Below are 71821 nucleotides of genomic sequence, written 5' to 3'. Positions count from 1 at the left end.
GTTCCCGCCTCCTGCCGGCAAGAGGCGCTCACGTGGGGGCATTGTTCGCGGCTCGCGGGACATCAAGGACAAGCCCGTACCCTCCAGTTCCTCCGTCGGGCTCTCTGGTGGCCGTCCATGAGGAAGGACGTCCGCGAGTTTACAGCTGCATGTGATGTGTGTGCTCGCTCCAAGTCCTCCAACCGACCCGGCGCTGGAGAGTTGCAGCCTCTCCCTGTGCCCAAACGGCCGTGGTCACACATCGGGCTGGACTTTGTCACGGGACTGCCGGTGGTCGACCACCTGGACACTATAATGACTATCACGGACCGTTTCTCCAAGGCCGTGCACTTAGTGGCCCTGGCCGGCCTCCCCACTGCCAAGAGAACGGCCGAACTGCTCCTGGAACAGGTGGTGCGGCTCCATGGTTTCCCTCAGGACGTGGTTTCCGACCGAGGACCCCAGTTCGCCTCACGCTTCTGGAAGCTGTTCTGTCGCCTGGTCGGTGCTTCCACCAGTCTGTCCTCTGGATACCACCCGCAGACAAACGGTCAGACAGAGAGAGCTAACCAGCAGCTTGGACGCTACCTGCGCTGCTTCGCTTCGTCCCAGCCGACCACCTGGCCCCGCTTCCTCCTGTGGGCGGAGCTGTCACACAACCTCCAGACCTCCTCTGCCACGAGTCTGTCTCCCTTCGAGACCTGTTACGGTTATCAGCCTCCTCTGTTTGATCATCAGGTGCCGGAGGTGGAGGTCCCTGCTACCCAGACGCTGGTCCGCCGCTGTCGGCTCGCCTGGATCCGGGCCCGTGCGGCCATCACCCGGGCCAACACGGAGTATGCCCGTCAGCATCGCCGCCGCCACCGGCCTGGCCCCGTCTTCCGGTCTGGCGACCAGGTGTGGCTCTCCTCCGCTAACCTGAGGATGCCGGCTGGCTCCCGGAAGCTCACTCCTCGCTTCCTGGGTCCGTTCCCTGTCCTCAAGGTCATCAATCCAGTCACCTGCCATCTACGCCTCCCGGCTACTCTCCGGATCCACCCGGTCTTTCACGTCTCCCAGCTTAAGCCGGTGATCTCCTCTCCTCTCCACCCTCCACCGGTCCGGGTGCCTCCGCCCCGCGGTGTTGAGGCGGATCGCACCTACACGGTCCGCAGGATACTGGACGCCCGCCGCCGGGGACGAGGTTGGCAGTACCTTGTGGACTGGGAGGGGTACGGGCCTGAGGAACGCTCTTGGGAGCCTACGAGCTCGTTTGTCGATCCTGCCCTGCTAACAGACTTCTGGGCCCGCCGTCCTGGGACTTCGGCTGCCGTCCCTAGAGGGGGGGGGTCCTGTCACGAACTCCTCCAGCTGACTGCATTCCATTCATTCCTGCCACTAACGTGGCGACTGACGTCATCACGCCGACACTACTTAAGGAAGTGCCGGCGTTTCATTCATTGCTCAGTCATCGTTTCTCACCAGACTTTGTATCGAGTCTCCAGGCTTACCAGCCCTCTAAACCCTCAAACTACACCTTCAGGAGATAACCACGCCGGCTATCTCCATCTCTCCGCGTCTGGGCAACAGAACTCTCAGTCACGCTTCAGATCTGCCAACGAACCTGACATGAATTCACAGACTCAAATAATTGTCGAGATGAATCGTAAAGCCTGGTTTATGCTTCTCCGTCAGCTCCGCAAGGGACAGACACGCACGGATTGACCGAAGCATTTTGCTCTCATACTTCTCCGTCTCCTGGAGAGTGTTGCAAAGCAATTCCCCGGCAGGACAACAGAGGGCGTAGCGCTGTTCTGTGGTATCCTGTCATGTATCGGTCCAGGATCGTGTGTTTATATTGTGTTTTTTGTGTATATAAGAGACTTTTAACACGGACATATTTGTCACTCATTCTCCCACCGCTTCATGCGCTCCCCACCTCTAAACCCATGTTTCCTGTCATTTCCGGCCACAAATAAAACGCTTGCTGCGCATCTTTTCACTCTTCCAGTCACGGGAGGATGAAACGTTCATATTTTTAGAGTTTTTTCACGATATATTCTTCAAGCTTCTCCGTGTCTGCTGCTAGTTAAACTCGGCTCTCTTTGCAATGGCGGCGCTGTAAACAACAGCGGCGTCCTGACCAATCACAAGCTTGCGTAATCCGTCTCGTTCGACGGATGTTTAAAAAAGTGGGCTCGACTCCGTACGTACTTGCGTGCCTGCCGGAGCCCTACGCAAGGACGGATAATGGCGTTGCGTGTGCTCCTCACTGACGCAGACGGAGAAGCATAAATCAGGCTTAAGCTTGGGACTTTGGCGGAGATTCATTCTTTGGCACAAAAGATGGATGCCATCAAGGAGAGAGTGGACGAATCAGCACGGACTGGGATACATTAACGTCCATTATTATTGGGATTCTGAGAGGTTGAGGACCAACAAACTGTATGACAGAGAGGAAATTATCTCTGTCTGGCCCCAAAACAATTTCTAATCGGAATCTGGCGTCCTTGAGCCTGCAAGGCTCCAACGAAAACTCCCCCCTCAGAAGATATGTGGAATGTGCCGTTGCTATGGCAACTCAACTCTGCCCCCTTTCCCAGCCTGAGCGGGACAGCGGGAAGGCCGCCGAAGCGTCCAGGGTCACTGCAACCCTCCAACCCTAACCCCCCCCCCCCCCCCCATCCACACTGAGGTGACATGCGCTGCTTCATTGTGGCTGCAGGAGCTGAAGTTGGGATAGTCCCAACCTACCACCCCTCCTAGTGGACACTTATGTTGTGTTGTCTGAAGTCTTTTGCATATCTCTGTCTGAGGTGTTGTTTTTTTTTTGCAGAGCAAAGCTGCCCTCCTGGTGGGAGGGTAACTCTGAAGTGCCTTTTTTCCTCTCCACCTGAACCAACCCTCATATAACCCTCTTATCTCTGTTAAGGTAGCGCGACTCAGGGTTGCGAATGACCACAGTCACCAATTCTTGTCATGTGTCTTGCCCATGTATGTCTGATCTCTGAACTGTGTGTACTGAAACTCTAATTTCCCTCTGGGATTAATAAAGTGTCTTTGATTTGATTTGATTTGATTTCAAATATATATTTGTTTGTTTTCATTTAAGGCTGTAAACCTAAACTATTGAAGTCTTTCAAAGAGTGGTTATTTATTTTCCATACCTCCTATATATAGTACTTTCCAGAGCCCTACAACCCCCCAAGGTGCTTTACAACATACCAGGCATCATAGATGGGGAGTAGTGGCATCAACAAGTCATTTCCATTCTGTGTTTTTCTTCAGTTCAGCAAATAAACCAGGTGATGTCAACCAGCACAGTGCATGAACCTGGTTCAGTTGTTGAGCAGAACAAAATCGCAGCATGGAGTTAAATTGTTGATGCCACAATTCCCATCTCTGCCAGTCATTCACCCATTCACACATCATCCACCCATTCACACGTCATTCACCCATTCACACACTGATGGTGTTGAGCTACAATGTAGCCTCAGCTGCTCTGGGATACAATGGCAGAAGCAAGGCTGCTGCATACGGACACCGCTGGTCTGTGGTGTCGCAGGTACCATGCCCAAGGACACAAGGACTGAGCGGGGCACAAACCTGCAACCTGCTACAACTCACTAATGTTGAAATTATAATACAGGGGTGTTTCTGTACAATGCTCTACAAGGATTCACCACAAATTCAGCAACTTGACACATATAAGTGAGTTTAAATCCAGCTTGATTTAACATCAAAAAGGCCATCTGAAGCTTCAAATAAAAGCAGGCATGAGGAAGATGTGGCTCTGCGTCATGAGCTCAGGTGAACTCCACATTTCTTTGCATTTCATTCCTGTCTGAATGCATGGTTACAGTAACATCCTCACAAAGCTGTTCCGAGTAAATGTGCATGCTTACACGCACACACACATGTTCAGCCATTTTACGTCACACAACAGTTAGCAGAAAAAAGGTCTGAATCATCAGGAAGTGTTGCTTGATCAACTTGTTTATATTACATCACTTTTGATCACTGCAGCTGCAGCGAGTCACATGCCCAAGAGATTACCGCTCTAAAAACGAGTAGATCACAAGTGACCATTTCCAGCTTTGCCTGCCGTGCACGAAGGGGAAACAGATGCAGACAAGAAACAAGCATCAAACTGACACTTACCTGTCTGATCAGCAGCTACAGAAAGGAGACAGCTTGTTTTAAGACCTCAATGAAGCCCTTTGGTGGTGCAGAACCGTGAATCTGTGTGAGTGTGTGTTTTCAAGCTGCCACTGATATTTGCCCACTGTCTTACACATTCCTCCTTTTTCAAACACTGCCCACAGCCCAAACGCCAGACCTCCTCCATAATCTACACTCTCTTATATCCACTGTTACTTCTCTTGCATCTCATAGTATCAGTTTAACACACGTCACTTAGTGGAAGTATGTCTGCTTGTTCTGTGAGATGTGCAAAATCTCCAATGAGTTTAATGAATTTTAATTAGTATGAATAAACTGTTTGTTTATTGGGGATTAAGCATGTTTCTCACGCTCCGTGTGTGTGTGAGTGTGCACGTGCATGTGTGTGTGTGTGTGTGTGTGTAAACAGGGTTTACAGGGTGTGTGTTTTGCTTGAAGGCATTAAAGCCACCGAGTTCCTGGGGAGCCAAAGAGACCATTCTCTGTGTTTGCGTGTGCGTGTGTGTGTGTGTGTGTGTGTGTGTGTGTGTGTGTGTGTGTGTGTGTGTGTGTGTGTGTGTGTGTGTGTTTTGAAGGAAGGAACTTCTTGCTAGCATCTGTGTAAAAGACAGAAAAATGATTCCAGATTTTTTTCACCCCAAACATGTGGAAAGTTCTGTGAGAAAAGAAATAAGCTGAGGAACAAAAATTGCTCCCTCTAGTAAAGCACTACAGAATCACACCCACGATAGGACCTGACAATATGGCTACTAATCTGTGAAAAGCCCATATTGTTACTTCGGTTACTGCCCCTTACCCTGAATTGTCAGGTAAACTTCTGAGATTTAGGATTTTTTAACTGATATTTGTTAAAAATGATTTAATGTGAACGAATAGGAATGTTCAACCACTTGTGGTCTGCAGAATACCATCTCTGAATACATGACAGTTGAACTTTGCCACAGATGGACTTCAGCAAACACCTGGAAGCCATGATTTGGACATGGTCCAGGTTGCTGTTGGTGTAATACTGTCTGGGATTATTTTGTATACCAACTCACACAATAAATGCAATGGTGATGTTAATAAAAATAAAATCTTCAAGGGGAAATTTCCTATCACCTTGTTGAATCTGTCATGAACAACTGAGGGAATTTCAAAGGCAAAACAGGAGTCCAACTTGCTACCGTGATGGTGTAGCCATTAAAGCATTACCATAACTGATTTTTAAACTTGGGTCACAAGTTCAGCAGAGCAATATTTTGGCTCACTGCCACAACGTCTGAGAAGAATCTTCTCACCAAACAGGTTTTAAAACTGGAAGTAAAGCTTACATCCAAAGGTAAGGCTCACTGAGAAAGTGTAATGCATGTTCTTTTTGAGATACACACTCTGAGTTGCATATGCATGCTAAATATGAAAACGTTCTTCAACCCGTATCACCTGCATTAGCCCCAGAAAGGAAATCCACCAGATAACCATTAGGTTAGAAAAGGCCAGTCTCTTCTACGTTACTGTATTCATAGTCTCACCCACCTTAGCTTGTGACCGCCAAACACTGATTGGTGTGATTTATTCATCCAGGAGAGAGCAGAGCATGTCTAGGCAAGTTGTAGCTAACTGTTAGCATTAGCAACCCCACAACACGATAGAGCACATTCAGACTTGTGTTATATATATATTTATATATATATCAACATTAGTTGTGTTATATATATATTTATATATATATCAACATTGCATATTTTACCCAAGAAAGAAGCGCGGATAGAGGTAGTGAAAGAGTTGCATCACTGTCAGCCAGTCAAAGGGGAGATATTCCCATAACATTAATATTAATGAGTAAGATCTGTAATTCGGTTGCTTTCAGCTCTCTACTCCTCCAGCAAGCCTTCCTGAAACAGAAGCACCAGACCAATATATTTTTAAGGAGTATCATGCAATTTGTTTCATATTTTTAAATAGTTTTCTTGAGCCAGTATAGGTAAATGAACTTTTACAGGGTTAAAAAAATCACTCAGACCCCCACTGTCCCTTGTGGCCAGATTATTACACTTCCGACTGGCAGGCCGCCACCTGATGGACTTGGAGAAAAAACCTTTTTTTATCAAAAAATAAAATAACGGATGTATTGCCTACATTCATCTACAAAGCCCTCAATATTCTTGCACCCCTCTGTCTAGCTGTGCTTCTTACCCCCTATCTTCTAAACAGATCCTTGAGATGTATTGACAATCACTTGCTGTGCATCTCTAAAAGGAAATACGGATCACACGGTGAGCATGCTTTCACTTTTGCCGCACATCGCCTTTCTGTGCGTCGGGCTCACACTCACTCGCTTTAGATCTACCCTCAAGTCTCATTTCTTTAGAAGTCAGTGTAGATGTGCCAGTCCTGGAGTGATATGGTAATGTCTATTTTTACCTGTGAGGAACCTGTAAACAGCTGAGGGCGACTGCATTTGAAGCTTCAGGAGTACAGAAGATATTAAAGCTGATATTAAAGAACAGCCTGAATATAACCAGTTCATTACAGGACGAACACACAGAACAGCCACTGTGATTGACCAAAGTCCACAAAATGCTTCAAATTAAAGGCGAGTCATATTTTAAACGAAAACTCAAATCTTGTATTCTTTTAAAATGATCTCAATCAACTCTTCTCATTAATTTATGGAGATCTTTGAGTACTTTTCTTTAGACTTATGCTGCCACTCATTTTCTGTTCAGCATCTAAACACTTTAAGATTATCTATTTAATTTTAAACAATCATCAGAGTCCTACATTAAATAAATTAACCAGTAATATGCCTCATAACAGACAGTTGAGCGCAGACCTGATACTTAAATGAGATCTTTGAGGATTTTTGTTGGATATTTTTATAATTGTACCTTTTTGAGGCCTAAAAGATGCCCAATTTGTGTTATTAACACTTCATGAATCTCTGTGTTTGCCAACTGTGGCTGTTCATGAAAGGTTGAGCAGAGAAGCTCGTTTGCATTCAAGGATGTTGATTGTGGATTTCCAGGATGTTGATTGTAGATTTCCAAGGAAACCTCTGTACCTCTGTAACCTGAGAAGGCCCCGCCTTCTCCATCCTTTGCTAAATAAAACCCCTGGCTAACTGAGAATACATGGGAGTGACGTGGGGAAGCCTCGGAGGAGTTTCCTCTGCGTTAACGCTCCATTATTTTGGGGACTCAGGGTAAAATGTCTTCCTTGTTGTCATGTGTGTTAATTTCAGGTTTCAGGGTTATGGAGATTAAATATTACCCCACATTTAATTACCTAACATTTTGGTGGAGAATGCGGGCATGCAGAGCTGGTGAGCGGAAGGCTTTCCCCAGGAACAGAGGGGGGCTGGTTAGCTCCATGGAGGGGTTTCTGCGCCCAGCTCTCGCATGACAATTCATGGACATTACGAATAATCTACTCTCTCTCTGTGTGTGTCATCCTTTAAGGTAATATGGGATAAATGAAAAATTACCTATCAATTTTGTTACTGATAAATACAGAACTTGTTTGCATTTCTTCAGTTGTAACTATGTAAACTTATCAAAAATAGCAACAATGTTTGACTTTAGCAGAAAATCTGACAAATAGGAGATGATGGCCTCAGTCGGGTTGCATAAAGCACTGATACTCTTTCTTTTTCATCTTTTACTTGTTCACTTTCTCATTTTTAGACCAACAGCATGTCAGGGACTCCTGATGGTGAAGTCTAAAATTCAAAATACCTCTTTTATTACTAATTTAGAAAAAACTGATGTGTCTGGGTCTAAGACCAGGTAAGATCTAAAATTGTGGAAATTTTTGTGGTCAGCAGACTTCAAACTTTAGCATTTTATGTCACTACTTGTCTTTAATGCAACATTTTGTCATATGGTTACATAAATTAATAAAAGAAAACTTTCAAGTCAATGACATTTTCAAAACTCCATGAAGGCATAAAACTGGCTCTGAACTGCAGATTTTCAGCCTTGTTGCGGTGGGTTTTAAAAACTTGGCTCAGCAGCTCAGTGTGACAAGCAAAAGCCTTGGCTTGTTGCCACAGACTGATAAACATCACACTGAACAGGTGAACTTTTTCAGGAAAACCCAACATCTGCTCATAAAAAATCAACAAAAGTACAGAGTTGTAACTAATAATAGGAAAACATTTTAATTGAGTAGTTTTGAGAGATTTTTGCACTACGTGATGGAGTTAATATTAGCTCCAACGTCAACTTAGCAAAGGATGTAATGAAAAAAAAGCAACACCAACAAACCTAACTAGTCACACAGTCTCTTATTAGAATTCACATGCAGTCAAATATGTTCCTATTTTTACTTTATTCAACAGTCATCAAGATCAGAATAATGATTTCCACTACACTTGTTTTACTGTAAGACACTGAAGGAATTTAAGATTACTTTTCATCTGTCATGACGTTTTATTATGTTGGGTTTAAGAGACTGTGTGAAAAATGTTGCCGTCAAACTGATTAGATTAACCAAAACACAACCTGGAGGTTGTAAAAACGCTAACATTCATCTCAAATTCAATAATTCACCTGCCTGAAAGATGGGAGGATACTTTTATGAATTTTTTTTCTCAAACTAGAATTTTGCTAGTTTTATTTTGAAGTGGAAACTTCCTGAAGGCTTTGAAGAGGTTCTTTAGTGACATTATGTCACATTAGTGTTGTAAAATAATTTCTTTGAGTTAAAAACATTTCCCTGAAAATTTCTGACTCCTATCTTATGTTTTGGTGCCTAAACCTGTTTATCAGCACTAAAACACAACAAACGGAAAGAGGGCAGACTAACTAAAGTCAGAACAATAACATTAGTGAAAGACAGTGAAGAGAGACGTAGCCTTTGTTCACAATCTGTCCAGCCTCTGTACTTCCTGGTTCCACATCCAATGTTATTTGAGTTTGTAGGGTTGTCAAATCAGCACTAATAAATGCTGCTATGCCAGCATTTCTAATTTGTCACTAGAAAAGAGCAGCAGAGTTGTGGAAATAAATGTTAGCCAGAATTATTCCTTGTACCTTTGAGAAGCCACAGCATCTTTCTGTTTGTGTAAAGAAGCCCAGAGGCTAATGTAGAGCTAATATTAAAACTAAGAAGCAAATGGTCAGATTTAAAAGTTTCAAGCCACTTTTTCAATAACCAACAAGTGGATATTACACTGAGATGTATTAATTTACTTATCAACTTACTGGGTATGACTCGTCATCCAGAATGTGGTGCTGAGCCGTAGCTGGCAGCAGTTGCTCATAGCTGACTTGTTTGTTTTGATATATGGGCTGCAGTACCCAAATGTGACCACAAGAGGCCCCACTCTTTCACATTATGTATTGAGGTGGGGCATTGACCTGCATCAGCAGCAGTGGCATTGAGGAGGAACGAATACAAATGCGCGCGCGCGCACACACACACACACACACACACACACACACACACACACACACACACACACACACACACACACACACACACACACACACACACACACACACTGAATTCCGAGCTGCAGTACTGTTGTAGATTGAAGGGACTAATTTTACTACTGCGTTAATGCAAACACCTACCAGGTTTTGTTTGGCAGCAGGGGTAAATACAGCTGTTGATCTCTTCTTGCATCTGTGAGTGTTAGGTGAGTCCTGTGGCTGCAGCCATAGCAGCAGTAGGTGTACGGACTCCAGGGTAACCTACATGCATGTCATATCTTAGAAAAAAATCTTCTTCCTCATTCATCTATATTTTTGGATTGTGGGAGGAAGCCAGAGAACCTGGAGAGAAACTACACATGCACAGGGAAAACATGCAAACTCCTCATAGAAATACATTAGGCTGGGACGTGAACCCAGGACCCCCTAGCTGCAAGGCAACAGCACCAACCACTGTGTCACTGTACAGCCTCAATAAATTTCATTAACTCAATTTTCTAAATGTTTATTTCCAAGTATTTTATTAAATTCATTTTTTGTAGCCTAGTGAACTACACCAAAACTCTTGCTTTGCTGGGCTAAGAACACAGGTGCAGGAACCTCCGCAGCCCTTAGCAGCATTCTGGCTATAGGAGTTTCAAACCAATAGCTGTGATTGGTCCACAGTGGTGGATATATCAAAGGTAAGCAGACACCTTTTTCATTAAAAGCTCTGCTATTGACCTTTCCAAATTTTGAGATTGTGGAACAGCCATTCGACTTCTGATTTTACAAGCCACATAAAAGGATTGAAAACAAAGTCGTGGTGTTAGAGTCCACACGCAACTTCAGATTAAACACCTGAGGTGAAAAAAGTCGGGGGGTTGGAGGCCCACACAACTTCAGGTTAAGCACCTGAGGTGTATTGTTGTGAGTTAAAAACTCACTGGGACTGTGGGGTGGTTCCAGGGAAGACAGCATTTTGTAGAAGTTCTCATAAGCTTCTGCTGCTTCCTTGTTCTGTGGGGAAAATCTGTGGGTGGAATGTGACAGAGTATTGTCCTGTTGGGGTTGAGTTTCTTGATCCAGGACATGGAGAATCAGTCTTGGACACAGAGAATCAAATCAAATAGAGTTTTTTAATGGGGAACTGAAGGCGCACACAATGTGTGATGATGACCTCGGGCTCGAGAGGTTCTGTAAACGAGAGGAGGGTTTACTGCCTGCAGATCGGTAGTCGATATGGAAGAGGGAGATGCGGCTTTTTGTGTTGTCGATGACTGAGAGCTTGGAGGGAAAGAAGTCAGATCTGGGGAGGCAGTGAGATTGGGGGCGAGGTGGAGGCTCGAGGACTCGAATGACCGGGGAGAGCAAGTGCGGACAGGAAGCAGGTAGACGTGGGCTTGAAGGAGGTCCAGGAGATTATTGTAGGAGATGGTGGTGGCAGGAGTACCTGAGGAGGAACAAGATTAGGGACTCCAAAGCTAGTAACTCAAAAAAGGTGGCTTGCGATTCTCCACTTTGTTGTACCCAAAGTGAGTAATCATCCGGCGTCGTGGTATTGTCTGCCTGCTTCTCAAATAGCCAGACCCTGGTGATGGGGAAATAGCTGCAGCTGTCTGCTCGGCACCGCTCACCTGCAATCAAGCTCAGATGGGTAAGTGCTAGCCACTTACCTCAAATCGTGACAAGTATTGGAATATAAATTAAAAGATTTTTCAGCCGAGGGATTGACCCTTAATGTAATGGATATAACCTGAAGACTCGGAAATTCAGCCAAAACACAGCAGCTAAACATTTAAAGATGTTTATTTTAGAATGTGGGGAATAAGGGAAGAGTAGAACGTTCTGCTGTTAGGAAAACTGGAGACAGAGCAGCATGTCCTGTGTGCCAGCTGTGGGAACTCCTCTTCTTGTCGTTGGATTTCAACTCCTCTCCTCAGAATGACACAGACAATTAATACAGCCCAACAGTAGTTCATGAATCCAAAATCCAATGTCTAGGCCCAATGAGGACATTGGATGAGAATTTGTGCCTCTCTATGCACTCAGAATGGTGCTCAGAATGGCGGTCCGCTCCTACATTCTTCCCAGCAGCCTCCCCACATGGCTCTGAAATCCTGGAGCTGTCCCTGAATACCCTGGTCAACACTCTCAACATTGACGGAGCCCGAGAATCCTGCAGGGTGCAGATTTGGCAGAGCCCTGCATCCCTCTCCAAGTTAATGAGCACAAACCATCCTTTCCTGTGGACACCGGAGCTCTTTTTTCTACTCTGACTGATTCCATCTTTTCTGATGAACTGTCTAAATGGACAGTTCCAGTTGTGGGGTTCTCTGGAAAAGCTGAACATTTGCCTTTGAGGAAGCCTCTCTGTATGCAGCTGGGGGACCAGTCTTTGTGGCACCAGTTTTGTACTCTCCTAACTGTCCTGTTGATCTGTTTTGACAATATTTGCTGGTTCAGCTGGGTGCTACAGTCCACTGAGAACACACTGGACTGGCTGTGATTCTCCCTGATGGCAGCACTATGAACTGTTCCTCTGACCTCCATGGGAACTCACATCAACTGCTGCTGCAGCCCAGCATTGACCCTGCGTCTGCATCCTTCGCTGACATTTATTGGGGGCTCCTGGAACCTGGTACTGGCCTGGTTGCACTGTTTCAGGCCCGGAGGAGGTGGTTCTGCCTACTCCATCCCTACCTCGATCCTCCAGACCCTCCCCACGTCGCATTGTTTTATGACAGAAATCAGGACTTTGTGTGTTAGGAAGCTTTTGAGAACAGTCTCTCTGGTGTCCTCTGGCATATTGCCTCTTTCTGCGTCTTTGCAGGAGAAGGTGTTGCTGCTGCTGTTGACCTGACCCCTGATCAGATGAGCTGGTGCAAATTAACTGACACTTCCTTCCCGCACATATCTTTGCTGTTCACCCCGAACATCAGGCTAAAGACCTAGGTCCTATGGTGAAACTCTGCATGCTCACAAATGAGTGGGTCGAGACCCAAATCTCACAAATCCTTTATTCCTCATCTGCTAAGGCACATAAACTCGTTAATTCCTCTTGTGACATCGTGACCCTTGAATATAAACACATCAGCCGAGACCATGGCTGGGAGGGTACAGATCACACAGACTCTGAGTTTATGCTCTCCTCGCTGATGGAGTACCTGTGGTCCCAGTCACCTGCAGATGTAGGTTTTTGTGCCTCAGCTCAGCCCATTTCCTTCTCCATTTCAGCTCTTCAGCATGTACATCAGCCACAATATCCTTTGAAGCCTGGTCTTGCTGCTGACCTGGCTGATACAATTGAGGGTCTAGAGAGAGCAGGTGCCCTTGAACCCTCCTTTTCCTCCTGGAACACTCTTATTTTGTACGTGCCTAAAGCCAATTCTGACCAGTTTTGAATGGTTCATGATCTGTGTCGGATTAATGAGATAGTGTTCACTCCTCCCATTTCTGCTCCTAATCCTTACACGACTCTGACGCAGCTCCGTCCCGCTCACACACATTTCTCATGCAGAGATTTGGCTAACGCCTTCTTTTGTCTTCCGTCAGCTCCAGCAATGCGTCCCGCTTTTGCTTTCCCTTATCATAACAGACATCTAGAATACACACACCTCCCTCAGGGACTTGTGCTGTCCTCTGGCCTGTTCAACCAGGCGTTGCAAAAGATCCTCTCTGATGTGACCCTTTGGCCAGATACAGTCATGAGTCAGTATGTAGATTACATTCTAATGGCCTCTACATCTGCTGAGGCTTGCCTGTCTGACACTCACTTCATCCTGTCTGCCCCCGCTATGGCCGGCTTCAACGTTTCTAAAACTGCAGTGTTGTAGACCAGTGGTGTCATTTCTGGGCTGTCTGGTTTCTCGCTCCAGGCATGACATGTCTCCCGCCCACCGTTCCTCCATTTTAGGAAGCAGATAGAAGCATTTAAGTCCTTTATTTAGAAAAAGGGTATAGTTTTGTCTTCTTCAACAGCAGACTGCCTCGTTGACTGGCATCCGTTGCGGTGAGTACATCACGTTGTTTATTGTCCAGTAGCATGCGGAGAACGGTAGAACGCGCCCCACGACCAAGAGTCGTCAACAAAGCGCTGCCAGACTGAATAATGTATACTTTTTGAATGTCTGGCTTGCCAGGCTCATTTTAATGGGTAATTTGGGGAAAAGATCACAGAAATTAAAAGTAGCCTATACTTAATCCTAAAAATCCTATAAAAGATGAACATAGAGGTCTTATATGAAAAGAATATATGTAATCATATAATAATGAAGTAATCCTGGAATAAAATTCTACAAAAAGTTTTAAGTAAAAGAAGAAGAAACAGCAGCAGACACGAAAAGTGCTGATCTCATTGACAACACTCCGCTGAGCTAAAATTAAACTTGGATGTTTGTCGTAATTTCTGAGAAGACATTCTGTCATGATGATGCGCCGAGCCCTGAATGTGTCCACTGGTGGTAAAGAATACCTCTTTACTCTCTCTTTTAGATTTCTCAGCAGGCCTCAGCTGTTCCTCTTGGCTGCGAGCCTGTTTGATCTTTCCACGAAAGAGGAAACTCCTCTATGTACTGAACTGGTAATCCGTGGGAAGTGCCAAAGTCCTTTATTATTGAAATACTTTCCAGTGATTGTCTGTGACGTGTGTTTTGGAGAGACTGTAGCTTTTGTTCCTGTAATTGATTCCTTTGATTTACAGCGTTTAGTTTTTCTTTCACTCAGTCAGCTGGTTGCTCTGCTGCCTGATGAAACTTGGTTTAGTTAAAGTGCCATGGGCGTGCCAAAGGAACAGCAGGGCATTGATCTCATTTGTTGTCGTTGTTGTTTTTTCATGTTATACCACGTGTCAGATTTGGACTCTCCCACGGGTAAATCTCTCTTGTGGACAGAATTCCTTGGTGCAGCCATGGAGGCAAAGCTCTTTTGGTTGGTGGTCTTCCTATTGCATCACTCCCTTTTGCAGATTATGTTATCCTGTTGATCTCGCTGAGACAGGAACTCGAGGCTGCTGGAAAGATTGTGGCTGGGATGAAGATCAGCCTCTCCAAGTCTATGCAAGAGACCATGCAAGAGGACACCAACCCTGTAATGAGCCTCTGCTGTAGAGGAGTTCAAGTAGCTCAAGACCTTTTATCTGAAGATCTTGTGAGGGTAGAATAGTGAGAGGTTGTCTTGATGATGAGTCAGCAGACAAAACATTCACTGTCAGATCGATATGGCCGAGGGTGATAACGGAAGCCCAGTAAAGATCGCTCCAGCCTAGTTTATAGCTACTTCCCCTTCAGCTCTAGGGCAGAGTCGCTCACATTCATTTGACAGAGAAGCCTTCCTTTCAGACTTCTCCATTCCTGAGGTGTGTGGCAAAGCAAACTTTTCATGTAGTCACCACCTCCTAATCCACCTTTACCACAATTTCCTCCCATGAATAAAATGTCTGCTGCGCATCTTTGTTCTCCTTCAGTCACGGGTGCGTAATTCTTTATGTCCTTGGACTTTTTCCTGCTACATTTTCTTCTGTTCGTGTCTGCAGCTAGATATATTTAGCTCTCATTTTAGTTTTTGGGGAATGGCAGTGCTGTTAATGAATTAAAAGGCCGACCAATCACAGGTTTGCGCTCTCTGTCGCTTCAGACAGTTAAAAAATTAGGCATGTCTCCATCACCATCTGTGAGCCTACCTCTGTCAGAGCACTTGTGTCAATGGATCATGGTGTAGTGTGTTGCCAAACTGTGGGAGACAGAAGGCTAGCTAATGTTTCTTCGTCTGAGGTGGTACGGAAACACTCAATGCCGTGATCCATGAGTTCACTTTGTACGTCTGTGACTGAAGAAGTACAAAGATATGTAGCAAACCTTTGATTTGTGTGAGTAAATTGTGAGAAGCATAGGTTTGGAAGTGGCCTACTGTGCTTTGAACATGTCCCACTAGGAGGAGACCCAGGACCCGCTCAGAGCTGGTTTGAATATGCCTGCATGTCCATCTAGATGAGGTAGGTGACAGATCATTTGCTGCTGTTGCCCCCAGACTCTGGACCTCTCCACCTGAGCCTGAGATCAGTGGACTCAGTGGTCTCCTTTAAAAAGCAGCTGAAATCTCACCTGTTCAGGCTGGTTTTGGTATGACCTTCATCACCACCCTCTCCTTATTCTGCTCTTTTTTTTAAATTCCACTGATTTACCTCTTTCTTATTCCATTTTCTCTTTTCCTTTCGTCACATTTCTTAATCACAAATTTGTATTTATTCAGAAATTTCAGATATTTTTTATTCATTTTTAATTTTAATCTTTATATTTTTAAAATTTTAGTTCTTGTGAATTGCCTCTTGATTTTTATCTTGAGAGATGCTATATAAAATATTGTTTTGTTTGTTTGTTTGTTTGTTTGTTTGTTTCTTTCTTTGTTTCTTTCTTTGTTTCTTTCTTTCTTTCTTTCTTTCTTTCTTTCTTTCTTTCTTTCCAGAGAAGGAGAGGATGGTCTGTAATCTGGTTCTAGAAAAATGGATGGCTGGATGGATGGGAGGATAGACTGACTTGTGAAAATTTGTATTACTGCCGAAGAAAATAATAAATAAATAAAATATGTATGAGTTAAAATTGCTTTAGGAAAATGCAACAAATGTAAATGAGTTTTATGGGCAGTGGTACTTTTATTAAATAATTAGAGATTTATGGAGAAAACTGTAAAGTGTTCACCTCACAATTAAAAAAAACTATATATTTTATTCCGTAAATGTAACTCCTAAAATTATTTCAATTTCATGTACACTAGAGGGCGCTGTTTCTCCACAAATTAAAGCAGAGTTTGCGAGAGGGCAAGCACTGACTCATGAATAACTTTTAAAGCATTCAAAGCGTCTATGATTAATCACAACTACTACACGATTAATTTTATTCACCAAAGTTTAACTCTAGTAAACATGATCCATTATAGAGTTATTGATGATTTAGATGGAAAACCTGCAGGTCCAGACAAAAGCGACCTTTTTTCTGTGGAGGCTTGATTTTTGTCTCTTCAGCACCTTCCCCTTGTGTCTGAAACTGATTGAGTCATAAATATTGCAAAGTATTTACCATCAATGTTGCTTTTGTCGGTAGAGACGAGAGGCTGGACGTGCTGTAATCTTCACCATCTGTGTGATTTTTCTGTGACATGAACATCTGGTTTCTATTGCATGGATGGTTGCCTTGCCTCCGCCTTCTTGTGCCCTGGAGTGACACGGTTCAAATTACCAAAGGGAGCCGTGGTGTCAGAGCAAGTCCATCATTCCTTAAATTCTTTGTTACCAGCTTTTTTGATGTTTGCACAATTTTCTTCAGAAATGTTTCAACAAATCTCAGATCAGGGACCAGAGAAAAGCACAGGTGATGTAGTAGTGGTACTTTTGCATGTCGTCCCTGTCTGTGTTATTAAACTGCAGCTTCCAGCTAAGACAGAGGTCCTGATCAGAGCTGAGGCTTGTCGAGGTTCAGATCAAAGGCACGACTCAGGAAATTAGTCTTTTTCAACCCGCAACAATTCTTTCAAATATCCACTTTGGCTTTTCGAGGCATGAGGCTAAAAGCAGCTAATTTCAAGTCTTTTGAGTTTTGATGTCCTGTTGAGTTCTTAGGTGAAAGCGTTACACGGGCGTCTGAACCCCTCCCAGTGCTGCAGATGACCCAGAAAGAATAGGGGAGTGGGTGGGGGTGTGCACGACTACCCAAAGTCCACTTTGGCCTCTTGCTTCGAAGTCCAGAGAAGCAATTATCTCCGTTTAACTGCTGCACCCTCCATTTCTCCCTCCTTCACATGTCTTTGTGTTCCTTATTTAGCCACCTTATCTTTGTGTGGCACAAACACACTTATCAGCATGGCTGTCTCATAAAAACAGATTTTTTTATGCAATATTAGGAGCGTGTCTGACCTATGAGAAGTCTGTCCGTCACCAGAACAGAAACAGAAATCACCACAGTTCATTTAAGAGAAGCTAAACTCCTCAGCAGCTCGTCTGATCCCTTCTGGAGATTAGCCCTGATGAGAAATATTTCATTACCCTCGCAAAACCCCTCAGAAAGCCATAAATATGAACAGTGTGGAGTTTTGTCCGTGCAGAGCGTTGACTCGTCTTTCCTTCTACATCTGGAACCCACAAACCCCTGCAGCAGAAAGAAATGAAAAAATGCAATCATGGCAGTTTTCAAACTCAGTCCTAATGCCACGCAGGCCGTTCCGTTTCCTTTCAGTTTGAGTGCAAGGAGACTTTAAACGTCTGATGTTGGAGTAAAAGATAAACTACTTGAAGTTAACAGCCCAGAGCCAGAAGACTTTAAACTGTTCATTCTTCAGAAATACTTCAGCGTTGACAGAAGCGCGTTGTGATCAGTCTGAATGATGATGCAGCTCTGAGGCAAGCGCTTTATAAACCATAAGAGGAATTTGAGAGGATATGTCAGCACTTTAGGAAATGTGCTCATGCATCCTCACAGACCTTTGATGTGAGTAACTTTTGATTTATAACAGCCTCATTTTGTCCACGAAATACAAATTCACAGAAAAAAATGAGTCTCTTAAAGCTCCACATGTTGATGCATGTGGTTATCTCTACAGCCACAGTTGAGTTTTACTTGTTGAATGATTAGAATAGTAGATAATATCCACTTTTCAAAAAGTGTTCAAACGATAAGTGCAGGAATAAACTCCTTTGTTTTATGCCGAGCACAAGGTAGCAGCTTTATTGAAATGTCCAGAGGTTTGAAAGGATGCACCGCAAAGAAGAAGAAAGAGGCTTTGAAGATTTAAACCCCGGCATTAGAGGTGATCTAAAACTGCTCTAGTGTGAGTCAGACGTAAAGGTTTGACTCGATAATTTCACAATGAGATCTTTCAGAAGAAAATGTAGAGTTTTGAGCTTGTTTGCTGGTTCACGTTTGTTCAAAGCATAGGCATGAGTTCAAGAATGCCCTTGTGTAGCACCTTTGAGTCAGAGGACTCCGAGGAGCTTTACACTACAGTGTATCATTCATCCATTCACACACACATTCACACACTGGTGGTGATGAGCTACAATGTAGCCACATCTGCCCTGGAGCACACTGACGGAGGCAAGGCTTGTGAGCACAGGCTCCATTGGTCCCTCTGACCATCACCAGCAGATAAGGAGGGTAAAGTGCTTTGCCCAAGGACACAACAGCAGCATTCTCTGTTGGGAGCCGGGATCAAACCTGCAGAATCGAATGTCAAAAAATGTAACAAGTGACATGACAAAGATTTTTAACAGCAACATTATCTCAAAGACAGGATTTAAAAATTATATTTGGTCATTGTATTTATGAATTAAAGACCACATGTACCTGTTCTCCTCAGCACATTCACAATGGTCTCTAAATTAATGCCTATGTGGGGGGAAAAAAAAGCTCTGGTGCTCCAGGTTCAAGTGCCAGAAGAGAGCCACAGCTGAGTTGAGCTTCCTGATATTCAGACATCTCACCTCTGATTGGTTAACAGAAACATGATTCTATCCCTGACTACAATTGCTATGCAACGTGGATGTTTTATCTCCACAAACAACACAAGCTTGAGGGGGTTCTGCCATGTTGTGGAATTGCTAATACTAAGGGTTAGCTTCTACTAGCTGAGACATGCTCTGATCTCTCCGGGACGCTAAATCAACAACAGCTTTCCCTGTTGAGAGCCAAGCCGTATAAGTCCGTGAATGTTACTATTTGCATGTGCTAGTGTCACTTTTCCAATCTGAGCATTTACCCATATTTATTCTATTGGTGGCTAATGTAGGAAATTGGGGTAGAAGACTATTTCCACATTTATCCTGAATGTTAAACAAGATTTCTCAGTGAACTTGGCCTTTAAAATAGACTAATTTTTACTTCTCTTCTTAAGTTAGATTTCCATGAGTGATATAAAACATGTTCATATTCATTTCTCACAAAAACAATCTCAGCAGTTGTTTTATTTATTTATTTTTTGTGACTATTTCAGTACCTTCCAGAATGAGCCGTTTCACTTTAAACAAACAGCTTGGGGTTGGTCACACCCAGCTGAGATCTCCGATATGCAATAGGGGCTCAGAGCAAAGCCACTGCTTCTCCAGCATGTGAGAGGTGGTTCGATGCTAATTACCCATTTGTGACATCACAAAAAAATGGATGAATGTTGTTTTTCAAATTTAAAGTGTTTATAGAGGCAGCAGAGACCAACATGGCTGCACAAAATTGTGCAAAAGGTGAGATTTACATGATTTATACATTTTGCTTTTCTCAAATGATCACATCTTGTTTTTGTTTGCTGGAAATAGATTTCTCATCCCTCCTGAACATTGCAGGTAGAACGAAGTACTGTAGGGGGCTAAAGGAAATCAGAGAAAAAGGAACAAATAAAACAGACTTTTGATTTTTAGGAGTATTCAAAGATGAAAATGAGCATGAAAGCTCTGATCCAGACGAGGCTGTAGTCTGAGAAAAGATTCAGAGGCAGGAAGAGGCCCACATCAGAACCAGACAGACAGCACGGGACGACACTCACACGTGGTTCTGTTTAACGCAACAAGATGTAAGATTGTAGATGAGAACTGGTTAAAGCTGGAGCCATCTCACTTCAAAGATCTGAAAATGCAGTTCCTGATTTACAGTGAGAGGCAGTTTCATAAAGAACGTGTTGATATTGTGACTAGTTAGTGAAATGTGGCTGCAAAGAAAAAAGCAGAAGGGAAACAAAATGTTCATAGTAGTAAGACAACACATCATTTAGTACTGTTTATTAAAAATTTACATGTCATTATGTAGTTTCTCTTTGTTTGACATAACTGCTGTTGTTTTAGTCCCTAAATCGTACTGAACTCAACAAATAAAACTAAAAACAAACGGTGACGTTATCGTCCCAAATGAATTAAAAATGATCCAAAAAGAAACTTGGTCATGCTTTTTTCTTTCTGTGGTCTTTGAAGGGTTAAACTGTTAGACTATCTGCAGGAGAATAAACAGGCTTATTGTGTTATTGGCCAAATTAAAGCCTGCATTATTGCTTCAGTTTGTCTGCTGCAATCAGAAAAAAACTCTTCTGCGCTTCAGTTTCCTGTGGTCAGCTAAGATCCCACTAACATAATCACAATCTGTGCATCATTTTTGTCCACTTACAATAAACCATGCAAAAATGTCCACAGAATCAAATTAGTTCAAAGAAAAAGCTACATGAATATAAATACGTATGAATGTAGTTTGAAGCCATTTGAAAAAGTGTTTACGGTAAATGGCCCCTATTTGTGTAGCACCTTTTAGGGTTCTGCAGTCCCCCATGGCACTTCACAACACAATCAGTCATTCGCCCATGCATACACACATCCACACAGTGATACTAATCTACATTGCAGCCACAGCTGCCCTGGAGCCCACTGACAGAGGCAAGACCCTGTTTATCTGTAAATTGTGGAGATTTCACTTTAGAGAGGTTCAGTTTTGGATTGATGAAGATTGATGAGCTAATGGCTAGTTTGAGTGCAATTAAGACCAACTTGCAGTGCTATCATCTTACATAGGATGATAGTCAAATGTTTATGTAAGTCATTAAGGCACCGTTAAATTCAAAGTCAACTGCAAAATGTGGCACTTTGTACATTTTAGGACATTCTAAGGTCTCAGGAAAACACTGTCAGACATTAGATGAGTCCATTTCTGTGGGGAGAAAAGGCTCTGGTGCGCCTGTTCAGGAGTTCAAAGTTAGCCGGAGGAGAGGGAAGCAGGAGGCAGCAGTATTCGGACATGTCGCTAATGCTAACATTAGCTTCTACCAGGCGGCTAACGCAGGAAGTAGGGTTAGAAGACTAGCTTGCATTCTCAGTTTCTCTTGGTTTCTCAGTGAACTTTCTCTTTAACATAACATAACTGTAGTAAAAGTACAGAAGTACAGGGAAAGTAAATACATTTAAACTGGTGTTGATGAATCCTGAATCTTTCATTCTGTCGCACGTTGATGACGTGATTGCATAACAGTTCGGCTGACACCTTCCAACAGCGCCACCTGCAGGAATCTTCTCTCTGAGTAATGTTTTGTCTGACAGCTGTGTTTTCATAGCCTGGCAAGCCAGACTAAATAAATGTATTATTTGTGTAGCACCTTTTAGGGTCAATAAATGTATTATTTAGTCTGGCCACGCTCCATTGACGGCTCTCGGTTGTGGGGCGGGTTCTACCGTTGTCTTTCAAATGATCTCCGCATTCCACTGGACAATGAATGTGACATACTCTTGTTTCACTCTGTTGCATCATCCCACCCACCAGGCATATAGAGTGCCCTGATTGGCCCACAAAGCGGATAAAGCTCTGTGATTTGTTCACTAAGCAGATAGAGCACTATGATTGGCCCACCATTATGGACCAATCACAGCTCTTTGTGTGTTTGAAACCCCTCTAGAGAGCTGTGATTGGCTAGCCAGAGTCCTGGTAGGAGCTGCGGACGTTCCAGTGGAGCGTGCCTAGACCATTCTTTGCAAAGCAAGAATTTGGTCTAGTTCACTAGGCTAGTGTTTTCATATTCTGATGCGTCCAGGAGCCTGGCAGGAATTTCTTAACAAATCTGCAAACATAATCATGTGTTCTGAAAATATGTTGGTATAAAGATTCATATACAGAATGTTTCAGAAATAATTCCTAAATGTTTTGACTGAAGCTACTTTAAATGCATTAATAAACTTTGATCTTGACTGAGTGGACACTAGCTGTTAGCCTTAGCTTTGTTTTTCTTCAAACGTAGGCCTGTCAGGACACTAAGTCATTTATTTTTCGTAGAATCACAAGTTAAAATCATCCAAAAATGCCTTTATTTATAATACATTTTTCTCTGAATGCGTAGATATCACATTTTCCTTTCTTTATTATCATTCTGCATTCCTCAGTGGCAAACAGTGTAAAGAAAAAAAAACTGTTTAAAAATTCATGCGTCTGATTGTGCATAAGAAACCATTAAAAACATTCTTTAAAAAATACATAGAGGGAGATCTGTTTCTTATTTGTGTAATTATCATATCTGCATTCTTAAGAGATTCATTATTTCTCCTGTCATCTAAATACCCATTTAGTCCCTTGTTGGTTGTTTTTCCCCACAAACGTTACCTTCCTCTCCACCTACTTTGTTCCTACAACCTAATTACAGCAAACACAGTGTGGAGTGATTCATGGAGCTTCCTTTTTAAACGTGTATCGGCATTCTATATTATCACACGTGAGTGGGACTTTGCTTTTTGTCTGTATTAGTGTTTAAAGAGGCATTATTCAGCAGAATTACTGCGATAAAAATCACAAAATTAGTTTTTGCTTTCATAATCACATTAGGATGGATGTTCTGTCGTGTGTGTTTGCATGTTACACCAACGCTTCTGTTGACTTTACGTAAGGTGTTCTAATGAAATAAGATGTTGTGTTAACTTCAGTCAGTTATATTCAGAAAGACAAGAAAAACTAATGAGATTCATTAAAATCTAATCCTGTAAATCTGCCCACCGTTATAAAACTGCAGGGTTCCCACTAAAAATGAGAGAATGGGGGGGGGGGGGGGGGGGTCGGGGGGGCACACAGATGGGAACAATCTTTCACACTCGCTGCACCTCTCATCAGTCACATGTGGGGTGCTAGGCTCTCCGAGACCAGCACAATGGGGGCGCCTCCGACTGGACGGAGGGGTGGAAGTAACGAACAGATGCAAAACAGACCGAGGGGAGGAGTGAAGGCTGGCACGACGGAAGGGAGAGCAGGGAGGAGAGAAGATTTTTTTCTAAGTTCTTCAGGGTCCCCTCGATTCCTGAGAGAGCAGGGACAAGGCGGGCCAGACTCTGATCAGGTAAGGGTGTGTGCTTGTGTGTGTTATTTCTTAGGCTTTTGGTTATTATTGTAAAATTTACTTTAGAAAATTAAATACTTATGTCACTTAACTGTAGAAAACACATATAAGCATATCTATTTTAGTTCTGAGGAAGCATATCCAAATCTGGAGTTCAGGCCAAGTTGTCCATGTTCTCCTAGCTCTCCTGTGGATTAAGACCTCTAACGATTTAGACAACAAGGTCTTCAATGAACCTCAGCTGTTGAGCTATAGAAGCATTTAATGCTCTCCAACATCTTTAGTTGTTTTTATCCATTCTTAAACAACAGTTGTTTTAATCATAAATCATTCCAGCATGTGTATTTTTAGACAAATGCATTTTCTTCCATTGTGATGACTCATGTGGATCATTATTTTATTCGACAGCAGTGAAGATCCGAATCAAAATGAGCACACGTCTGGAAATTGTACTTCTGCTGTCCATCCTGCTTCCCCTCTGCCTCTCCCGTCCCCCGGACCCTTTGGGCTGGCTGTTTCACCGGCACAGACAGGAACAGTATTTTGGCTCCTTGCATGCAGACACCAGAGGAGGGACCTGTCCTGATGAGTGTGACTGCCCCCCCTCCTTCCCCATTGCAATGTACTGTGATGGGCGGGGCCTGACAGCCATGCCTTCCATCCCATCCCGCATCAAGTACCTGTACCTGCAAAACAACGCCATCACTTCTTTGCCCGACTCAGCTCTGGTCAATGCAACCAACCTGGTGTGGCTCCTGCTGCATCACAACCAGCTGACCTCTGATGCCATTGACCAGAAGGTACATGCCATCCTTTATTTACTGAAGTGGGCTCAAAGATGTCCAACCGAGTGAAAGACTGCTCAGTAAATAAGCATTCTTCAGTGATGATGAGATTGTTTTTAATGGTTCCTGACTTGCCAGCCTTTGAAACATGAAACAAAAGTAAATGAGATTTGTTACCATGAATCCTGGTCAAACTACACCAGCATTACTAATAATACATTTACCTGATGTGTGGGTAATATTGAAGTAATGTGTATTAAGTAGCATGATATGGGACAGAGTTGCAAACCACTTGATTATATTTTATTTTCTGTCCCAGCTACTGATCTTATTTCTATAAAACAATTAGCAGTAAAGTGCCATTGACATCATCTCAAGACTTCCTGGGTCTTTCCTGACCCAGCTTTGAGTCCCAACCCCCATCATTTGGAACCAGTAGGCTGAAAGCAGTCTATTGACGCGGGACTCTGTGGCGAACAATTAACATTAAACTTGTTTTAGCCAACTCTATAAATGACCTCAGTTTGAAGAAACCAATTAGTTTTGTCAGGATTGACAGGCTAATGGCTAGTTACAGAAGGAAGGCTCTATCATCTATCTATCTATCTATCTATCTATCTATCTATCTATCTATCTATCTATCTATCTATCTATCTATCTATCTATCTATCTATCTATCTATCTATCTATCTATCTATCTATCTATCTATCTATCATCTATCTATCTATCATCTATCTATCTATCTATCTATCTTTCTATATCTATCTATCTATCTATCTATCTATCTATCTATCTATCTATCTATCTATCTATCTATCTATCTATCTATCTATCTATCTATCTATCTATCTATCTATCTATCTATCTATCTATCTATCTATCTATCTATCTATCTATCTATCTATCTATCTATCTATCTATCTATCTATCTATCTATCTATCTATCTATCTATCTATCTATCTATCTATCTATCTATCTATCTATCTATCTATCTATCTATCTATCTATCTATCTATCTATCTATCTATCTATCTATCTATCTATCTATCTATCTATCTATCTATCTATCTATCTATCATCTGTCTGTCTGTCTGTCTGTCTGTCTGTCTGTCTGTCTGTCTGGCCAAAACAGCAGCAACACAACGAGTAAAATATTCATGACCTTTCCAAAGAAACCCATTTTAAAACATCTGAATCTTCTCTTCGATTGATTAGTTCAGGATAAGAAGGAGATGTAATCAAACCGAGTCAGGCAGGCTTTGTAATTAACCAACAACTTGATGATTTTCTGCTTCTTATTTAGCTTTCAAATACCAAAAGCATCTTTTCCAGCATCTTGTTGAACAATCTTAACACATTACAAGCTCTGATAATGGTCTCCAACTATCAGTCTGCACATTAGGTTGTTAGAAGCTCAGCTGCTGCTCATTAAAATGTGTAAATGTGTTTCTGCTCGCTGTCTCTGCACGAGTTAAAGGTTTCTTCAGTCTACAACATTCATCCACTCTCACCAAAACATAAATAAACATGTTTCTGTGATTTAACTCTTCATTTTTGCAATGACAAATGTTTAATCATTTTATTTACATATGTTTAATTGTGGTACAATGTGTAGGTATTTTTGAAGACGGACGGATTGGAGCGTTTATATTTACAACACAACAATCTGACAAGCATCCCTCCCAATCTTCCTCGCTCCCTACGAGACCTGAGAGTCAACCACAACATGATCGAAAAGGTAAACGTTTTCTGTAATCGAGCGTTTTCCTGTTTCAGATGCATGCCAAGTAGAAAAAAAGGCTTTGATTCCTGCTGTTGTCTAGGTAACGCCTGCAGAGTTAGATGGAATGGATAACCTCACCATCCTACATCTTCAGGACAATGCTATCACAGACATGACCACATCGCTGAAGACTCTGAAGTCACTCACACTGCTCGACATCAGTGGCAACAAGCTGACAAAGGTTCAGTCCAACTCTTCTTCATATCTTAAGTTGTTCTTTAGGAACACGTCATCCTGAGCAAAAGTGTCTCTCCCAGGTTCCAGATGCTCTTCCTGAACAGCTGCACCAGTTCTACCTGGAGTCCAACTCCATCAACTCCCTGCCTGTAGGCTTCCTGGGTGGTTTAGCTCAGCTGCAGTACGTCAGGATGGCCCACAACCAGCTGACAGACAAGGGCATCCCCCCCAACACCTTTAACGTGACAGGGCTGGTGGAGCTGGACCTGAGCTACAACAAACTGGAGAGAATTCCTTCTGTCAGCACCACCCTGCAGCACCTGTATCTGCAAGCCAATCAGATCAAAGGTAATCCGCGTGACCTCGTTTATGAAGCTGCAACACCGACGTTACTTCCTGTAAAGTCACTCCTTTGCACTTTTTACTGAAGCAATGGCTAAATCCGTTCCCCACTCTGTCTTGCTGCAGAGTTCACTCTGGGAAGCTTCTGCGCCATCGTGGACGTGACAAACTTCTCCAAACTGAGAACGCTGCGGCTGGAAGGAAATGAGCTCAGTATGCAGGACATCCCTTCAGAATCGGCCCTGTGCCTGCGTCAGGCTTTCAGCATCCAGATTTAACTCGGTATAGAATCCGTTTATGGTGTGACACTGTTCTGTGACACCATGTGATGTCTGACTGCAGGGGGCAACAGCATCACAGCAGTAGGCTAATGTGAAACAATTCTTAAGTGTTAAATAATAATGTTGACCAAAAGCATGGATTCAAATTAAAACTATAATTACACGTTGTACCCAAAAAGCAGAATATGAGCTTGCAAACTACACTTGACATGATTGTGACCATGATCCTGGCTCCACTTTGCTGCTCGGATCGGAGAACCTTACATTATGTGTGTTTGTTGTTGTTGACATGTGTCTGTTATTGTCATTGTTTATCCTTCGTCTCATGTCTAATGTGAATTGCATGAAAGCAAACACAAGTCACCTGCTGCTTTCGAACACTTTATTATAACAAATGCTCCATGAAAACGTTGTGATGTCATCATTATTACTAAACAAAGGCTTTTTGCAAGCATTTGTTTATTTTTGTCAACATCTAAAGAAAATTACTTTCATAAACTTTTATTAAAGACGCACATGGATCCATATGTCATATGGGTCATTCAGAGATCTAAATAATTGAGTTATTAAACACGTCACATAGACTTAAGTGTTGATTGTTTGTGTTGTTTATAAACAAAAAATATGGTACAACATCCTACTAAGTGTCACAAAGTGCGCTTTGTCAATATTAATAAACTAATGATGAACTGATAATATTTTCAGTGTTTTCTTCTGTGAATCTTAAATGTGAATGCAGAGTTTTGAACTTGTCATGATCCGCCCCAGCCTCCCTGAATGTGTCTCTCCTGCCCTGATTAGCCTAATTGTTCTCACCTGTCCCTGATTACTCTGCCCATGTGTTCCTGATTCCCTTGTGTATTTATACCTCCCTCCTGGTTGTTGTCTTTGTCGGTTCATTGTCGTTGTGCATGTTCGTTTGTCCTGTGCTCCCGTCCTTCAATAAACAGCTTTTTATTTTTTTTACATCCGTCTGCCTGCTCATCTGCCTCCGGAACCCACCACCACACATGGTCTGCCACCTCCACCCGCAGAACATGACAGAATGAACCGACCAAACCTGGACCTGTGGTGAGCTAACACATCTGTTCCTGGAGGATTATTTTTTTCTTTTTTGTCCCTTTCAGTTGTGGGAGATTTCTGGCCTGGAGTTTGTGTTCGGCGCATCCTACCTGTTCTCGGGGTGGTCGAAGTTCCTCTGGGAGATCCTGGCGCATCCTATTTATCTTCGGGGTGGCCAGGGTCGTTCTCCTCCAGCTGTTTTTTGCCCCGTCCCGTTCTTCTCCTGAAGCCGCGGATCCTGGAGCCTCAAGGGAATTACACCCCCTACGCACGCCATTATTCTCCGGTGTGGTAGGGCTGGTCTCCCCGCTCTTCTCCGGCTTCCCTTCACCCGAGCCTCCGCTGATGGACCCAGCAGATAGGATGTGCACCTGCTCTGATTGGGATGTCGAGTACCTGCCGCCGAGCTGGACTTCCACGCGTCGCTCCCGCTACTCAACCACTTCCTGGTCCACGCCTGCAGGTTCTGTGCCTGCAGGTTCTCCACGCAGCAGTTCCTGCTGGGGCCTATGCCTGCTGCTGCAGTTCCTGCTGGGTCCCACGCCTGCTGCTGCAGTTCGTCTCTGTGTTCCTGGTGTCCTGTGTTCCTGGAGTCAAGTGTTCGTGTCCAGTCAAGTGTTCGTGTCCAGTCAAGTGTTCGTGTCCAGTCAAGTGTTCGTGTCCAGTCAAGTGTTCGTGTCCAGTCAAGTGTTCGTGTCCAGTCAAGTCATCGTGTCCAGTCAAGTCATCGTGTCCAGTCAAGTCATCGTGTCAAGTCATCGTGTCCAGTCAAGTCATCGTGTCCAGTCAAGTCAAGTCTACGTGCCCACTCTACGTGCCCACGTCCAAGTCTACGTGTCCCCTGTGCCCAAGTCTACGAGTCCGAGTTTCCCTGGACTGAGTTCTTGGACACGTCTGATTGGTCGTAAGACGGAGTGCCGCCTGAACCAAGAGGCCCCTGCTCCGCAGCCTGGATGGTGTTCCTTGTTCCCTGGTCTCGTCTTCTGTGTGCCCTTGTCATGTGTGCCCTGGTCTGGTCTTCGTTCGTGTCTCCTGTGTTTTGTGGCTTGTGGGCGTCTGGTATCCGCCCCTTGAGGGGGGGGTACTGTCATGATCCGCCCCAGCCTCCCTGAATGTGTCTCTCCTGCCCTGATTAGCCTAATTGTTCTCACCTGTCCCTGATTACTCTGCCCATGTGTTCCTGATTCCCTTGTGTATTTATACCTCCCTCCTGGTTGTTGTCTTAGTCGGTTCATTGTCGTTGTGCATGTTCGTTCGTCCTGTGCTCCCGTCCTTCAATAAACAGCTTTTTATTTTTTACATCCGTCTGCCTGCTCATCTGCCTCCGGAACCCACCACCACACATGGTCTGCCACCTCCACCCGCAGAACATGACAGAACTATTTTTAACCCTTAAAGGACACACACACATCATCTATTTTAAATTTGAACTATTAGTTGGCTTATGTTATTATAAAAATCCCAGCCTGTGGAGAAAACTCATTTTGGTCGTTTGTATCCGTGATGTCATTCTTCCTGTCACTACCCATAGCTCATGACCATAGGTGAGGGTTGGAACGTAGATCGACCGGTAAATTGACACGACACATCGGTACAACGCTCGCACCACTGCAGACGCGGCACCAAGCTGCCTCATTTGTGAACAAGACACCAAGATCCTTAAATTCCTCCACTGCTGCTTGTTTTCTTAAGGCAACAGAGCCCTGAAATAACTCATTCTGGAAGGTCCTGAAATTGGTAAGAATAAAACTGCTAAGAGAGCTTCGTGTGAGAGGGAATTTGTGATATTAACTTTATGAATGTGTCTGGTATCAACACAAAAATGATTATAACTCAAGAATAATGTTGTATGTCCCCTTCTAGATGTAAACAAAGAGTCGAGCATGAAGACAGGCGTGCCTGTGTGGTGTTGGGTATCTGTTGTGGCTATTTGGAGAATTATCTAAAGAATGTGTCTTAAACTAAGTTGTGCTGATGTTCGTTTTGTGATCGTCTGCCTACCGCTCCCCACTTCAGTGATGATGCATCAGGACTTGTCCCTGGGCGTGGCGCCCAACCAATGAGGGGATGCCTATTTTTATTGTGCTTGTCATGTGTGGCTGAACAACAGCTCAGTCACAGCAGATAATGTAGATTACAAACCTTTGGTGGTTAATGTGTCAAATGTTTCTGACCAAATGAGCCTAAAGGACAAGAAGAAAAATAAACAGCACACAGCAGAGACTGGAACAAGCTAAATCAGTCCATGAATGAGTATGTATGATAAGTCACATACCATGTGACATCAGAATGGACCACATGATCAACTAAAGTTACAAACAAGTGAAAATGGAAGCTCTGATCGCTGAGACTTCATTCAGGATGTACAGCACTGATAGAAAAATGTATAATAAAGAAATCCTGAGAGGAAAGCTGCTGGGTCAGAACACAAACATGTAATCTAATCCAATCCATCTATATTTATACAGCACTTTATGCACAACTCTGTTGACCAAAGGGCTGTGCAGATAAAAACAGATAAACCAGCAAAGGTAAACACTAAAAACAAACATAAAACACTAAATACATACTAAAAAAAAAACCACACACACACACACACACACACACACACACACACACACACACACAGACACACACACACACACACACACACACACACAGCTTAAAACAAACAAGAGTGGATAAGAACAACCAGGCAGTGTTAAACGCCAGCGGATAAAAGTGTGTCTAGAGAAGAGACTTACAGGTTTTCTCCATTGGTTTGGCTCATTTGTTGAAACAGAAATTACATTCTCAACCTCTAAGACCATTTGGCAAAACACTTTTACAGTCTAGCACAACACTATAGCTCACCTGCAAAAGCTCATATCTCTTCCAAAACTGTTCATTCAGGTTTCAATCTAAATCCCTTTCTCATTTAAACAGTCAGTGTCTCCAAAATGGCAAAGATCCTTCTCAATAGCTTTGGCTCATTTCTCGACACAGATCGGACATTCTCATCATTCTTGGTGCTTTTGTCAAAATAAACCTGGATGGCTGATCACAACAACATGGTTTACCTGCAAAAGCTCATTTCTCTCCTAAAACAGTTCACTCATGTGTCAAAACTACATTTCTTTCTAATCTGAATAGTCAGTGCCCCCAAAATGCATCGTCCCTTTGGCATTGTGTGAGTGCTGCCATACAAAGTGTTTAGATGTTTTGTCCCTATGGCAGAGGACCAACAATATAACCGAAAAGAATAGCCTCCAAGGTTTGACATCACAGCTTGCACTCACACTACCAATGAAATTATAACCATTTTTTATTCACACGCAAAGAAAGTTTCATACATATGTAAAAAGAAAATGAACATTACAGTAATACAGTAAATTGTGAACACAAAATCAAAAAACAAGGACGTATTCAGTGGTCTATAATTGCAGCCCGAATTTCATTCTGGACAGCACAGTGTCTTCACCCTCTTCCCCCTATTCCTCCACCACGCATTCTCAGTCCTCCTCTTCTTCTTCATCTTCCTCCTCTTCTTTGAGGAAGAACTTCCCCTTGTCCGTTTGCTTGGCCTTGTCTCTCCATGTTCAGAGATTGGACTGGCGCTGGTCAAGTTCTATATATCTGTGTTTGGCAGCACACGATCATGGTAATCACCTGTGTGTGTGACACTCCCCGTTCATTAGTCTAGTATCACCTGACTGTCAATGACTGTCATCAATGTAGCAAATATTCAAAGAAATTCATATATGGTATTCATGGTGTTCTGTTCTTGACCAATTCTGACAATTGAACAGACAGTTGTGCATGCGAGTACTTATACAATGAAATCATGCTGACAGGTTTTGGAGAGAATGATCATTGGACTGAGAATCAACTAATCAGTTTAGATCTATTCATTTGGAAAATGTGCTAAATGTGGGCTACCTGTATAACTGTAGGCTACATGTACTTAATCATTTGCAAAGATGCACTGAGACAATTGAGACATGTACTAAGGCATTTGCCGTTTGATAAAATGAATGAGAAATGCCATTCTGTTGTGAACATTTGCCAAGAGGGTTAGAGGTGTGTCCATATTATTTTGAGAATGTAGTTTCTGTTTCAAGAAATGAGCCAAACCAATAGAGAAAAACTGTAAAAACCACAAGTGAAGAGGCCCGTCTCATACTGACAGGTAGCTGGTTCCATAGTCTAGGCACAGCAAAAGCAAAGGACCGGTCACCCCTCAGCTTCAACCTTCTCCTTGGAACCACCAACTGCTGCTGGTCCGCCGACCTCAGCTGGCGTGTTGGCCCATATGGCAAAAACATGTTCATTAGGTAAGAATGTGCCAACCCAATAAAGATTCACACGCCAACACCAGGATCTTAAGATTAATTCTAAAAACAACTGGGATCCAGTGCGGTGAATGCAACACTGGAGTCACATGCTCATACCTGCGGGCGCCCGTTAGCAAACATGATGCAGCGTTCTGTCCCAACTATAGTCTAGAAAGACTACCCTAATTACGCATTCAAATTTATTTGTCTTGGATTATCGGCCATGAATCACTCCCATCATCAAATCTGGTAAATATTTGTAACTATTTATCCAAACTTCAGCCCTGAGAAGGCCGCTATTCCACATGTTTTAGTGTTTTCTCTGTTTTTACACACCTGATTTCAATCAGCAGGTGATTAACAGGCTTCTGGAGAGCTTGATGAGCCGCTGCACAGATGAATCAGCTGTGTGGGAGCAGGGAAAGAACAAACAAACTTCAGTCCTAGAGGGTCGGTATCCTGCATCTTTTTGTTGTTTCCATTAAGGCCATAACTAGATCAGCATTTTATCATCTTCATCAAATAGCACGACTCAGAGGTCTCATGTCCAGACAGGACCTAGAGAAACTAAGCCGCCTTGCCTTGCCTGTGATAAACAACATAAATACACTTTTAATTAAAAATTTAGACACTTTGTTGGTGGGAGATGTTCATTAAAAAGGACTTTCTGAATATTTCTTTATTTAAATCTTTTAAAATCACAAAAGACAACAGTTTGACGCTTGCAACAGTATCTTAGCACCAAGGGGAATTCCAAAGTTATCTGCTGTAAATGCAACCCACGTACACACGTAAAACCAGTGAAATAGGGATTAATCTTATAAACAAATGACTCGTCACAGCAGTTTTATTTATTTAAATTTGTGTTACGATAAACTGTAATGCATGTCTACTTAATGAAATGCTATGGCTGAAAATGACCAAACATGATCTGTTTTTCTACAAAAAATGTTTAATAGAGCACAGTGGGCGATTAACTGGAGGATGAAACAGATCTCAGGTCCTGTTTCAGGTCTTATTGTTTATTTTCCTGCTTCCCAAAGACAGGACAGCTGCATGCTGTGGACCTGATGCTTCTTCTTTTGTTCGTTTTCCTCACTTTTAAGCACAATGTTCATAAAGACGACTAACACACATCAGCTTGTTTTTCTATCGATTCACCGAGCCACCAGCAGCTGTTAACCTCTTAACGCATCAAACCTGCATTCGCTCCAAATGCAACCAAAATACCGCATGTACCTGAAAGAAAATCCACAAGTGAAAAAAAAATGTTAGAATTCAAACCGAATTCAGGCGTTAAGGGGTCAAACATTTCTGAGATGTGAACTAATCTAGTAGACATCATTTGGGTCATGGGATCATGGTTGTGGTCTGATGGTCACGCTGAGATGATGACACCCTGATGATGACCACCTGCAGACAAGCTGTCATTATGTGACTAAGGTGAGGTGTCGAACTGCATCAGCAGCTGTGGCATTAAGGAGGAATGAACACACACATATTATTATTATTGTTGTTGTTAATGTTACTGACACAATCCAGTAAAAATCCATGATTTTTTCTATTTATAAATGTTATCTCTCTGCAAAGATAGAAGGAAAGGCATCATCACAACACATCAAACCAACTAAATCACTAAAATGATCTAAATAACTTCCTCCTCACATCAGACTTGGTGAGAACGGTTGACTTACCAGCATCATGCTCCTGTTTAGGAGGACTAGTCGTGGGCAAAGTAGACTACCACAGAGGGAGGGTCAAGCCAGGTGATAGGCTGGGAAACGTCCTTCTCTGAGACAATATAACAAACACACAGAAGGAATTCAAAAGTCCTAATCGGACTTTAACAGGCAGACATGAGGAAATACGCCTGGGACAGCTTCACAGATTTAATCTTTAGGAACCCTGCAGTTGTTGAACAGGTGGGACAATGAATCATTTAATCTAACTGATACTTTTCCAATTAAAATAAAGAGTGAAATGTAGTAATTTATATTATTCATGTGAAATTATGTGTGAATACAAAATACAAAATTGTAAATGTGTGTAAATGTCAGCAATTATGTGTAAACATTTGACCTTAACAGAGGGAATAATTAACAGATTTGTATTTTTCATTCATTTTCTGATGCTGATAGACAGGCTTAATCATTTATTAGTTACTGGTTTCCAATGTGTTTGGACTTCCTCAACAATCAGGACCCACATGTTGGAGATGAAAATGCTGAGCGTGGAAACTGGTCCAGAAAGAGGGACTACATCCTCTCTATGATCGGATACGCTGTTGGGCTGGGAAACATCTGGAGGTTTCCTTATTTGGCCTACAAGAATGGAGGAGGTCCGTCACTGTTTGTTTTGTTCTTCATACGTTTATTTTCCCATGCTTTAAAAACTAAACCTATGATTCTGAGCAGGTGCCTTCCTCATCCCCTACTTCACCATGCTGGTGGTGGCTGGAATCCCTCTTTTCTTCCTTGAAAGTGCCTTTGGGCAGTTCTGCAGCCAAGGTCCAATCAACGTCTGGAGAGCGGTGCCGCTGCTGCAGGGTGAAACTATTCTCAACTCAGATGTGAAGGCTTTGATGTGCTGGGGGTTTGTGTGACAGGTTGATGACAGAATATGGTCTTTGGTTAATAATAAATAGTTTGACCACAAACGATCCTATCTTCTACTCAATGCTGTCAATGAACAACTCCGTCTACACAACTTACCTCTAAAGGCATGCAAGTCTTTTATCACTCCTAAGACTAACTCGGTCAAAAGGAGCGTACGTAAATGTTTGTAATTTGCACAAGGGGGTTTGTGCTTAATGGAAACCCTTCAAATATCTGTTTAAATAAATCATTGATCAAATGAAGCAAAAGCTTGTTAATGCAAAGACTGTGGATTAATTATTAATAGTAAAATAGAAATTCAATAAATTCAGATTTCAGGAACTTTTTTTCTGTTTGTGGAGACGTAAAACAGAGAACTTTACAGGAGTTTTTTAAGGAAAAGTGGAGGGGTCACAAGCACATGGATGAAATTCATGATGTGTTTAACGTATTTTAAGTGACCTCTAAATTCTCTAAACTAAGCCTTTAAAGTGGTGTTGACTGTAAGTTTTCAGACATTCTGAAAATGCTCTTGAACCTGATCATGACGGCTCGCTTGGCTGTGTGCATCAAAACTAAAGAGAGTGGATAAACTAAGGACTAAAAACAAGAGTCATAATTAAGTAGATCTGAAAGTCACGTGTTTGAGAAACTGGGGGGGGGGGGGGGGGGACACACACACACACACACACACACATCACGACCTGAAAAGGGACCTGGTGCAGCACATTTTTAAACGTTTTAATCTCAATGCTCTTGGAGAATCGCTCTGTTGGAGCTAGAATACTTTTTATGTGTCAGACTGAGTAATTATTGGTATTTCTCACAGATTTAAACAGAGAATTTGGAAGAGATGACGTTTTTGCATCAGGCTCCTGATAACTTGTCTGTTATGAGACACAACACTGATCCTCCTAGCACATTTTTCATATATGCTTGGAAATGTGTATTTTTTATTTAAAGCATCGCAAGTTTTCCTGCCCTGAAGACTCAAGCATTTTGCACAATAAAATAAATGTTTTACTTTTACATGCATTATTAACCCCCCCCCCCCCCCCCCCCCCTCTCGTTCTAGGTGTTGGTGTTGGTATGGTTATGGTGACTCTAATAGTGTCTATCTATTATAACGTCATCATAGCCTACAGCCTGTATTACATGTTTGCCTCCATGCAGTTCCCTCTGCCCTGGTCCAGTTGCCTCAGCTGGGCTGACGGCAACTGCAGTGACACACCTATGGGTAATCTGCAGTTTCCTGTTGTTTTTGGGGTCAGGTTGACCATTATAGTAGATTCTATTTCTTTAAGGAGGAATGAGAAGATGCAACAGTCTGCCTCAGCCACTTTGAAGACATAAACATAACAGTTTAAACTTCTGATTGCTGCATTGTTGTGACACTCTCTTATATATCTTTATTGTTTTTCTTTTTCCATAGCATATTGTAACGTGAGTGGTGTTGTGATGGCCAACTGGACTCAGGATAACAATACCTGCCCTTCGTCAAACATCGTTATTGTGCCGGTGCAGAGCCCGAGTGAGCAGTACTGGGAGTGAGAGCCGCCTGTTTCATGCAAACAAGCACAAATGCACTGGTTTAATGTAGCTCTGAATGCACACAAGCTAAATGCATCTTTCCTGTCTCGCTAGTCATGTAGCTCTGCAGAGATCCAGCGGTCTGGATGAAACAGGACCAGTAGTTTGGCACCTGGCTCTCTGTCTCTTGTTGAGCTCCATCCTTGTTGCAGGAGCGTTGATCAAAGGGATCAAGTCATCAGGAAAAGTAAGTAAAATTTGTACAAGTATGCTTGAAACACAATCTGGTTTTTAACTGTAAACTCTTGAGAAAACTGGATTGTTTTAATTTATGCATTTAGCTAAAGCTAATAATTGATGCCACTTAGCTGATTCAACTGAAACAGACTGAAGCAGCATTAAAATAAAAATAATAAAAAAATCTCTCATTTTTAAATTCATATATTCTTGCAATTCTTTGACAAATTCAAACTTGTTCAAATATTTATTTGCATATATATATATATATATATAAATATAAATATAAATATATATATATATATATATATATATATATATATATATATATATATATATATATATATATATATATATACATCTGATTGGTTATTTTTGAGCTGTCTAGTCCCGTCAGACTCTTTCTCTGTGCAGAATTCAACAGAGGAGGAGTCTGGCAGGCCAGGCATCTTGACCAGAATAAATTAAGACAATAAAGATAAAAAGAAGAGTTTTTGTCATTGTGGACTCAAAATGAGAACGAACACAATGTTTCTTACAATTCAACACCTTGCTTCTGCTTCCTAATTCAAACCTTGTGTTATTAAAATTCTAATGATTTTGTAAACATTTTAAACGCCACCTATGGTAGACAGCTTTTTGAACAAGACGCTCTGATTGAATTCATGTGAGGATGAAGCCAAAGGGGAGTTCTGTCATCTTCAAACACTTCTAATTTCAAAATTCAGTGATTTCACATTGACCCACATCAATCACAACTATCATAAATATTTTTGCAGACATAGGAACATCTAAGAATTGCTACAGATCTAACAAAAATCTTAGCAGCAATGATCATAATTGTTTGTGGCAGTGTAAATGTTCATGGCGTTTTAGCGAAAGTAGGTGTTTTTACATTAGTCATCCATTGTGACTGGTTATAAATAATCTGTTGTTATCTAAACTGAGGCTGTTCAAACCGTTATAACCAATAAGTGAAATGTTACTTACTTTTTTTAAACAGAATGATGTATCTTAATAAAACTAGATTAGGCCATGTGGTAGTTAAAGCACCCTCACTGAGCCCTTTATGTGTTTCACCCATGGAGGTGGTGTACTTCACAGCCACATTTCCTTATCTGGTGATTTTGATCCTGCTGATCCGAGGTGTGACACTAGAGGGCGCTAAAGATGGGATCGAGTTCTACATTGGCACCCAGTCCAATCTGACAAAGCTGACTGAGGCTCAGGTAGGCGTGTAGTCATTGTTTTTCTTTGTTTACAGAACATCAAAACAAATTCAGATTGAGAAAAAACTGAATGTGTGGTTCGTTTAAATCTAAAGCATCATCGTGTGTTGTAGGTGTGGAAAGACGCTGCCACTCAGACCTTCTATTCTCTCTCTATTGGCTGGGGCGGACTCATGACTCTGGCTTCTTATAACAACTTTCACAACAACGTGTTCAAGGACTCATTTGTTGTAACACTTACTAATGCCGGTAGGAGCTGGGCTGACTAATGCAGAAACAGAAATGTCAGCTAGATACATGTTCATTCCAACTGGTCTGCTTTTGTTCCCACAGGAACCAGTGTGCTAGCAGGCTTTGCCATATTTTCAATATTGGGTCACATGGCTCATGTGTACAAAATGCCTGTTGGAGAAGTTGTAAAAGAAGGTGAGGGGCTCAATCCATTTGGCACCCAATGAGGAATAAATGCAGTGAGGCACAATCTAACGGGTTGTTTTATTATTTATTGTTGTGCAGGGTTTGGCCTGGCCTTCATCGCCTATCCAGGAGCTCTGTCCAAGCTTCCTATTTCCCCGCTCTGGTCCATCCTGTTCTTCTTCATGCTGCTGACTGTCGGTCTGGACTCCCAGTTTGCAGGAATAGGTTTCGATCCATTCAGTTTAATTTGTAGAGCATTAACAGTTTCTCTAATTGATTGAAGTGTCTTAAAATCCTTTTTTCTTGTCTTTAGAGGTTTTAACCACATGCCTGCTTGATGCATTCCCTAAAACCTTCAAAACCAAACGAGCCTTGCTGACGATAACAACAGGCTCCATTCTTTACCTCCTGGGCCTGCCGTGTGTCACTAGGGTAAGTTTATGATGATGTTGTGCACTAAGGCAAGTCATTTGTGTATTTATTCAACACCCCTTACATCAGGAGTCCTTTAACTCTAATAGTCTATGACTGAAATAGTATTTTTGTATCTAGTTCGACCTATCGCTGCACTGGTTTGGATTGTAAAAAAACACTAACTAGAGGAACTTTTTATGACAACTAGAGACAAATTTGTCCGATTATTGACACTAAAGGTAATTGTTGCTGCACTATCCACCAATAAAACTCAACTAGTTGCTTTTTCGTGAGCCAGGGGACCACTGGACCAAACACGTCATCAACATTCTCATGCAAATTTACTAGTAAGCATAACTAACATTTACAGGTGAAGTAATCAAGACACATTCTGTTAACTAGCTGATGGGGACTTTCAGCCATGTGCTTTGTTTTCTTTGTTATGTTTTTTAGCTGTACCACATATTCAGGTCAACTAGTAAGTACCCAGGCTTTATTTGTCTACTAGGTCATATCTTTGGCCAAGCTATCTGATCAGCGTTCACTTTGATAGCAGTCAGCTGATGCATCATTAGTGCTGACTGGAATGATGGTCAGCATAACAGCACGGTCTTCTGTTGTTAGAGTACTTTTGGGCTACTAGAGCAGCACTTTGACTAACTAAAATTACTTCAGCCTCAACTGGTGGGACAAATGTGTAACTAGTAGGCGTTTTTACTCGACTATCCATCCATTTTTGTCCGCTTATCCAGAGTCAGGTCGGGGAGGCAGCAGCCTAAGCAAAGAGGCCCAAACTTGCACCCAGCCACTTGTGCCAGCTCCTCTGGGGGAACCCTAAGGCGTTCCCTGGCCAGTCAAGTGACATAGTCCCTCCTGTGTGTCCTGGGTCTTCCTTCAGGTCTCCTCCCAGCTGGACGCCCCGGGAAACCTCACCAGGGAGGCGTCCAAGAGGCATCCTAACTAGATGCCCAAGCCACCTCAACTGGCTCCCCTCAATGTGGAGGAGCAGCTGGCCTACTCCGAGCCCCTCCCAGATGACAAAGCTTCTCACTCTATTTCTAAGGGAGAGCCCAGACACCCTTTGGAGAAAACTCATTTCAGCTGCTTGTTTCCGCGATCTACCCAAAACTCATGACCATAGGTGGGGGTAGGAACGTAGATCGACTGGTTAATTGAGAGCTTTGCCTTCTGGCTCAGCTCTCTCTTCAACACAACAGACTGGTACAACGCCCACATCACTGCAGACACAGCAACAATCCACCTGTCGATCACACGCTCCATCTTTCCCTCACTCGTGAACAAGACCACACAATACTTAAACTCCTCCACTCTAGCCAGGACCTCATCCCTGACCTGGAGAAGGCATTCTACCCTTTTTCTTACTCAGATTTAGCGGAGATGTGTCTCATTCAGCTGTTTGGCTCTCGTATTTTACTCAACTAGTGTAACCATGTGTCAAATTGGAGCAGTAGATGCAAACTAGTTGACTTAAAAGACATTTGACTTTAAGAATGTCAGAAAAATACACAAATGACTCACCCTGCAGCAGGTTTCACATCTTCAGTGTGTGTGTGTGCGTGCGTGCGTGCGTGTGTGTGTGTGTGTGTGTGTGTGTGTGTGTGTGTGCGTGCGTGCGTGCGCGCATGTGTGTGTGTGTGTGTGTGTGTATGTGTGTGTGTGCGTGTGTTACAGGCAGGGATATACTGGGTGACTCTTATCGATCAGTTCGTTGCCAGCTGGGTGCTGCTATTTCTGGTCCTCTTGGAGATCATAGGTGTCTCCTACATATACGGTGAGGATCAGAAACACATCCCTGCAGTTATAAAAGCAACAGATGGACTAAAACCCCAACTTGTGTGTTTCTGTTGTACATTTCACAGGAGGAAACCGTTTTATTAAAGACATTGAGATGATGCTTGGAAACAAGTCTTCTATGTTCTGGTTGTGGTGGAGAGCTTGTTGGTTCTTTATCAGCCCTTGCATCATACTGGTACAGAAAATATCATTAACATTATTCCTGCGTTTTCATGTTCACAATGTTTCCACCGAAAAACTAAGTTATGCGCTTAAAGTTAGTTTTCTTGTGCCATCTTGAAACAGGAGAGCTGTGTTTATCTCAGACTCGGAGATTGTTTCAGATCTATTTAAGTGTGATTTTGTAGAAAGGTTATGAACAAATAAAATAGTAGCTGTTGTAAATAACTCTTTTTGAACAACCTCAGTTTGGATAAATGTTCATTTGTTCTGATGGGACTGATAAGGTAGTCAAGGTTTAATTCCAAATGACTGAAACTAAAATAATTTGTAAAATTTCATGGTGGTTTACATGAACACAGTTTCATATAGCCTTAAATTTTTATCGGTTTAGCATTTTTCAGGGACTCATAAGGAATTCTGAAGTCATTTGTAGGAGCTCATAGTAGCAGCTAGCTTTAGCATTTCCGCTACAACCTGTGACCATTTAGGATTAAAAAACTGAACACATCTGCTAGAATAACCATGTTGTGTAAATGTTTTTATAAAACAGAGTTTGCATGAAGACTAATTTGAGATTGTGACTCGGACTAGATGTTCCCTATCAACGGAGGATGTTGCATTTCATACCAGGGTATCCGTGGGTCCTTAAAAAGTCTTAAATTAGCTTTCCAAATGTAAGGCCTTAAAAATTCTTAAAAATGACAAATAATCCTTAAATACAGTTTCCAAAGGTCTTAAATGTCCAAAGACTCAATAAACAAGATTCTTTTATTTCTATAAAATTTTCATGAATTTCTAGTTAGTTCAGCATTTTTTGTGTACGATGTTGGCGTAAGCGGAACCTTACACATTCGGTTGGTTTGTGAAAGGGGGCTATTTTTAGATGAGCACATTAGCTGGTTAAACTAGTGGGAGCTTGCGCCATGGGGAAGTGCAACATTAATGGTAACTGGATGGCTAATCCCACGTTCACGACGTGGTTAGCACCGGTTCCAGGCAATAGCTGGAAATTATAGCTTACATTTAATAAAAAAAGATAGCATAAATTTAGTCAAAGTGGCCTTAAAAAAGGTCTTAAAAAGTCTTAAATTTGGCTCCCTTAAACCTGCAGATACCCTGTCATACACAGCTGGATTTTTCTCACAATAAATGAATGATTCTGGCATAATTCATGTTTTTTAGGTGATCTTGGGATGGTCTATGGCAACCTTTGTCCCCCCCACCTATGAAAAGGTAGAATATCCAGATTGGGGCTTGGCTCTGGGCTGGTGTATGGTTACTTTTGTCCTAATCTGGATTCCTGTTATTGCTGTGTATCAGCTGATAAAAGTAAAGGGAAACCCCTGGAAGGTGTGTATTAGAGTGGTTGATCCAACATTTATGTCGTTTTTGTAAAAAGGGCTGATTGAAAATTAGCCAAACAAATACATAACTTGACAATAAACTCAAAATTTTTATGCAGCGTCTGAAGTCACTCTGCTCTCCATCTGAAGACTGGCATCCTTACCTGGACCTCCATCGAGGGCAGCGCTACTCACAGGAACGCTGCCACCGTAAGAAGAACCATAAAAATCTCCTAGAGGTTGATATAAATGTGGTCTCTAGTTCATGGCTCTGAGGAGCATTTTAGTTTGTTTACGTGTTTATTTTTTCTCTGCTTTAGAATAATACTCTGTTGGCTGTGACAAGTAGCACAGAGGGAGGTTGCAGTGGTGTTTGTAGAACATGAGGAGAAGACTTAATTGTCACCTGCTGAATCAGAATAGTTGGATTGTGAATATAGTGTTATGAGAATGATTTCTGCTGTCTAATTATTGATACGAAAGAGTCAAATAAAAAAAAGAAATTTAAAAGTGACTTTGGTCTAATTCTGGTCCTCAAGGGCCACCATCCTGCATGTTTTTGTTGTTTTATTGTTCCAAATCAATTTATTCAATTCCTTTAGAATGTCCTCAGATTCTGCCAGTTAAGCATTTATTATTTCAGGTCAGGTGTGTTGGAGGAGCACATCATCTAAAACATGCAGGTTTGGCATTCCATCAGATTAAACAAAAACTTGCATCGTTATTGTTGAAAGTGTGTGGACTAATGGGTAATTATGAATTAGAGGGTAAAAAACAGCAAGCTGACCCAAAGTTTTCAAAAAAGAGCAATACAAAGGAATCCCCCCCCCCCCCCCCCCCCCCCCCCCCGAGGTATTCCCATCATTATAACCCTGAAAGTGGGGTCTTTAAATCCTTCATGACTGCCACCTAATTACCTGTGTCAGCATGTACACTTCAGTGCTGCAGCTAAGCTCTGTGGTTAAATTACCCACACATGGAGACACAAAGAGGCTCCGTCTCTGCTCCCCCACAGCTGGTTAACCACAGTCTCAGCTGCAGCAGTAATGACACATCTGCAAAGCACACATGGAGGTCATTTATCTCACAGTGACATAACACTTGAAAACATTTCAGTTGGCAAGAGTTGGAATTAAAGCAAAACAGAAAAAATTACGAGGGCAAATATTTTATACAGATCTGCATTTTATGTTATTTCTACTGATTTACAGTCATTTAATATTTTTATGTGTTTTATCAGCAGAGATTGTTTCTGCATCAATATGCTGTTTTTAATTCAGCATGAAAGGGGACATATGCAAAACATTTTGCATCCTTTTGTGCTGCCATGTGGGTCTACTGCCTCTATAAACACTCCAAACTTTAAAAAAAAAATAAAAAAAATTTCATCCGTTTTATGTTAGTTGCTGGTTTTGGGAATTATGTGTCTAAAACAAGTCATTTCAAAAAGTCTCTTTTTGTGATGTCACAAACTTGGAAATTAGAACCACCTCTCACGTACAAGAGAGCTGTTGAAGGAGCAGCGGCTCTACTCCAAACCCATACCGGATATTGGAGCTTCTCAGCTAATAGTAGCCCGCTTGTGGGACGGGTGGGCGTGGTCAGCTCCAGCTTGTTGTTTTCAAAGTGACAGAGCCCTGAAACAGCTCATTCAGCAAGGTACTGAAGCTATCAAGGATAAACATTTGGAAATAGCTTTATGTGTGAGGTGTGAGTGCTGAGAACTTCATGATTATTTGGTATTGACCATAGAACTATAATAACTTGAGAAAAAGTCCTATTATGTTCCCATTCAAGAAAGTCTTCTGTACATCTTTTTCTTCCCTTCTGATTTTCTGCAATAAGTAACTTTAAGTATGCACAATGCAGAGTTTATTTATTAGGTTAATGTGCAGGTCTGCATCACAAATGTCACATGCACAAACACAGATTACAGTAGTTTGGTGGTCTCTAGTAGCAAAGAAGTCAAACTCTGGGGGATAAAGGTTCAGAAGCGCGTGTTTCAGGAAGTACAAGTCAACCTGTGGAGAAAGTAGCTGCAGACGACATGATTTAGACATGTTCTGACATCTCACCTCTGATTGGCTAACAGCAGCATCACTATACCACTGACTCTGCTCTGTAACTTTGGTTTTATCTCCACAAATAACACAAGACTGAAGGAGTTCTGCTGTGTGGTGGAGTTAGCTTCTACTAGCCAAGATAGTCACTGTTGTTTCCTGGACGCTGAACCAACAACAGCCTTCCCCGTCATGAGTCAAGATGGGTGAGTCCATGAATGTTCAGTGACAGTGTGACGTTGATCTTTCGAGATTTTAATATCCTAGAGTTTCACCGTCTATTTTCTATCAGAAGCTAATGCAGGAGATAGGTGTAGGAGGCTATTTTTACATTCAGCCTGCATGGAAAAAACAGAGTGACTGATTACAATTAGAAATAATCATTAAAAATGTTTTTTATCGTGATCCACACCTTTTTCCTTTTATAACTAGACTAAGTAGTTTGCCTGTTTTATATGATCAAATTTGAATTATTACACAAATAGGCCCAACCCTTCAACAGACTCCAGATGCCGACTTCTGTCAGGCTGTTTCTTCAGGTTGTGTTTAGTTTTGTTTTCATGCAGTAGTTTTCAGAAACATGAAATATAAATCAACAAAACCTGGCAAACTGTTGAGTTTCCACACATAACATTTGTGTGCTTGCCTTTGTGGATTTTTACCGAGACCATAATGAGTTGTGGATCTGCAATAAGCTGTTAATGTGCTGTGGTTTAAGAATGATGTCTTTTTAATTGTTGTGACTCATCACAGCATTGTTGTAACGATTGTCTCGCCACGTCATCGGCTCTGCAGGTTTCTGCCTGGACTTTGTGATCGGCTCTGCAGCCTTCACATCCAGACATAGTTTAGTCAGATGGGTTGACAATGTTTTCAGGTGTGGTAATGAAAGGCAAGGCATTGTGTGTATCACACTAATATCACACTAACCTAATTGGATGATCACAATGGAGGGTTCAGTGTTAACTTTGAGGAACAGAGGAGCTACAAATCAATGACTGTCTCATGAGAGTCACTCGACCTTCTTTTACTGCTTTTCTATCCATCTTCATCCCTCCTTTTGGTTTTCCTCTAGTGTAGGTGGCTGGTGTCACACTTTGGTGCTTTTCAATCATTTTGAATGTAAAGTGTTGAGTAAGAGTTATGATTCTGAGTCAGTTCTTAGCTTTGATCCTCATCTGTTTATCACCCAGTAATCAGCTCTCCCTGTCCAGTAGTCCCCAGTTTCTCTTAGCACTCACCAGCTCCTTCTGTTATTGCTCCAGTTGTTGCCCTTTGTTCTGCCCATTATAATCTTTGTTGGATTATTTTGCAGCACTTTTGAACTGTAGTTTAGATTTCTTTGCTGTCTCGTCAGCCCTGTTTTAATATTATTAAACTTTTTTTTCTTGTGAGTTTTTGCATTTGAATTTCTCCACATTATCCTTCACAACTGCAGATGAAAGGCATCATCACTAACTTTCATATAGAACTAAACGTACTAGAATAATTTCTAAGCTCTTGAAATATAAAGATTTGCCTAATATTATGATGAATAAAGTTTGGCCAAAGTGCAGTATAAGTGATTGCTAACGATGCAGATGATTGCAAACATCACAGAAACAAATTATTTAGATGAATGTCATTTTTAATAAGAAATTAAAACTAATTCAAGCAAAATAACCTTTTTATCACTGGACGAGGATTGCCACTCAGAACAACAATAGAACGTTCTTTTTTAATCTGAAATAATACCTGTAATAAAATCACAGCACAACCAACCACCTTTAAAGGCTGTGATGTTTTAAATATTAAAAATGGAATTATACTGACAACAGTCAAGCTTGAAAATAAGATATACAATGAAACGCTAAAATCATTAATAAAAGCATGCATTCGTGTTTCTAAAACAAATGTGGCAGAAATACACAAAAGATGTTGTATCCAATCATTTTCTAAGGAATGTTATTTTCTGACTCTTCATACCACAGCTTTATGAACTATTTAAGTGCAAAAACTGAACCCTAAATTATAAGATCGGGTGGATTTGCGTCCAGTGAAAGACAGAAACTGTTGTGCCATTACCTGTTTAAGGCCGATTAACAATCACAGTATCTTTAAACGAGAGACAATATCTGTGTTTTCCTGTGCGTTCAGTTTAAATTGCACCTTAGAGGACGGTTTTACTGCAGCAGGAGATCATCTGTGTTGCATGTGGAGTATTACACAACACACGTCTCACTGCTCTGTGGAGACCCAGCCAGAGATGCACCATTAAAACTCACCATCAGAGAGCATCAGTGAGCTACACAGAATCCAAATCCTTTTCTGCCATCTTCCATTTTTTAAATAAACCTCCCAATAGGAGATTATATGTTCTTGGCTCATTTCAAATCCCCCTCCAGTCATATTAAATACACTCTTTAAACAGGTCAGAACCACTCTGAAAGTTCTTTTCTTCTCTGTTGCAGAGATAAATTACATTGAACTTACAAAGCTCAAAGCAAACTCTCTACATCCCTCTCACCATGGCAACCGTGCACAGGGAGCCAACAGATGAACACAAACCTGTTGCCTTTGCTTCTCTAAACACTTCTGCAGGATGCTCATGTGCATGAACACAGAGATGTAAGCAATCATTAAAGCTGCAAGCAGCGTCGTTCGGCCCTCGCAGCTCCGCGCCGCTCCGGCCTGGCCGGCAGCCCGGGGCACCAGGGCATGTCTGGCAGAACAGAAACGTCAATCATCCCGTCACCGGAAACAGCAAATGGCCTCCTAGTCCGCACCTCACCCTGACTAAGCATCCCCTCTGAGCTCACCATTAAATTGAATTGTAAGGTTACGGCGTTACGCCAGAATTCGCCATGGCATTAAAGCCCCTCCCTTTCTGGAAAGCTATCAGATTTGAATGGCCATTACAGCATCATGAAGACAGTGCATGACCTAGGTGTCATGTTGACTAAATTAGAGGGGACAAATATGGGCATTTCAGCATAAAATAATAACTTCCTTTAGTCAGGGGGCGGGGCTTAGATGATGTCAGCTGTCCACATTGTCATTGTTTACAGATATGGTCAATGATCACACAGACAAAGTTCGAAAAAGATCTGATCATGCACATGGGAGTTATTAAGTCAAGTAATGGCGAAAGGTCAAAGTTTGAGGCTTAGCCACGCCTACACCTTTCAACTTTTGAAAAATCCGACGGTTGACTTTTTTCCCCTATGCCTTAAGAGTATATAGCAGAAGTTTGAAGGCGATTGGTAAAAAGGGCGAAGGAGCATCACTCTCCAAACAACGTGTGCGAAAACCACTAAATCGCGTACTTGGACCAAAATGGCCGACTTCCTGTGCAATTTTGTGCTTGGCTCCAAGAGACTTTTTTGTAGGTCCTGGGACACCACATTAGTGTACCAAATTTCGTAATCCTCAGTGAAAGCATGGCTTGGGGCTAATAAATTAAATGGTCCTAGGGGGCGCTATTTCAGAAATTAGGCCACGCCCACATATTTCAGGTGTCTATGTCTCTTTGGGGTCAGACTAGGATCACTCACCAGAAGTTTCGTAACAATATCACGATAAATGAAGAAATGAGAGGCAAACGTATTTCCATGGCGTGATGGCGATTTTCGACATATTCCCAAAGCCCCGCCTTTTTTTGAAACCTTCCAGTACTGGATACCAAGTGACCTCAAGTTGTCTACTGCTATTTGCCAGAGACTCCTGCCGATTGGGTAAAAGGAGTCCAGTAGGGAGCTGTGAAAAAAAGAGTGGCGCGGCGACAGGTCAAAGTTTGAGGCTTAGCCACGCCCACACCTTTCAACTTTTGAAAAATCCGACGGTTGAATTTTTTCCCCTATGCCTTAAGAGTATACAGCAGAAGTTTGAAGGCGATTGGTGAAAAGGGCGACGGAGCATCACTCTCCAAACAACGTGTGCGAAAACCACTAAATCGCGTACTTGGACCAAAATGGCCGACTTCCTGTGCAATTTTGTGATTGGCTCCAAGAGACTTTTTTGTAGGTCCTGGGACACCACATTAGTGTACCAAATTTCGTAATCCTCAGTCAAAGCATGGCTTGGGGCTATTAGTTTAAATGGTCCTAGGGGGCGCTATTTCAGAAATTAGGCCACGCCCACATATTTCAGCTGTCTATGTCTCTTTGTGGTCAGACTAGGATCACTCACCAGAAGTTTCGTAACGATATCACGATAAATGAAGAAATGAGAGGCAAACGTATTTCCATGGCGTGATGGCGATTTTCGCCATGCTCCCAAAGCCCTGCCTTTTTTTGAAACCTTCCAGTACTGGATACCAAGTGACCTCAAGTTGTCTACTGCTATTTGCCAGAGACTCCTGCTGATTGGGTAAAAGGAGTCCAGTAGGGAGCTGTGAAAAAAAGAGTGGTGCGGCGACAGGTCAAAGTTTGAGGCTTAGCCACGCCCACACCTTTCAACTTTTGAAAAATCCGACGGTTGAATTTTTTCCTCTATGTCTTAAGAGCAGATGGCAGAAGTTTGAAGCAGATTGGTGAAAATGGCGACGGAGCATCACTCTCCAAACAACGTGTGCGAAAACCACTAAATTGCGTACTTGGACCAAAATGGCCGACTTCCTGTGCAACTTTGCACTTGGCTCCAAGAGACTTTTTTGTAGGTCTTGAGACACCACATTAGTGTACCAAATTTCGTACTCCTCAGTCAAAGCATGGCTTGGGGCTGACAGTTTTAATGGTCCTAGGGGGCCCTATTTCAGAAAATAGGCCACGCCCACCGGATGTTCACATCAGATCTTTTGAGGGGCCGGACTAGGATCACTCACAACAAGTTTCGTGACGATATCTTTAGAAATGACGAAATGGAAGGCAAACGTAAGGCCATGGCGGTACGCCTGACTTCGCCGCGCCGCCACAGCCCCGCCTTCTGCCGAAAACTCCCATAAAGTGACGCCAAGCAACCTCCACTTGTCTTGAGTTACCAGCTACAAGTTTGTGGTGATTAAGTGAAATGGGGCAATTTGGGACCTTTCACAGTAAAACTTGACCTTTTTGGTCCTGAGGGGGCGGGGCTTGTGTGATGTCATCATCCGACCATTCAATTTACTTTGTGGCTGGATGACGAATGACCACAGAAAGTTTGGTAATTCTATTCCTTTCAGTTATTAAGTTATAGCAATTTTAAATTTTTTGGCGAGTAGTCAAACTTCGAGGCCTGGCCCCGCCCCTTCAACATATACGAAAACTCAGAATCCTTGTCTCATTTTGTTCGCCCATTCCTTCTGAGCAATTTTACACAAGTTTTGAGACGATCGTGCGAAAAATGATCGAGCAATCCAATCAGAAACGGACCCTAAAAACGGCAAAAACGGCTAAAAATCGCCATTTCAACCCAAAATGGCCGACTTCCTGTTTGATATTGACCATGCTTGCAAGAGACTTTTCTGTGCGGACTGTTGAGTTCTACAAGTGTACCAAATTTCATAACTGTACGATAAACTAAGCTTTATGGAGAGGGTTTTTTTTCACTTTGTAGGGGGCGCTGTTCAGCCATTTTCTTTGCGATTTTTTTGGGACCTTTAAAATATCAAATTTTTCAACAGGCCTGAGAAGTTTGCAAAATATTGTGAGTTTTGGGGTATGTTAAGGTCCCCAAAAAGCCGTTCAAAGGGGGCACGGAATAACAAAAAATAATTAAAGCTGCAAGCAGCGTCGTTCGGCCCTCGCAGCTCCGCGCCGCTCCGGTCTGCCGTCGCACCAGTGCACGTCTGACAGAACAGAAACGTCAACCACCCCGACACCAGAAACCGCGAATGGCCTCCTAGTCTGCACCTCACCCTGACTCAGCATCCCCTCTGAGCTCACCATTAAATTGAATATTAAGATTACGGCGTTACGCCAGAATTCGCCATGGCATCAAAGCCCCTCCCTTTCTGGAAAGCTATCAGATCTGAATGGTCATTACAGCATCATGAAGACAGTGCATGACCTTAGGGTCATGTTGACTAAATTAGAGGGGACAAATATGGGCATTTCAGCATAAAAAATAAATTCCTGTAGTCAGGGGGCGGGGCTTAGGTGATGTCAGCTGTCCACATTGTCATTGTTTACAGATATGGTCAATGATCACACAGACAAAGTTCGAAAAAGATCTGATCATGCACATGGGAGTTATTAAGTCAAGTAAAGTAATGGCGAAAGGTCAACGTTTGAGGCTTAGCCACGCCCACACCTTTCAACTTTTGAAAAATCCGACGGTTGAATTTTTTCCCCTATGTCTTAAGAGTGTATTGCAGAAGTTTGAAGGTGATTGGTGAAAAGGGCGACGGAGCATCACTCTCCAAACAATGTGTGCGAAAACCACTAAATCACGTACTTGCACCAAAATGGCCGACTTCCTGTGCGACTTTACGCTTGGCTCCAAGAGACTTTTTTGTAGGTCCTGAGACCCCACATTAGTGTACCAAATTTCGTAATCCTCAGTCAAAGCATGGCTTGGGGCTGAAAGTTTTAATGGCTCTAGGGGGCGCTATTTAAGAATATAGGCCACGCCCACAAACTTCAGCTGTCTATTTCTCTTGGAGCTCAGACTAGGATCACTCACCAGAAGTTTCGTAGCAATATCACGATAACTGAAGAAATGAGACAAACGTATTTCCATGGCGTGATGGCGATTTTCGCCATGGTCCCAAAGCCCCGCCTTTTTTCAAAACCTGCCAGTACTGGAGACCAAGTAACCTCAACTTGTCTACTGCTGTTTGCCACAGAATCCTGGTGATTGGGTAAAAGGAGTCCAGTAGGGAGCTGTGAAAAAAAGAGTAGCGTGGCGACAGGTCAAAGTTTGAGGCTTAGCCACGCCCACACCTTTCAACTTTTGAAAAATCCGACGGTTAAATTTTTTCCCCTATGTCTTAAGGGTATATAGCAGAAGTTTGAAGGAGATTGGTGAAAAGGGCGACGGAGCATCACTCTCCAAACAACGTGTGCGAAAACCACTAAATCGCGTACTTGATCCAAAATGGCCGACTTCCTGTGCGACTTTGAACTTGACTCCAAGAGACTTTTTTGTAGGTCCTGAGACACCACATTAGTGTACCAAATTTCGTAATCCTCAGTCAAAGCATGGCTTGGGGCTAATAGTTTAAATGGTCCTAGGGGGCGCTATTTCAAAACATAGGCCACGCCCACAAAATTCAGCTGTCTATTTCTCTTGGAGCTCAGACTAGGATCACTCACCAGAAGTTTCGTAGCAATATCACGATAACTGAAGAAATGAGAGACAAACGTATTTCCATGGCGTGATGGCGATTTTCGCCATGGTCCCAAAGCCCCGCCTTTTTTCAAAACCTGCCAGTACTGGAGACCAAGTAACCTCAACTGGTCTACTGCTGTTTGCCACAGAATCCTGGTGATTGGGTAAAAGGAGTCCAGTAGGGAGCTGTGAAAAAAAGAGTAGCGTGGCGACAGGTCAAAGTTTGAGGCTTAGCCACGCCCACACCTTTCAACTTTTGAAAAATCCGACGGTTGAATTTTTTCCCCTATGTCTTAAGGGTATATAGCAGAAGTTTGAAGGAGATTGGTGAAAAGGGCGACGGAGCATCACTCTCCAAACAACGTGTGCGAAAACCACTAAATCGCGTACTTGATCCAAAATGGCCGACTTCCTGTGCGACTTTGAACTTGACTCCAAGAGACTTTTTTGTAGGTCCTGAGACACCACATTAGTGTACCAAATTTCGTAATCCTCAGTCAAAGCATGGCTTGGGGCTAATAGTTTTAATGGTCCTAGGGGGCGCTATTTCAGAAAATAGGCCACGCCCACCAGATGTTCACATCAGATCTTTTGGGGGGCCGGACTAGGATCACTCACAAGAAGTTTCGTGACGATATCTTTGGAAATGACGAAATGGGAGGCAAACGTAAGGCCAAGGCGGTACGCCTGAATTCGCCGCGCCACCACAGCCCCGCCCTCTGCCGAAAACTCCCATAAAGTGACGCCAAGCAACCCCCACTTGTCTTGAGTTACCAGCTACAAATTTGTGGTGATTAAGTGAAATGGGGCAATTTGGGACCTTTCACAGTAAAACTTGATCTTTTTGGTCCTGAGGGGGCGGGGCTTGTGTGATGTCATCATCCGACCTTTCAATTTACTTTGTGGGTGGATGACGAATGACCACAGAAAGTTTGGTAACTCTATTCCATTCAGTTATGAAGTTATAGCAATTTAAATATTTTTGGCGAGTAGTCAAACTTCGAGGCCTGGCTCCGCCCCTTCAACATATACGAAAACTCAGAATCCTTATCTCATTTTGTTCGCCCATCCCTTCTGAGCAATTTTACACAATTTTTGAGACGATCGTGCGAAAAATGATCGAGCAATCCAATCAGAAACGGACCCTAAAAACGGCAAAAACGGCAAAAAATCGCCATTTCAACCCAAAATGGCCGACTTCCTGTTTGATATTGACCATGGTTGCAAGAGACTTTTCTGTGCGGACTGTTGAGTACTACAAGTGTACCAAATTTCATAACTGTACGATAAACTAAGCTTTATGGAGAGGGGTTTTTTTCACTTTGTAGGGGGCGCTGTTCAGCCATTTTCTTTGCGATTTTTTTGGGACCTTTAAAATATCAAATTTTTCACCAGGCCTGACAAGTGTGCAAAATATTGTGAGTTTTGGGGTATGTTAAGGTCCCCAAAAAGCTGTTCAAAGGGGGCACGGAATAACAAAAAATAATTAAAGCTGCAAGCAGCGTCGTTCGGCCCTCGCAGCTCCGCGCCGCTCCGGCCTGGCCGGCAGCCCGGGACACCAGGGCACGTCCGCAGAACACAAACGTCGACCACCCCAACACCAGAAACTGCTAACGGCCACCTTGTCCGCAACTCACCCTGACTCAGCATCCCCTTTGAGCCCACCATTATATTTTATGTCTCACCACTAGGGAATCCTCTATCTTTACCACACTGGTGGTGTGATGACAGTGACCAACTTTAATGCTATTCTGACCATGTTTTTTAAAGTTATCGAAGGATAACGTTATCTAGGTGGCGCTGTGACCAACTACAGAAAAGTCCCATTGAGGTCAGCTTTGGTGACATTATATAACATTCACCAACCGTTTGTGCCTCATTGGCTAAAGGGCATGATTGTTCATTGCCATATTCAGTTTCGGGCAAATCGGAGGCCGTTTGTGGAAGTTACAGTCAAATGTAAGGTCATGGCGTCACGCCAGCATTCACCATGGCATCAAAGCCCCTCCCTTTCTGGAAAGCTATCAGATCTGAATGGTCTTTAAAACATCATGAAGACACTGTATGACCTGAGTGTCATTTTCATTAAATTAGAGGGGACAAATATGGGCATTTCACCATAAAACAATAGACTTCCTGTTGTCAGGGGGCGGGGCTTAGGTGATGTCAGCTGTCCACATTGTCGTTGTCTTGAGATGTGGTCAGTGATCACACAGACAAAGTTTGAATTAGATCTGATCATGCACATGGGAGTTATTAAGTCAAGTAATGTCATGGCGAAAGGTCAAAGTTTGAGGCTTAGCCACGCCCACACCTTTATACTTATTTAAAATCCGACGGTTGAATTTTTTCCCCTTTGACTTAAAAGTACATAGCATAAGTTTGAAGGTGATCGGTGTAAAGGGCAACGGGCCATCAATGTCCAAACAACGTGTGCGAAAACCACTAAATCGAGTACTTGGACCAAAATGGCCGACCTCCTGTGCGAAATTGCGCTTGGCTCCAAGAGACTTTTTTGTAGGGCCAGAGACCCTACATGAGTGTACCAATTTTCGTAATCCTCAGTCAAACCTTGTCTTGGGGCTGACAGTTTTAATGGTCCTAGGGGGCGCTATTTCAGAATATAGGCCACGCCCACAAATCTCAGATGCCCATTTCTATTGGGGGTCAGACTAGGATCACTCACCAGACATTTTGTGGCGATGTCATGATAATTGAAGAAATGAGAGGCAAACGTATTGCCATGGCGTGATGGCGAATTTCGCCATGCTCCCAAAGCCCCGCCTTTTTTCAAAACCTGCCAGTACTGTAGACCAAGTGACCTCAACTTGTCAGCTGCTATTTACCAGAGATTCCAGGTGATTGGGTAAAAGGAGTCCAATAGGGAGCTGTGAAAAAAAGAGTGGCGTGGCGAAAGGTCAAAGTTTGAGGCTTAGCCACGCCCACACCTTTATACTTATTTAAAATCCGACGGTTGAATTTTTTCCTCTATGTCTTAAGAGTATATAGCAGAAGCTCGAAGGCGATTGGTGAAAAGGGCGACGGAGCATCACTCTCCAAACAACGTGTGTGAAAACCACTAAATCGCGCACTTGGACCAAAATGGCCGACTTCCTGTGCGACTTTGCACTTGGCTCCAAGAGACTTTTTTGTAGGTCCTGAGACACCACATTAGTGTACCAAATTTCGTAATCCTCAGTCAAAGCATGGCTTGGGGCTGACAGTTTTAATGGTCCTAGGGGGCGCTAATACAGAAAATAGGCCACGCCCACAAACTTAAGCTGACCTTTTCTATTGGGGGTCAGACTAGGATCACTCACAACAATGGTCGAGGTGATATCACGATAAATGAAGAAATGAGAGGCAAACGTATTTCCATGGCGTGATGGCGAATTTCGCCATGCTCCCAAAGCCCCGCCTTTTTGCAAAACCTTCCAGTACTGGAGACCAAGTGACCTCAACTTGCCTGCTGCTATTTACCAGAGATTCCTGGTGATTGGGTAAAAGGAGTCCAATAAGGAGCTGTGAAAAAAAGAGTGGCGTGGCGAAAGGTCAAAGTTTGAGGCTTAGCCACGCCCACACCTTTATACTTATTTAAAATCCGACGGTTGAATTTTTTCCTCTATGTCTTAAGACTATATAGCAGAAGTTTGAAAGTGATTGGTGAAAAGGGCGACGGAGTATCACTCTCCAAACAACGTGTGTGAAAACCACTAAATCGCGCACTTGGACCAAAATGGCCGACTTCCTGTGCGACTTTGCACTTGGCTTCAAGAGACTTTTTTGTAGGTCCTGAGACACCACATTAGTGTACCAAATTTCGTAATCCTCAGTCAAAGCATGGCTTGGGGCTGACAGTTTTAATGGTCCTAGGGGGCGCTATTTAAGAAAATAGGCCACGCCCACCAGATGTTCACATCAGATCTTTTGGGGGGCCGGACTAGGATCACTCACAAGAAGTTTCGTGACGATATCTTTGGAAATGACGAAATGGGAGGCAAACGTAAGGCCAAGGCGGTACGCCTGAATTCGCCGCGCCGCCACAGCCCCGCCCTCTGCCGAAAACTCCCATAAAGTGATGCTAAGCAACCCCCACTTGTCTTGAGTTACCAGCTACAAATTTGTGGTGATTAAGTGAAATGGGGCAATTTGGGACCTTTCACAGTAAAACTTGATCTTTTTGGTCCTGAGGGGGCGGGGCTTGTGTGATGTCATCATCCGACCATTCAATTTACTTTGTGGGTGGATGACGAATGACCACAGAAAGTTTGGTAACTCTATTCCATTCAGTTATGAAGTTATAGCAATTTAAATATTTTTGGCGAGTAGTCAAACTTCGAGGCCTGGCTCCGCCCCTTCAACATATACGAAAACTCAGAATCCTTATCTCATTTTGTTCGCCCATCCCTTCTGAGCAATTTTACACAATTTTTGAGACGATCGTGCGAAAAATGATCGAGCAATCCAATCAGAAACGGACCCTAAAAACGGCAAAAACGGCAAAAAATCGCCATTTCAACCCAAAATGGCCGACTTCCTGTTTGATATTGACCATGGTTGCAAGAGACTTTTCTGTGCGGACTGTTGAGTACTACAAGTGTACCAAATTTCATAACTGTACGATAAACTAAGCTTTATGGAGAGGGGTTTTTTTCACTTTGTAGGGGGCGCTGTTCAGCCATTTTCTTTGCGATTTTTTTGGGACCTTTAAAATATCAAATTTTTCACCAGGCCTGACAAGTGTGCAAAATATTGTGAGTTTTGGGGTATGTTAAGGTCCCCAAAAAGCTGTTCAAAGGGGGCACGGAATAACAAAAAATAATAATAATCAGAGCAAAAACAAGAGGCCTTCGCAGCGCTTTCGCTGCTCGGGCCTAATAATAATCAGAGCAAAAACAAGAGGCCTTCGCAGCGCTTTCGCTGCTCGGGCCTAATTAAAGCTGCAAGCAGCGTCGTTCGGCCCTCGCAGCTCCGCGCCGCTCCGGTCTGCCGTCGCACCAGTGCACGTCTGACAGAACAGAAACGTCAACCACCCCGACACCAGAAACCGCGAATGGCCTCCTAGTCTGCACCTCACCCTGACTCAGCATCCCCTCTGAGCTCACCATTAAATTGAATATTAAGATTACGGCGTTACGCCAGAATTCGCCATGGCATCAAAGCCCCTCCCTTTCTGGAAAGCTATCAGATCTGAATGGTCATTACAGCATCATGAAGACAGTGCATGACCTTAGGGTCATGTTGACTAAATTAGAGGGGACAAATATGGGCATTTCAGCATAAAAAATAAATTCCTGTAGTCAGGGGGCGGGGCTTAGGTGATGTCAGCTGTCCACATTGTCATTGTTTACAGATATGGTCAATGATCACACAGACAAAGTTCGAAAAAGATCTGATCATGCACATGGGAGTTATTAAGTCAAGTAAAGTAATGGCGAAAGGTCAACGTTTGAGGCTTAGCCACGCCCACACCTTTCAACTTTTGAAAAATCCGACGGTTGAATTTTTTCCCCTATGTCTTAAGAGTGTATTGCAGAAGTTTGAAGGTGATTGGTGAAAAGGGCGACGGAGCATCACTCTCCAAACAATGTGTGCGAAAACCACTAAATCACGTACTTGCACCAAAATGGCCGACTTCCTGTGCGACTTTACGCTTGGCTCCAAGAGACTTTTTTGTAGGTCCTGAGACCCCACATTAGTGTACCAAATTTCGTAATCCTCAGTCAAAGCATGGCTTGGGGCTGAAAGTTTTAATGGCTCTAGGGGGCGCTATTTAAGAATATAGGCCACGCCCACAAACTTCAGCTGTCTATTTCTCTTGGAGCTCAGACTAGGATCACTCACCAGAAGTTTCGTAGCAATATCACGATAACTGAAGAAATGAGACAAACGTATTTCCATGGCGTGATGGCGATTTTCGCCATGGTCCCAAAGCCCCGCCTTTTTTCAAAACCTGCCAGTACTGGAGACCAAGTAACCTCAACTTGTCTACTGCTGTTTGCCACAGAATCCTGGTGATTGGGTAAAAGGAGTCCAGTAGGGAGCTGTGAAAAAAAGAGTAGCGTGGCGACAGGTCAAAGTTTGAGGCTTAGCCACGCCCACACCTTTCAACTTTTGAAAAATCCGACGGTTAAATTTTTTCCCCTATGTCTTAAGGGTATATAGCAGAAGTTTGAAGGAGATTGGTGAAAAGGGCGACGGAGCATCACTCTCCAAACAACGTGTGCGAAAACCACTAAATCGCGTACTTGATCCAAAATGGCCGACTTCCTGTGCGACTTTGAACTTGACTCCAAGAGACTTTTTTGTAGGTCCTGAGACACCACATTAGTGTACCAAATTTCGTAATCCTCAGTCAAAGCATGGCTTGGGGCTAATAGTTTAAATGGTCCTAGGGGGCGCTATTTCAAAACATAGGCCACGCCCACAAAATTCAGCTGTCTATTTCTCTTGGAGCTCAGACTAGGATCACTCACCAGAAGTTTCGTAGCAATATCACGATAACTGAAGAAATGAGAGACAAACGTATTTCCATGGCGTGATGGCGATTTTCGCCATGGTCCCAAAGCCCCGCCTTTTTTCAAAACCTGCCAGTACTGGAGACCAAGTAACCTCAACTTGTCTACTGCTGTTTGCCACAGAATCCTGGTGATTGGGTAAAAGGAGTCCAGTAGGGAGCTGTGAAAAAAAGAGTAGCGTGGCGACAGGTCAAAGTTTGAGGCTTAGCCACGCCCACACCTTTCAACTTTTGAAAAATCCGACGGTTGAATTTTTTCCCCTATGTCTTAAGGGTATATAGCAGAAGTTTGAAGGAGATTGGTGAAAAGGGCGACGGAGCATCACTCTCCAAACAACGTGTGCGAAAACCACTAAATCGCGTACTTGATCCAAAATGGCCGACTTCCTGTGCGACTTTGAACTTGACTCCAAGAGACTTTTTTGTAGGTCCTGAGACACCACATTAGTGTACCAAATTTCGTAATCCTCAGTCAAAGCATGGCTTGGGGCTAATAGTTTTAATGGTCCTAGGGGGCGCTATTTCAGAAAATAGGCCACGCCCACCAGATGTTCACATCAGATCTTTTGGGGGGCCGGACTAGGATCACTCACAAGAAGTTTCGTGACGATATCTTTGGAAATGACGAAATGGGAGGCAAACGTAAGGCCAAGGCGGTACGCCTGAATTCGCCGCGCCACCACAGCCCCGCCCTCTGCCGAAAACTCCCATAAAGTGACGCCAAGCAACCCCCACTTGTCTTGAGTTACCAGCTACAAATTTGTGGTGATTAAGTGAAATGGGGCAATTTGGGACCTTTCACAGTAAAACTTGATCTTTTTGGTCCTGAGGGGGCGGGGCTTGTGTGATGTCATCATCCGACCTTTCAATTTACTTTGTGGGTGGATGACGAATGACCACAGAAAGTTTGGTAACTCTATTCCATTCAGTTATGAAGTTATAGCAATTTAAATATTTTTGGCGAGTAGTCAAACTTCGAGGCCTGGCTCCGCCCCTTCAACATATACGAAAACTCAGAATCCTTATCTCATTTTGTTCGCCCATCTCTTCTGAGCAATTTTACACAATTTTTGAGACGATCGTGCGAAAAATGATCGAGCAATCCAATCAGAAACGGACCCTAAAAACGGCAAAAACGGCAAAAAATCGCCATTTCAACCCAAAATGGCCGACTTCCTGTTTGATATTGACCATGGTTGCAAGAGACTTTTCTGTGCGGACTGTTGAGTACTACAAGTGTACCAAATTTCATAACTGTACGATAAACTAAGCTTTATGGAGAGGGTTTTTTTTCACTTTGTAGGGGGCGCTGTTCAGCCATTTTCTTTGCGATTTTTTTGGGACCTTTAAAATATCAAATTTTTCACCAGGCCTGACAAGTGTGCAAAATATTGTGAGTTTTGGGGTATGTTAAGGTCCCCAAAAAGCTGTTCAAAGGGGGCACGGAATAACAAAAAATAATAATAATTAAAGCTGCAAGCAGCGTCGTTCGGCCCTCGCAGCGAAGCTGCTCGCCCTCTGTCCGCACCCCCTCCGCTCCATCCCCGACGCTCTCCAAACCCGGCTCCGCGCTTTTCCATCCTGGCCGGCAGCCGAGGGCACCAGGGCATGCCTGGCGGAACAGAAAGTCAGCCACCCCAACACCGGAAACCGTGAAAGGCCTCCTCGTCCACACCTCACCCTGACTCAGCATCCCTTCTGAGCCCACCATTACATGTCTCACCCCTAGGAGATACTCTATCTTTACCACACTGGTGATGTGATGTTCAGTCTCGGGCAAATCGGAGGCTGTTTGTGGAAGTTACAGTCAAACGTAAGGTCACAGCATCACGCCAGAAATCGCCATGGCATCAAAGCCCCTCACTTTCTGAAAAGCTATCAGATCTGAATGGTCATTACAACATCATGAAGACAGTGCATGACCTTAGTGTCATCTTGACTAAATTAGAGGGGACAAATATGGGAAGTTCACCATAAAACAATAGACTTCCTGTAGTCAGGGGGCGGGGCTTAGGTGATGTCAGCTGTCCACATTGTCACTGTCTTCAGATGTGGTCAGTGATCACACAGACAAAGTATGAAATTGATCTGATCATGCACATGGGAGTTGTTAAGTCAAATAAAGTAATGGCGACTGGTCAAAGTTTGAGGCTTAGCCACGCCCATACCTTTATACTTATTTAAAATCCGACGGTTGAATTTTTTCCTCTATGTCTTAAGAGTATATAGCAGAAGTTTGAAGGTGATCGGTGGAAAGGGCGAGGAGATATAATTCTCCTAATAACGTGTGCGAAAACCACTAAATTGAGTAATTGCACCAAAATGGCCGACCTCCTGTGCGACATTGCGCTTGGCTCCAAGAGACTTTTTTGTAGGTCCTGAGACACTACATTAGTGTGCCAAATTGTGTGATCCTCAGTCAAAGCATGGCTTGGGGCTGACTGTTTTAATGGTCCTAGGGGGCACTGTTTCGGAAAATAGGCCACGCCCACAAACTTCAGCTGTCCAGTTATATTAGGGGTCAGAGTAGGATCACTCATCAGAAATTGTGTGGCAATGTCACAATGATTGAAGAAATGAGAGACAAACGTATTTCCATGGCGTGATGGTGAATTTCGCCATGCTCCCAAAGCTCCGCCTTTATTCGAAACCTGCCAGTACTATAGACGAAGTGACCTTAACTTGTCTGCTGCTATTTGCCACTGTTTGGTGGTGATTGGATAAAAGGAGTCCAATAGGGAGCTGTGAAAAAAAGAGTGGCGTGGCGACAGGTCAGAGTTTGAGGCTTAGCCACGCCCACACCTCTATACTTATTTAAAATCTGACGGTTGAATTTTTTCATCTATGTCTTAAGAGTATATAGCAGAAGTGTGAAGGCGATTGGTGAAAAGGGCGACGGAGCATCACTCTCCAAACAACGTGTGCGAAAACCACTAAATCGCGCACTTGGACCAAAATGGCCGACTTCCTGTGCGACTTTGCACTTGGCTCCAAGAAACTTTTTTGTAGGTCCTGAGACACCACATTAGTGTACCACATTTCGTAATCCTCAGTCAAAGCATGGCTTGGGGCTGTCAGTTTTAATGGTCCTAGGGGGCGCTATTTCAGAAAATAGACCATGCCCACCGGAATTTCACATCAGATTTTTTTGGGGGCCGGACTAGGATCACTCACAAGAAGTTTCGTGGCGATATCTCTAGAAATGACGAAATGGGAGGCAAACGTAAGGCCTAAGCGGTACGCCTGAGTTCGCCGCGCCGCCACAGCCCCGCCTTCTCCAGAAAACTCCCATAAAGTGACGCCAAGCAACCCCAACTTGTCTTCAGTTACCTGATACAAATTTAGGATGATTATTCGAAAGGGCGAATTTTGGAAAATTTCCTAGTAAAACTTGACCTTTTAAGTCCTGAAGGGGCGGGGCTTATGTGACATCATCAATCGACCATTCATTTGTCTTCGGGGGGCGATGATGATTGTCCATAGAAAGTTACTTTATCTGTAATTCTTTCATTTATGAAATTGTAGCAATTTGAATTTTTTTGGCGAGTGCTCGAACTTTGAGGCCTGGTCCCGCCCCTTCAGTATTTACGAAAAGTCAATTTTATTGTCTCATTTTAATCGTCTGTCGCTTCTGTTCGATCGCACACTATTTTTGAGACGATCGTGCGAAAAATGACCAAACTGTTCAACCAAATATAGACCCAAGAAATGGCCGAAACAGGGTCAAAATGGCCACTTTAGTCCAAAATGGCCGACTTCCTGTTTGATATTGACCATGGATGCAAGAGGCTTTTCTGTGCATATTGTTGAGTTCTACAAGTGTACCAAATTTCATAACTGTACGATAAACTAAGCTTTATGGAGAGGGGTATTTTTCACTTTCTAGGGGGCGCTGTTCAGCCATTTTTTTATGAACTTTCACATCGCCAGTGAAATACGTAAATTTCACGCACTTTCTATATTGGGCCAGAATTTGGTGACTTTTTGGATATGCTAAGACCCCCTAAAGGCCAGTCAAAGACGCGGAAGAAAAAAGAAAGAAAGAAAGCGTAATAATAAACGGAGCAGATACAATAGGCCTTCGCAGCTTCACTGCTCGGGCCTAATTAAAGCTGCAAGCAGCGTCGTTCGGCCCTCGCAGCTCCGCGCCGCTCCGGCCTGGCCGGCAGCCCGGGGCACCAGGCTACGTCTGCGAAACAGAAACATCGACCACCCCGACACCCGAAACTGCTAACGGCCACCTCGTCCGCACCTCACCCTGACTCAGCATCCCCTTTGAGCCCACCATTATATTTTATGTCTCACCACTAGGGAATCCTCTATCTTAACCACACTGGTGATGTGATGACAGTGACCAACTTTAATGCTATTCTGACCATGTTTTTTAAAGTTTTTGAAGGATAACGTTATCTAGGGGGCGCTGTGACCAACTACAGAAAAGTCCCATTGAGGTCAGCTTTGGTGACATTATATAACATTCACCAACCGTTTGTGCCTCATTGGCTAAAGGGCATGATTGTTCATTGCCATGTTCAGTCTCGGGCAAATCGGAGGCCGTTTGTGGAAGTTACAGTCAAATATACGGTCATGGCGTCATGCCAGCATTCACCATGGCATCAAATCCCCTCCCTTTCTGGAAAGCTATCAGATCTGAATGGTCATTACAACATCATGAAGACAGTGTATGACCTTAGTGTCATGTTCACTAAATTAGATGGGACAAATATGGGTATTTCACCATAAAACAATATACTTCCTGTTGTCAGGGGGCGTGGCTTAGGTGATGTCAGCTGTCCACATTGTCGTTGTCTTGAGATGTGGTCAGTGATCACACAGACAAAGTTTGAAATAGATCTGTTCATGCACTTGGGAGTTATTAAGTCATGTAATGTAATGGCGAAAGGTTAAAGTTTGAGGCTTAGCCACGCCCACACCTTTCAACTTTTGAAAAATCCGACGGTTGAATTTTTTCCTCTATGTCTTAAGAGTATATAGCAGAAATTTGAAGGAGATTGGTGAAAAGGACGATGGAGCATCACTGTCCATACAATGTGTGAGAAAACCACTAAATCGAGTATTTGGACCAAAATGGCCGACTTCCTGTGCGACTTTGCGCTTGACTCCAGGAGACTTTTTTGTAGGTCCTGAGACACCACATTAGTGTACCAAATTTCGTAAACCTCAGTCAAAGCTTGGCTTGGGGCTGACAGTTTTAATGGCTCTAGTGGGCGCTATTTGAGAAAATAGGCCACGCCCACAAACACAGCTGTGAATTTCTCTTGGGGGTCAGAATAGGATCACTCACCAGAAGTTTAGTAGCAATATCACGATAACTGAAGAAATGAGAGGCAAACGTATTGCCATGGCGTGATGGCGATTTTCGCCATGCTCCCAAAGCCCCGCCTTTTTTCGAAACCTGCCAGTACTGCATACCAAGTGATCTCAAGTGGTCTACTGCTATTTGCCTGAGATTCCTGGTGATTGGGTAAAAGGAGTCCAATAGGGAGCTGTGAAAATAAGAGTGGCATGGCGAAAGGTCAAAGTTTGAGGCTTAGCCACGCCCACACCTTTCAACTTTTGAAAAATCCGACGGTTGAATTTTTTCCCCTACGTCTTAAGAGTATATAGCAGAAGTTTGAAGGAGATTGGTGAAAAGGGCGACGGAGTATCACTCTCCAAACAACGTGTGTGAAAACCACTAAATCGCGCACTTGGACCAAAATGGCCGACTTCCTGTGCGACTTTGCACTTGGCTTCAAGAGACTTTTTTGTAGGTCCTGAGACACCACATTAGTGTACCAAATTTCGTAATCCTCAGTCAAAGCATGGCTTGGGGCTGACAGTTTCAATGGTCCTAGGGGGCGCTATTTCAGAAAATAGGCCACGCCCACCAGATGTTCACATCAGATCTTTTGGGGGGCCGGACTAGGATCACTCACAAGAAGTTTCGTGACGATATCTTTGGAAATGACGAAATGGGAGGCAAACGTAAGGCCAAGGCGGTACGCCTGAATTCGCCGCGCCGCCACAGCCCCGCCCTCTGCCGAAAACTCCCATAAAGTGACGCCAAGCAACCCCCACTTGCCTTGAGTTACCAGCTACAATTTTGTGGTGATTAAGTGAAATGGGGCAATTTGGGACCTTTCACAGTAAAACTTGATCTTTTTGGTCCTGAGGGGGCGGGGCTTGTGTGATGTCATCATCCGACCATTCAATTTACTTTGTGGGTGGATGACGAATGACCACAGAAAGTTTGGTAACTCTATTCCATTCAGTTATGAAGTTATAGGAATTTAAATATTTTTGGCGAGTAGTCAAACTTCGAGGCCTGGCTCCGCCCCTTCAACATATACGAAAACTCAGAATCCTTATCTCATTTTGTTCGCCCATCCCTTCTGAGCAATTTTACACAATTTTTGAGACGATCGTGCGAAAAATGATCGAGCAATCCAATCAGAAACGGACCCTAAAAACGGCAAAAACGGCAAAAAATCGCCATTTCAACCCAAAATGGCCGACTTCCTGTTTGATATTGACCATGGTTGCAAGAGACTTTTCTGTGCGGACTGTTGAGTACTACAAGTGTACCAAATTTCATAACTGTACGATAAACTAAGCTTTATGGAGAGGGGTTTTTTTCACTTTGTAGGGGGCGCTGTTCAGCCATTTTCTTTGCGATTTTTTTGGGACCTTTAAAATATCAAATTTTTCACCAGGCCTGACAAGTGTGCAAAATATTGTGAGTTTTGGGGTATGTTAAGGTCCCCAAAAAGCTGTTCAAAGGGGGCACGGAATAACAAAAAATAATAATAATCAGAGCAAAAACAAGAGGCCTTCGCAGCGCTTTCGCTGCTCGGGCCTAATTAAAGCTGCAAGCAGCGTCGTTCGGCCCTCGCAGCTCCGCGCCGCTCCGGTCTGGACGGCAGCCCGGGGCACCAGTGCACGTCTGACAGAACAGAAACGTCAACCACCCCGACACCAGAAACCGCGAATGGCCTCCTAGTCTGCACCTCACCCTGACTCAGCATCCCCTCTGAGCTCACCATTAAATTGAATATTAAGATTACGGCGTTACGCCAGAATTCGCCATGGCATCAAAGCCCCTCCCTTTCTGGAAAGCTATCAGATCTGAATGGTCATTACAGCATCATGAAGACAGTGCATGACCTTAGGGTCATGTTGACTAAATTAGAGGGGACAAATATGGGCATTTCAGCATAAAAAATAAATTCCTGTAGTCAGGGGGCGGGGCTTAGGTGATGTCAGCTGTCCACATTGTCATTGTTTACAGATATGGTCAATGATCACACAGACAAAGTTCGAAAAAGATCTGATCATGCACATGGGAGTTATTAAGTCAAGTAAAGTAATGGCGAAAGGTCAACGTTTGAGGCTTAGCCACGCCCACACCTTTCAACTTTTGAAAAATCCGACGGTTGAATTTTTTCCCCTATGTCTTAAGAGTGTATTGCAGAAGTTTGAAGGTGATTGGTGAAAAGGGCGACGGAGCATCACTCTCCAAACAATGTGTGCGAAAACCACTAAATCACGTACTTGCACCAAAATGGCCGACTTCCTGTGCGACTTTACGCTTGGCTCCAAGAGACTTTTTTGTAGGTCCTGAGACCCCACATTAGTGTACCAAATTTCGTAATCCTCAGTCAAAGCATGGCTTGGGGCTGAAAGTTTTAATGGCTCTAGGGGGCGCTATTTAAGAATATAGGCCACGCCCACAAACTTCAGCTGTCTATTTCTCTTGGAGCTCAGACTAGGATCACTCACCAGAAGTTTCGTAGCAATATCACGATAACTGAAGAAATGAGACAAACGTATTTCCATGGCGTGATGGCGATTTTCGCCATGGTCCCAAAGCCCCGCCTTTTTTCAAAACCTGCCAGTACTGGAGACCAAGTAACCTCAACTTGTCTACTGCTGTTTGCCACAGAATCCTGGTGATTGGGTAAAAGGAGTCCAGTAGGGAGCTGTGAAAAAAAGAGTAGCGTGGCGACAGGTCAAAGTTTGAGGCTTAGCCACGCCCACACCTTTCAACTTTTGAAAAATCCGACGGTTAAATTTTTTCCCCTATGTCTTAAGGGTATATAGCAGAAGTTTGAAGGAGATTGGTGAAAAGGGCGACGGAGCATCACTCTCCAAACAACGTGTGCGAAAACCACTAAATCGCGTACTTGATCCAAAATGGCCGACTTCCTGTGCGACTTTGAACTTGACTCCAAGAGACTTTTTTGTAGGTCCTGAGACACCACATTAGTGTACCAAATTTCGTAATCCTCAGTCAAAGCATGGCTTGGGGCTAATAGTTTAAATGGTCCTAGGGGGCGCTATTTCAAAACATAGGCCACGCCCACAAAATTCAGCTGTCTATTTCTCTTGGAGCTCAGACTAGGATCACTCACCAGAAGTTTCGTAGCAATATCACGATAACTGAAGAAATGAGAGACAAACGTATTTCCATGGCGTGATGGCGATTTTCGCCATGGTCCCAAAGCCCCGCCTTTTTTCAAAACCTGCCAGTACTGGAGACCAAGTAACCTCAACTTGTCTACTGCTGTTTGCCACAGAATCCTGGTGATTGGGTAAAAGGAGTCCAGTAGGGAGCTGTGAAAAAAAGAGTAGCGTGGCGACAGGTCAAAGTTTGAGGCTTAGCCACGCCCACACCTTTCAACTTTTGAAAAATCCGACGGTTGAATTTTTTCCCCTATGTCTTAAGGGTATATAGCAGAAGTTTGAAGGAGATTGGTGAAAAGGGCGACGGAGCATCACTCTCCAAACAACGTGTGCGAAAACCACTAAATCGCGTACTTGATCCAAAATGGCCGACTTCCTGTGCGACTTTGAACTTGACTCCAAGAGACTTTTTTGTAGGTCCTGAGACACCACATTAGTGTACCAAATTTCGTAATCCTCAGTCAAAGCATGGCTTGGGGCTAATAGTTTTAATGGTCCTAGGGGGCGCTATTTCAGAAAATAGGCCACGCCCACCAGATGTTCACATCAGATCTTTTGGGGGGCCAGACTAGGATCACTCACAAGAAGTTTCGTGACGATATCTTTGGAAATGACGAAATGGGAGGCAAACGTAAGGCCAAGGCGGTACGCCTGAATTCGCCGCGCCACCACAGCCCCGCCCTCTGCCGAAAACTCCCATAAAGTGACGCCAAGCAACCCCCACTTGTCTTGAGTTACCAGCTACAAATTTGTGGTGATTAAGTGAAATGGGGCAATTTGGGACCTTTCACAGTAAAACTTGATCTTTTTGGTCCTGAGGGGGCGGGGCTTGTGTGATGTCATCATCCGACCTTTCAATTTACTTTGTGGGTGGATGACGAATGACCACAGAAAGTTTGGTAACTCTATTCCATTCAGTTATGAAGTTATAGCAATTTAAATATTTTTGGCGAGTAGTCAAACTTCGAGGCCTGGCTCCGCCCCTTCAACATATACGAAAACTCAGAATCCTTATCTCATTTTGTTCGCCCATCCCTTCTGAGCAATTTTACACAATTTTTGAGACGATCGTGCGAAAAATGATCGAGCAATCCAATCAGAAACGGACCCTAAAAACGGCAAAAACGGCAAAAAATCGCCATTTCAACCCAAAATGGCCGACTTCCTGTTTGATATTGACCATGGTTGCAAGAGACTTTTCTGTGCGGACTGTTGAGTACTACAAGTGTACCAAATTTCATAACTGTACGATAAACTAAGCTTTATGGAGAGGGTTTTTTTTCACTTTGTAGGGGGCGCTGTTCAGCCATTTTCTTTGCGATTTTTTTGGGACCTTTAAAATATCAAATTTTTCACCAGGCCTGACAAGTGTGCAAAATATTGTAAGTTTTGGGGTATGTTAAGGTCCCCAAAAAGCTGTTCAAAGGGGGCACGGAATAACAAAAAATAATAATAATCAGAGCAAAAACAAGAGGCCTTCGCAGCGCTTTCGCTGCTCGGGCCTAATTAAAGCTGCGAGCAGCGTCGTTCAGCCCTCGCAGCTCTGCGCCGCTCCGGCCTGGCCAGCAGCCCGGGGCACCAGGGCACGTCTGGCAGAACAGAATCGTCAACCACCCCGACGCCAGAATCCGCAAATGGCCTCCTAGTCCGCACCTCACCCTGACTCAGCATCCCCTCTGAGCTCACCATTAAATTGAATTGTAAGGTTACGGCGTTACGCCAGAATTCGCCATGGCATAAAAGCCCCTCCCTTTCTGGAAAGCTATCAGATCTGAATGGTCATTACAACATCATGAAGACAGTGTATGACCTTAGTGTCATGTTCACTAAATTAGAGGGGACAAATATGGGTATTTCAGCATAAAAATAGACTTCCTGTAGTCAGGGGGCGGGGCTTAGGTGATGTCAGCTGTCCACATTGTCATTTTTTACAGATATGGTCAATGATCACACAGACAAAGTTTGAAAAAGATCTGATCATGCACATGGGAGTTATTAAGTCAAGTAAAGTAATGGCGAAAGGTCAAAGTTTGAGGCTTAGCCACGCCCACACCTTTCAACTTTTGAAAAATCCGACGGTTGAATTTTTTCCCCTACGTCGTAAGAGTATACAGCAGAAGTTTGAAAGTGATTGGTGAAAAGGGCGACGGAGCATCACTCTCCAAACAACGTGTGCGAAAACCACTAAATCGCCTACTTGGACCAAAATGGCCGACTTCCTGTGCGACTTTGTCCTTGGCTCCAAGAGACTTTTTTTGTAGGTCCTGAGACACCACATTAAGGTACCAAATTTCGTAATCCTCAGTCAAAGCATGGCTTGGGGCTATTAGTTTAAATGGTCCTAGGGGGCGCTATTTAAGAGAATAGGCCACGCCCACAAACTTCAGCTGTCTATTTCTCTTGGGGGTCAGACTAGGATCACTCACCAGAAGTTTCGTAGCGATATCACGATAACTGAAGAAATGAGAGGCAAACGTATTTCCATGGCGTGATGGCGATTTTCGCCATGCTCCCAAAGCCCCGCCTTTTTTCAAAACCTGCCAGTACTGGAGACCAAGTAACCTCAAGTTGTCTACTGCTGTTTCCCACAGAATCCTGGTGATTGGGTAAAAGGAGTCCAGTAGGGAGCTGTGAAAAAAAGAGTGGCGTGGCGGCAGGTCAAAGTTTGAGGCTTAGCCACGCCCACACCTTTCAACTTTTGAAAAATCCGACGGTTGAATTTTTTTCCCTATGTCTTACGAGTACATAGCAGAAGTTTGAAGGAGAATGGTGAAAAGGGCGACGGAGCATCACTCTCCAAACAACGTGTGCGAAAACGACTAAATCGCGTACTTGGACCAAAATGGCCGACTTCCTGTGCGACTTTGCACTAGGCTCCAAGAGACTTTTTTGTAGGTCCTGAGACACCACATTAGTGTACCAAATTTCGTAATCCTCAGTCAAAGCATGGCTTGGGGCTGACAGTTTTAATGGTCCTAGGGGGCGCTATATCAGAAAATAGGCCACGCCCACCGGATGTTGACATCAGATTGTTTGAGGGGCCAGACTAGGATTACTCACAAAAAGTTTCGTGACGATATCTTTAGAAATGACGAAATGGGAGGCAAACGTAAGGCCACGGCGGTACGTCTGACTTCGCCGCGCCGCCACAGCCCCGCCCTCTGCCGAAAACTCCCATAAAGTGACGCCAAGCAACCCCCACTTGTCTTGAGTTACCAGCTACAAATTTGTGGTGATTAAGTGAAATGGGGCAATTTGGGACCTTTCACAGTAAAACTTGATCTTTTTGGTCCTGAGGGGGCGGGGCTTGTGTGATGTCATCATCCGACCATTCAATTTACTTTGTGGGTGGATGACGAATGACCACAGAAAGTTTGGTAACTCTATTCCATTCAGTTATGAAGTTATAGCAATTTAAATATTTTTGGCGAGTAGTCAAACTTCGAGGCCTGGCTCCGCCCCTTCAACATATACGAAAACTCAGAATCCTTATCTCATTTTGTTCGCCCATCCCTTCTGAGCAATTTTACACAATGTTTGAGACGATCGTGCAAAAAATGATCGAGCAATCCAATCAGAAACGGACCCTAAAAAGGGCAAAAACGGCAAAAAATCGCCATTTCAACCCAAAATGGCCGACTTCCTGTTTGATATTGACCATGGTTGCAAGAGACTTTTCTGTGCGGACTGTTGAGTACTACAAGTGTACCAAATTTCATAACTGTACGATAAACTAAGCTTTATGGAGAGGGGTTTTTTTCACTTTGTAGGGGGCGCTGTTCAGCCATTTTCTTTGCGATTTTTTCGGGACCTTTAAAATATCAAATTTTTCACCAGGCCTGACAAGTGTGCAAAATATTGTGAGTTTTGGGGTATGTTAAGGTCCCCAAAAAGCTGTTCAAAGGGGGCACGGAATAACAAAAAATAATAATAATTAAAGCTGCAAGCAGCGTCGTTCGGCCCTCGCAGCTCCGCGCCGCTCCGGTCTGCCGTCGCACCAGTGCACGTCTGACAGAACAGAAACGTCAACCACCCCGACACCAGAAACCGCGAATGGCCTCCTAGTCTGCACCTCACCCTGACTCAGCATCCCCTCTGAGCTCACCATTAAATTGAATATTAAGATTACGGCGTTACGCCAGAATTCGCCATGGCATCAAAGCCCCTCCCTTTCTGGAAAGCTATCAGATCTGAATGGTCATTACAGCATCATGAAGACAGTGCATGACCTTAGGGTCATGTTGACTAAATTAGAGGGGACAAATATGGGCATTTCAGCATAAAAAATAAATTCCTGTAGTCAGGGGGCGGGGCTTAGGTGATGTCAGCTGTCCACATTGTCATTGTTTACAGATATGGTCAATGATCACACAGACAAAGTTCGAAAAAGATCTGATCATGCACATGGGAGTTATTAAGTCAAGTAAAGTAATGGCGAAAGGTCAACGTTTGAGGCTTAGCCACGCCCACACCTTTCAACTTTTGAAAAATCCGACGGTTGAATTTTTTCCCCTATGTCTTAAGAGTGTATTGCAGAAGTTTGAAGGTGATTGGTGAAAAGGGCGACGGAGCATCACTCTCCAAACAATGTGTGCGAAAACCACTAAATCACGTACTTGCACCAAAATGGCCGACTTCCTGTGCGACTTTACGCTTGGCTCCAAGAGACTTTTTTGTAGGTCCTGAGACCCCACATTAGTGTACCAAATTTCGTAATCCTCAGTCAAAGCATGGCTTGGGGCTGAAAGTTTTAATGGCTCTAGGGGGCGCTATTTAAGAATATAGGCCACGCCCACAAACTTCAGCTGTCTATTTCTCTTGGAGCTCAGACTAGGATCACTCACCAGAAGTTTCGTAGCAATATCACGATAACTGAAGAAATGAGACAAACGTATTTCCATGGCGTGATGGCGATTTTCGCCATGGTCCCAAAGCCCCGCCTTTTTTCAAAACCTGCCAGTACTGGAGACCAAGTAACCTCAACTTGTCTACTGCTGTTTGCCACAGAATCCTGGTGATTGGGTAAAAGGAGTCCAGTAGGGAGCTGTGAAAAAAAGAGTAGCGTGGCGACAGGTCAAAGTTTGAGGCTTAGCCACGCCCACACCTTTCAACTTTTGAAAAATCCGACGGTTAAATTTTTTCCCCTATGTCTTAAGGGTATATAGCAGAAGTTTGAAGGAGATTGGTGAAAAGGGCGACGGAGCATCACTCTCCAAACAACGTGTGCGAAAACCACTAAATCGCGTACTTGATCCAAAATGGCCGACTTCCTGTGCGACTTTGAACTTGACTCCAAGAGACTTTTTTGTAGGTCCTGAGACACCACATTAGTGTACCAAATTTCGTAATCCTCAGTCAAAGCATGGCTTGGGGCTAATAGTTTAAATGGTCCTAGGGGGCGCTATTTCAAAACATAGGCCACGCCCACAAAATTCAGCTGTCTATTTCTCTTGGAGCTCAGACTAGGATCACTCACCAGAAGTTTCGTAGCAATATCACGATAACTGAAGAAATGAGAGACAAACGTATTTCCATGGCGTGATGGCGATTTTCGCCATGGTCCCAAAGCCCCGCCTTTTTTCAAAACCTGCCAGTACTGGAGACCAAGTAACCTCAACTTGTCTACTGCTGTTTGCCACAGAATCCTGGTGATTGGGTAAAAGGAGTCCAGTAGGGAGCTGTGAAAAAAAGAGTAGCGTGGC

At 43.4% G+C, this 71821-nt stretch overlaps 3 protein-coding genes across 6 annotated transcripts in view; 2 read left to right on the top strand and 1 right to left on the bottom strand.

Annotated features, from left to right (window-relative positions):
- The window catches only part of zgc:113307 (lumican), an 18257-nt gene extending 14003 nt beyond the window's left edge, over positions 1 to 4254 (bottom strand). For both annotated transcript variants that reach the window (XM_015959594.2, XM_054750224.1), the window contains exon 1: positions 4120 to 4254. The gene's annotated coding sequence lies outside the window, so the exon portion shown is untranslated. The remainder of the gene's footprint in view (positions 1 to 4119) is intronic.
- Positions 4255 to 23232: 18978 nt separating this feature from the next.
- On the top strand, positions 23233 to 26864 carry fmoda (fibromodulin a). 2 transcript variants are annotated; one of them, XM_015959595.3, is made up of 6 exons: positions 23233 to 23363; positions 23772 to 24163; positions 25766 to 25888; positions 25974 to 26114; positions 26191 to 26458; positions 26579 to 26864. In XM_015959595.3, the coding sequence occupies exons 2-6, from the start codon at positions 23792 to 23794 to the stop codon at positions 26728 to 26730; spliced, it is 1056 nt and encodes a 351-aa protein (XP_015815081.3). In that variant the 5' UTR covers positions 23233 to 23363; positions 23772 to 23791; the 3' UTR covers positions 26731 to 26864. The 2 variants fall into 2 exon arrangements, with proteins under 2 accessions (XP_015815081.3, XP_015815082.3); XM_015959596.3 differs by having other exon boundaries at positions 23252 to 23363; positions 23775 to 24163.
- A 7072-nt stretch (positions 26865 to 33936) lies between these two features.
- Positions 33937 to 42359, top strand: slc6a14 (solute carrier family 6 member 14). 2 transcript variants are annotated; one of them, XM_070549299.1, is made up of 16 exons: positions 33937 to 34030; positions 34308 to 34446; positions 34523 to 34654; positions 35778 to 35939; positions 36135 to 36249; positions 36347 to 36479; positions 37558 to 37698; positions 37812 to 37947; positions 38032 to 38124; positions 38215 to 38340; positions 38429 to 38547; positions 40222 to 40321; positions 40410 to 40519; positions 41689 to 41739; positions 41827 to 41856; positions 41969 to 42231. In XM_070549299.1, the coding sequence occupies exons 1-16, from the start codon at positions 33965 to 33967 to the stop codon at positions 42122 to 42124; spliced, it is 1809 nt and encodes a 602-aa protein (XP_070405400.1). In that variant the 5' UTR covers positions 33937 to 33964; the 3' UTR covers positions 42125 to 42231. The 2 variants fall into 2 exon arrangements, with proteins under 2 accessions (XP_070405400.1, XP_054606163.2); XM_054750188.2 differs by having other exon boundaries at positions 41689 to 41856; positions 41969 to 42359.
- Positions 42360 to 71821: the final 29462 nt, after the last annotated feature.

The sequence above is a fragment of the Nothobranchius furzeri genome, chromosome 3, assembly GCF_043380555.1.
Source record: "Nothobranchius furzeri strain GRZ-AD chromosome 3, NfurGRZ-RIMD1, whole genome shotgun sequence".
In the NCBI taxonomy this organism is placed as follows: domain Eukaryota; kingdom Metazoa; phylum Chordata; class Actinopteri; order Cyprinodontiformes; family Nothobranchiidae; genus Nothobranchius; species Nothobranchius furzeri.
This window is presented reverse-complemented; position numbering and strand designations above follow the sequence as displayed.

Coding starts and splice junctions, on each gene's coding strand:
- fmoda (XM_015959595.3), top strand. CDS start 23,792: ATGAGCACACGTCTGGAAATTGTACTTCTGCTGTCCATCCTGCTTCCC. Junction 24,164..25,765: donor CTGATGCCATTGACCAGAAG/GTACATGCCATC, acceptor TACAATGTGTAG/GTATTTTTGAAGACGGACGG. Junction 26,115..26,190: donor GTGGCAACAAGCTGACAAAG/GTTCAGTCCAAC, acceptor TGTCTCTCCCAG/GTTCCAGATGCTCTTCCTGA.
- slc6a14 (XM_054750188.2), top strand. CDS start 33,965: ATGAGGAAATACGCCTGGGACAGCTTCACAGATTTAATCTTTAGGAAC. Junction 35,940..36,134: donor CTGCAGTGACACACCTATGG/GTAATCTGCAGT, acceptor CTTTTTCCATAG/CATATTGTAACGTGAGTGGT. Junction 37,948..38,031: donor TGTAACACTTACTAATGCCG/GTAGGAGCTGGG, acceptor TTGTTCCCACAG/GAACCAGTGTGCTAGCAGGC.